The sequence below is a fragment of the Benincasa hispida genome, chromosome 9, assembly GCF_027475165.1.
Source record: "Benincasa hispida cultivar pf3 chromosome 9, pf3_genome.v1.1, whole genome shotgun sequence".
In the NCBI taxonomy this organism is placed as follows: domain Eukaryota; kingdom Viridiplantae; phylum Streptophyta; class Magnoliopsida; order Cucurbitales; family Cucurbitaceae; genus Benincasa; species Benincasa hispida.
The window spans coordinates 58,680,726-58,752,814 of record NC_143486.1 but is presented as its reverse complement, the minus strand read 5'-3'; the positions used below and the strand labels follow the sequence as shown (position 1 = coordinate 58,752,814).

The 72,089-nt window shown below is 37.1% G+C and overlaps 2 protein-coding genes and 1 long non-coding RNA gene across 5 annotated transcripts; all 3 read left to right on the top strand.

The window, feature by feature from the left end:
- The first annotated feature begins 34,620 nt into the window (after positions 1–34,620).
- On the top strand, positions 34,621–36,625 carry LOC120085251 (uncharacterized). The gene is made up of 4 exons (XR_016531946.1): positions 34,621–34,979; positions 35,086–35,231; positions 35,313–35,604; positions 35,719–36,625. It is a non-coding gene; the product is annotated as an uncharacterized LOC120085251 (long non-coding RNA).
- A 4,592-nt stretch (positions 36,626–41,217) lies between these two features.
- On the top strand, positions 41,218–46,134 carry LOC120085249 (G-type lectin S-receptor-like serine/threonine-protein kinase At4g27290). Of its 3 annotated transcripts, XM_090317528.1 has the most exons (8): positions 41,218–41,526; positions 42,529–43,707; positions 43,819–43,935; positions 44,641–44,771; positions 44,864–45,074; positions 45,166–45,403; positions 45,479–45,629; positions 45,713–46,134. In XM_090317528.1, the coding sequence occupies exons 2-8, from the start codon at positions 42,792–42,794 to the stop codon at positions 46,025–46,027; spliced, it is 2,079 nt and encodes a 692-aa protein (XP_090173654.1). In that variant the 5' UTR covers positions 41,218–41,526; positions 42,529–42,791; the 3' UTR covers positions 46,028–46,134. The 3 variants fall into 3 exon arrangements, with proteins under 3 accessions (XP_090173654.1, XP_090173653.1, XP_038897080.1); XM_090317527.1 differs by lacking the exon at positions 41,218–41,526 and having other exon boundaries at positions 41,584–43,707; positions 43,858–43,935; XM_039041152.2 differs by lacking the exon at positions 41,218–41,526 and having other exon boundaries at positions 41,584–43,707.
- Positions 46,135–54,101: 7,967 nt separating this feature from the next.
- On the top strand, positions 54,102–54,815 carry LOC150033965 (uncharacterized). Its single transcript, XM_090317143.1, has one exon. The coding sequence runs from the start codon at positions 54,102–54,104 to the stop codon at positions 54,813–54,815; it is 714 nt and encodes a 237-aa protein (XP_090173269.1).
- Positions 54,816–72,089: the final 17,274 nt, after the last annotated feature.

Here is a 72,089-nt window from a genome sequence, read left to right as displayed (position 1 = left end):
TTTTTTTCAAACGTACAATAAATACAGAGTATGAAAATATGAACCACTCATTTAAAAGGAAAAAGTACATGTTAATTACCTATAAATTATACTTATTTTGACTATTTGAAAGTTGACTTTTTTTCGTAGCTAATTGTTACAAATAATTTATCTTTCGTTGCTCCATTCCAAAACCAATGAGATTGTGGGTAAAAAATATAAATATTTTTATTTTTTACAAAGAAATGTAATCAATGTTAAATAATTAATTGAATGGATGTGCATGCAACTTTTTTAAGGAGGATATAATAGTGATAATCTAACATAATTCAGTTGGTTAAGAAATGTATTATTAGGAGAGAAAAGTAGGTACAACTGTTAAAACTTAATGACTACATTTATAATTTAACATTCAACCAAACAAAACTAATTAAAATATGCATTTCTAATCTCTAATTAAAGGCGTTCCATTAAGTTTCAAATTAAGTTCACAAAGAAAGGTACCTTGGAGAAAGCATAGGAAGATTAGACTTGCCAAATAGGTTTTAACGTTTATATAAGTCAATCTTTCCCCCAAAATAGTATTGCCAAACCAACTATCACTAAATTGATATATGGATATGGTAGTAATTACAAGTTCTGTGGTTTGGATTCTCGTATCCTAATCGTACTAAAAAATAATAAATAAATAATCCAAAAGCTAATTAATTTAACACATTACTTTAGTAGTCACTTTTCTTTTTACCCGTTTACGTTCATGTACTTTCGGGCTAAAGTGATAAATAATTTCTATTGTAAAATTGAGGAATACGACGAGAACAAAAATATCTAGAATTATAATATTAAAATAAATAAATAAATAATAAAATATAAGAAATATTAGTGAAAATTATGAAATTTCTCCTTCTCATTGAATTTCTCACCAAGATTCTCATTAGTTTTCACCAATATGCTTCACTCCAAGAATCACCAAATGCCACTGTTTATAGAAAATTTAGCAAGTAGGAGGTGAAATTACATGGACACTAAGAATGTGTAATTTTGAGCCATATGGACAACATGTAGAAAGACACATGCAGTGAGGAGAGAATAATAATTGGTCTTTTAAGACGCTAAGCATGAGCATCTACATTTCACATATATTAAAATATTTATAATACTCCCTCTTAGATGCCTATTATATATATGAAATATGTCTCGTTAAAATCTTACTAAAAAAATACCTAATGGAAAAAAAATCTCAGTGAAGTGAAAAGAGTACATATTTTATATAATCTAATAATCCTAAAAGAATACAATATATTTACTCTCCCTTATAGAAACATCACTTGAGATCACTGATCGCTGCATTCCAAATGGTGTACACCAATTTTTCAAAGGTTGTGGTAGGTAATGCCTTTGTAAATAAGTCTGTCAATTTATCCTTCGAACAAATTTGTTGTACAGTAATGTCACCATTTTCTTCAAGATCATGAGTGTAGAAAAACTTTGGTGAAATATCCTTTGTTCTGCTTTAGTGAAATATGCTTTGTTCTATCTCCTTTAATATATCCTCATTTGATTTGGGCTATACATATCGTGTTGTCTTCGTTTAATATTGTTGGAAGACTTTTACTAGAAGACAAGCCACACGTTCTATGAATGTGCTGAATCATTGATCTTAGTCATATACATTGTCGACTAGCCTCATGAATTGCAAGAATTTCAATATGATTTGAGGAAGTAGATGCCATGGTTTGTTTTACTAATCGCCATGATATAGTAGTTTCTCCACATACGAATAGATAACCTGTTTGAGATATAGCTTTATGTGGATCAGATATATATCCATAATTTGCATAACCAAGTAGATCAAAATTTGATTTATTTGAATAAAACAAACTCATATCAAGCGTTGCTCAAAGATAACGAAGTATATGCTTAATTCCATTCTAATGTCTTTTTGTTGGAGAAAAACTATATCTAGCTAATAAAATTACTATAAATGTAGTATTCAGTCTTCTATTATTAGCAAGATACATAAGTGCACCAATTGCACTAAGATATGGTACTTTAGGACCAAGAAGTTCTTCATTATCATATCAAGGTCGAAATATATCTTTCTTACATCCAATAAATGAACTTCCATTGGAATGTTTAATGGATGTGCTTTGTCCATATAGAATCTTTTAAAGATTTTTCTTGTATAAGTTGACTGATTAACAAATACCTCATCTGTGATATGCTCAATTTGCAAGCCAAGATTTTTTTTTCGAGATCTTTCATGTAAAATTCTTTCTTAAGATAATATTGCCTTTGAAAGCTCTTCAAGAGTTCCAATTATATTTAAGTCATCAATATGTACAGTTATAATAATAAATTATGACTGTGATTTCTTTATAAAAATACATGAATATATTGGATTATTTTGATATCCTTCTTTCAACAAATATTCAGTCCTTTTGTGGTCCAATGAACATGCGAGCCAGGGGAGGCTACGAGTATTTCATCACTTTTACTGATGATTATTCGAGGTATGAGTATGTTTATTTGATGAAACGTAAGTCAGAATCCTTTGAAAAGTTCAAAGAGTTCAAGGCTGAAGTTGAAAATGCATTAGATAAATGGATTAAAACACTTTAATCAGATCGAGGTGGAGAGTTTTTGGATTCTGAGTTCCAGAACTATATGATAGAACATGGAATTGTTTCCCAACTCTCAGTGCCTGGTACACCTTAGCAGAATGGTATATCAGAGAGGAGAAACAGAACCTTGTTGGACATGGTTCGATCGATGATGAGTTACGTTTCCTTATCGAACTCGTTTTGGGGGTTTGGAGTAGAGACTGCAGCTTATATCCTCAACTGTGTTCCTTCCACGAGTGTTACCAGAACACCTTTGGAGTTGTAGAACGGGTGTAAATCTAGTTTGCGTCACTTCCGCATTTGGGTTGCCCAGCACATGTGCTTGAGGCTAATCCTAAGAAATTGGAACCACGTTCGACGTTGTGCCTATTTGTAGGCTACCGCAAAGGGATACAAAGGGTTATTTTTATGATCCTAAGAAAAACAAAGTATTTGTGTCGACAAACGTTATCTTCCTTGAGGAGGATCATATAAGGGAGCACAATCACATAGTAAAATCGTGTTGCGTGAACTTTTCAACGAAACTACTGAAACTTCAACAATAGTTGTTGAAGAGCCTACTGCATCAACAAGAATTGTTGATGGAATTTCATCTAGTAGGTCAAATCCATCTCAATTTTTGCACAAATGTCTAATATAAGTCATTTGTTTTTGTATCAGCATGTCTAGCTCAATCGTTAGTTTTCTTGGCGCCAAAAAATTAACTGGAGAAAATTATACAACTTGGAAAAATACGATGAATATGATTTTGGTAGTGGATGACCTCAAATTCGTTCCCACGGAGGAATGTACTCCAGCCTCTGGACACAATGCATCACGAAGTATTCGTGATGCTTATGAGAGGTGAACCAAGGCCATGGTTGGCTTGTCTAAAGTTCTAGAAAAAGAGCATGAGATCATGATCACTGCACGTTAGATCATGGAATCATTGCATGACATGTTTAGAAAACCTTCCTCACAAGCCATACACGATGCTCTTAAGTTCATCTTTAGTGCACGGACGGCTGAAGGATCGCCTATTAAGAAACATGTCCTTAACATGATGAACCATTTCAATATCACTGAGATGAATGAAAGTCTTATAAATGAGCCCAGTTAGGTGAGCTTTATCATGAAATTGCTGCCGGACAGCTTTCTGTAATTCTGTAGCAATTGTGATTGTGTTATGAAGAAAATTGACTAAAACGTCACCACCCTTCTTAACGAGCTACAGATTTTTTAGTCTTTAATGAAATCCAAAAGAAATAATGGGGAGGCAAATGTTGCCTTCTCCAAAAAGAAAATTTTCATTAGATGTTCAACCTCTGGAACTAAATCTGTGCCTCCATCTTCATCTGGTGTGAAGAAGTGGAAAAAGAAGGGTGGAAATGGGAAAAAATCCACCACTACTGTTGCTACCTAAAAGGGCAAGAAGGTCAATGTTGCGAAAGGAACTTGTTTTCATTGCAACCAAGATGGACATTGGAAAAGGAATTGCTCAAAATATTTGACCGAGAAAAAGAAGAAAAATGAAGGTACATATGATTTATTGGTTTTGAAAACGTGTTTAGTAGAAAATGATAACCATACTTGGACACTTGATTTTAGGAGCCATTAACCAAGTTTATACTTCTTTGCAGGAAACTAATTCTTAGAAACAGCTGGCAGCGGGAGAGATGACTCTATAGGTTGGAACAGGAGAGGTTGTCTCGGCGGGTCTAGTTGGGAGTTTGAAGTTGTTTTTTGAATCAAAGTTTATGTTGTTAGACAATGTTTACTATGTTCTTAATTTTAAAAGCCACTTGATTTCAGTTTCATGTTTGTTAGAACACTCTTTTAATGTATCTTTTGTTTTGAAAATTGGTATTGATATTTGTTTTGCAACAAACGAAAGCAACTTACTAAGGTTGTTAGTATCTAAAATACTCCACAATAATGAAATGTTCACATTGCAACCACTAAAATTAAGAAGAAAAATTTTTCTCCTAAAGACAATGCTCATCTTTGACATCTAACACTAGGTCACATTATATCAATAGGATTGGAAGGTTGGTTAAGAGTGGACTTTTAAACGAGTTAGAAGAAAATTCTTTATCTGTATGTGAATCTTATCTAGAGGGAAAAATGACTAAACGACCTTTTATTGGAAAAGGTTATAGAGCCAAAGAACCCTTGGAGCTTATACATTCAGACCTTTGGGTCCGATAAGTGTAAAAGCTAGAGGGGGGGTTTGAATATTTTGTCACTTTTATGGACGATTATTCAAGATATGGGCATTTTTATCTAATGCAACATAATATTGACACACTTGAAAAGTTCAATGAGTATAAGGCTGAAGTTGAAAATTTGTTATGTAAAAAGATTAAAACAATTCGATCAAATTGAGGTGGAGAGTACGTGGATATTGAATTCCAGAAATATATGATAGAATATGAAATCACATCTCAACTCTCAGCACCTGGTACACCTCAACAAAACGGTGTATAGAAAAAGAGAAATAGAACCCTGTTAGATGTGGTTTGCTCTACGATGAGCTATGCTTCTCTACCTATCTCGTTTTGGGGTTATGTAGTGGATACTGCAACTTACCTTTTAAACCAGGTTCCATCAAAGAGTGTTACTAGAACACCTTTTGAATTATGGATAGGTCGTAAAAGTAGTTTACGACATCTCAATATTTAGGAATGTCCAGCACATGTGCTTGGGGCAAATTCAAAGAAATTGGAACCACGTTCAAGATTATGCCTATTTGTAGGTTATTCTAAAGAAATAGAGGTGGTATGTTCTTCGATCCAAAAGAAAATAAAATATTTGTATCGAAAAATGCTACTTTCTTAGAAGAAAACCACATTAGAGAATATAAGCCAAGGAGTCAAATCGTATTAAATGAAATTTCCAGAGAAGCTACTGAAACTTCAAAAGAGTTGTTAAAGAGGCGAACATTTCAACAAAAGTTGTCGATGTTCCTTCATCTAGTTAAACACATCATTCTCAAGTGTTGAGTGAGCCTCTGTAGGATTGTATCAGCAACAGTGGAAGCACAAGGATCATCTAAGCACTCTAATTCATTAATTTTGGCAAAATATAAAGCATGCCCTTGATGAAAACAAGTGAGTTTTAAGACATACTTTTTGTAGAACTTCTTCAAAGCTCCTTCTTCAGCTGCTATCTTCTCTGAATCTTGTTGCAGACCACCTCAAGATCTTCCCCACTATTCTCTTGGTGCTCTAGATTGAATTGTGGAACTTAAAACAAGCTTGAATAAAGGAATAAAGAAGAAAAGCTTACAACAACAATCTTGGTGAAGAACCCTTTCTTCAACCCGAATTTTTTCTAAAATTCTCTATAGATTGCATGCCTGAATTTCACTCCAATCTCTTCATTATATTATATATCAACATGCAAAGGAGAGAGTTGCATGAGTTGCAGCTCATGCTTGGAGAAGACAAGGCAAATTTGAATGTTTTTTGTGCGAGCAAGTAAGGAGATAGATAATGGAAAAAAAACATTTTCCATTTTAGTGTTTGTTTTTATCTTTTTCAGAAAGACAAGGCAAACTTGATTTTAAAATTAATTTTGATTTTAAAAATGAAAAATAAAATTAATTTTAAATAAAACTTAATTAATTTAATATCAAATATTAAATTAATTTTTACACATATCCATCTTTATATATTTAAATCATATATAAATATATAAATTCTCCTATTCCGTTTAATTCTCAAATTAAACATGTAATTATATCTCATATAATTACTAATTCCCTTAATTTTAATTTGAACGATTCAAATTAACTTATCACGCTATTCTAGAGCTAGTCCGTTACGAGCTTGTAGGGGGACCTCGTGAACCTACAGATCATTGGCTCCAACGATTCGAGATTAATTGGCTAAATTCTTTAGACCAGATTCATCCCCATTCGTTAACTAATGGGTCACTCCACTAAAGCCTATAGTTGCACTCCCCTCACTGTAGATACATTATGTCCACATGATTTAACCATAATCAACAAGTCGACTCTTCACAGGTTGTTCGTAATAATGACTAGGTCAAATATCTATTTTACCCCTAAGATTACGTCTTATTCCTCAAGTTTCTACAGATCCTCTAATGAACAACTGGTTTGTGATCCAATCACTAAACCAAACTCTCTCAGACCAGTGAGAGGGTGTAACCTCTTGTTCAAGACCTGGATTCAATACTTGAGAGAACAACCTTTCTCTTATCCCTAAATCGGGTAGGCGTGAACTTTTTCTTGCACCCTGTGTCCCCAGCTATTTATTCGATCTTACCCCTAAAATGGGAGTCTTATTGAACCGGCGCTGTGGAGCCAACCCTTACCTATGCAAATCTAAGGGCAATATCGAATAAATAGGAGTTCATAGTTAGCTCAAGATTAAGATCGAATTACCTAGGTCATCTAGGTGAAATAGTCAGTCTTATACAGTAAACAACGTTATAAAGTAAGAGTGACTTATTTCTTGATCTTAATCTTATGCAAATCATTGCATAGGACGCCCCCACTCCTCATGTCATAACATGTACAAATTAGAATCACATCGTATGTAGCACTTTACAACTATTTGTAACAACTACAGAGTAGACCGCATCTAATGGTGTTACCAGAATAAGGTACTCAACCTTATTCATGTACCATAGATCATTTTGACTATTTACTTGAACCTGATTCACTCTTATGTCTCCACACAAAGTTCAAGTACTCATACAATAGTCATGGGTCTTAGTTTATTGGATTTAGATTTTCATACAATTTATGAAATCAATAATAAGTATATTGATTATAGAAAATATTTATCATTATACAAACTGCGAATTTTAGGACATAAAACCCAACAGCCTCAACGTAATGGAAGGATTGTAACCCAACCCACTTGCTATATGGGTTTAATATAAACTCAAATCGTCCTATTAAATGATAAGGTTGAGGATCCATCATCTTATAAGAAGGCAATAGTTGATATTGAAAAAGATGAATGGATCAAAGTCATGGATCAAGAAATGGAGTCTATACACGCTGATTTTGTCTGGGAACTTGTAGATCAACCTATTTTCTGTCTGGAACACTGTCATATTAGTTTTAGTTTATATATATATATATATATATATATATATATATATATATATATATATGGAATCTTGAATTTAAATTAAAAAGAGTGAGTTATTTTAATAACCTACCTCCCCTATTTTCTCTCTTTAATTATACATGGGTTGGTGGTTGCTGGATATTCTTCTATCTGCCAAAATACAGGAAAGTGATATAATTTTGGCCATTAATCGATCTTGACCCCAAGAATCATCTAAAAAAAGGTTTTTCTCTCAATTTTCTCCTTCTCCCACTACTCCCAAAATTAACTTCACATAGCCCCACACACTCTTGTGATTCTCAAACCTTAAAGAGAATATAGAGGTCTTACTTTTGGTAGTGTTCCAATTTGGAATTTAGTTGTTGATCGTGTTCGTGATCCTAAGGAGAGATCAAAAGTGTTCGTGATCGGATTGAGAAGGAAATATGTGAAAAATTATTGGGCTTCAAGGGTTAGTATGACTAACCTTAATTTTTTTTCTTCATTGCATATTGAAAAAGCATGTTGTAAATTCTTTCAAGAATGCATATTTAGGTATTTGTAATTTTAATTTCTGTGAAAGTTGAAAGTTGGGACCGATCCCCACTTCCACATCAGACCTCGTAATCTTTTACCAACCATTAAACAGAAACCCTTCTCAAGCCAGTGAGAAGGTAGAGCCCTTTGTTCAAGTCCCAGAGACAGCACTTAAGGAAATACTCATCTACTTACCCTAAAGTCGGGAAGGAGTTAATTCCATTTTGTATCATTATGTTCCTAGCTCCCCACTCGGTCTTGTCCCCAAAATGGTAGGCTTATTGAGTCGGCAAACTTGCCATTCACCCATACAAATCAAAGGAAAATCCCTCGTGAGTAGGGGTTCATAATATACTCAAGATTAAGACCAAGTTGCCTAGGTCATCTTATTGAAATAGAAATCTAATTAGTCAACGGTGTTACATCTGGTGGTTACTATCTCATGTTCTAGTCTTATGGAAACTGATTGCATAGGATACATCCACTCACATGTCACCAACACGAACGTGTTGGATCATTACGTTTGTATCAAATACAAAGGGGGCCTTATTCATAGTGTCACAAGGATAAGGTACCGAACCTTATCTTCATACTATAGACCTTTTAGGTTGTATCTTGAACATTGATCTTGTTGGGTTGTATATCCTAAAACTCGTATTTTATAAACATGAAACAAAATCTATTTGCAATAAAGATGTTATTGAGGTTTATTCAATAACGTTATTATTGAATATGTAAATTACACATGTTAAAGCCTAAATCCAATAAACTAATAAACCCCTGGCTATAGCATGAATACTTGATCTTTATGTGGAGACATAAAAGTGGATCAAGTTTGAGTATATAGCCAAAACAGTCTATAAGTATAAGGATAAGTTTGGGTACCTTATCTTGGGGACACTATGGATGTGATATGCTGTGTATTTGATACAAATGATGTGATCATGAAATCATTCAGTAGAGACATGCGAGTGGGAACATCTTATGCAAAATATGTTTGCATAAGACTGGACCACGAAATATTCACTTTTCTTTATATACCATTTACTGTTAAAACTGACTGTTTCAATTCGATGATCTAAGGTAACTCGATCTTAATCCTAAGCTAACTATGACTATTTATTCGAGATTATCCTTTAATCTTCATAGGTGAGAGTGGCTTAATAGCCCGACTCCCATTTTAGACCGAGTAGATAGCTAGGGACATAGTCCTGCAAGATGAAATTCACTCATACCCGATTTCAAGGTTTATAGATAGGTTGTTCCCTTAAGCACTAGCTCCTAGTCTTGAACAAGGGGCCGCACCCTCTCTCTGATTGAGAGGGACTCAGTTTTATGGTAGGATCATAAATCAATTGTTCATTAGTGGATCAATGGGGACTCAAGGAGTAAGATGATTACATAGGTAAAACGGTAATTTTGATCTAGTTGTAATTACAAACAACCCGTGAAGTATCAACTTACTAATCATGGTTAAATCATGTGGATAGAAATATATCTATAGTGAGGAGAGTGCAGCTACTAGGCTTTATTGGAGTGTCCTAGTAGTTAATGAATGTTGATTACTTAGGTTAAAGAGTTTAGCTGGTTAATCTCAAATTGTTGGAGCTCATGATCTGTAGGTCCATTAGATCTCCCTACTAGCTCATATCGGACTAAACCTTAGAACAGTGTACAAGTGAGTTTGAAGTTTTCATATCCAAATTAGGGAATAAGCATTAAATATATGTAATATATTTAACGACGTACATTCAATTTCCAATTGAATGATAAAGAGAGAGTGTTGGAGATTTTTAAATAAGATCTAAATATCAAAAGTGTGAATAAAGATTCATCGAGATTAGTGTTGGATTTAATAATTGAATATTAAATTAAATTAATTAAATTATTTAATTAATTATTTAATATTAGTTTAATTTTCAATTAATTATTTGAATTAAATGAAATTAATCAAAGTTGGTCAAAGCCAAATGTTGACTTCACCAAGCTTTGAAGGTCAAAGTTCAAAAATTGACTTCACTAAGTAGAAAATTTCAAAATTAGTTTTGAATTAATTTTGAAGTAAAACTGTATTTAATTAAAATTTGACTAAAGTCAAATGTTGACTTCAAAATAGTCAAAAGTCAGAATGTTAATTTCACTTAGTGGAAAGATCCAAAAAAGATTTTTAGTGGAAAGATCCAAAAAATATTTTTAATGGAAAAATCCAACTTTTATGAATTAGTGAATAATTCATTTGGCGAAGTGTCGATTTCACAAAATGCCACTTATCCCACTAAATTGATTGCATTTTGAGGTGTGAAAATTGGTTAACATAATTTTGCATGAATTGCATGTAATTTCTCTATAAATAGGATGTTTTGATAGAGATTAAAGGTTCTTGGCCATTTGGTGAATTCAAACTTAGTTGAAAAACAAATTCTTCTTGGCAACTTAGAGATTCTAAAAGAGTTTTAGATATTAAGTTCTCAATTCTCTCTCAATTTCTATACTAAATTCATCCCTAATTTAGTCACTCACTGGATGCTACCATTTCGTTCTAAGGCTGGAGAATAGTCGGGAAGATTCTCGTGGTGGTTCATAGTTGGTTCATGAGGAGATTGGAGCGGAATTGATAATCAATTTGGAGTTACAAAGGTTGTATTCTCTAACATTTCTTTTACATTTATTTGCATGCTTATTCCGTATAAATTAATATAATTAGAGTACTAAAGATTTTTTTCTCCTCCACATGTTGAATTTCAACTCTACAGATCCCTATATGTCTCCATATACTATTCAGGACTCATAAGACAACCTTGGATGTTAGTTTATTGAATTTATGGTTATTAAGATAAAATAGAACGCAACACAATCAATAAAATTTATCGAAATAAATCAGTAACTTTTTATTGATGACGTGACACAATAAATAATATTTATTGAAATAACATTGGTAACTCTTTATTGATGACAGTTAATTAATTACATTTACTATCTATGAGTTTTAGGGCATAAAACCCAACAAGTTCCCACTTGAACTAAAACTCTAGTTAGTGGGATGTACATAATATCACTATCCAAAGCAACGAGAATGGTAAATATATACAATAAACTAGGGCATCCATATACCCATTACGCATCTCTCACTTGCCCTAGATTATACAATGTACATGTCTCACGGACCTAAATTCTCTAGATGACTTTCAAATACTTTAGTTGAGAGAGTCTTTGTAAATGGATCAAAAATGTTGTGCTTCAAAGCGTTCTTTATACAATCACATCTCCAAATTGCACAATCTTCCCTATCAGATGATAATTCCTTTCAATATGTTTTCCTCGTTTGTGGCTACGATGTTCTTTAGAGTTGGCTATTGTCCCACTGTTGTCACCGTATAAGGTGATGGGCAAGTCTATATTTAGAACCACTTCCAAGTCACTTAGCAACTTTCTGAACCAAACTGCTTCTTTTGTTGTTTCACAAGTAACTACATATTTTACCTCCATAGTGTAGTCTGCAATGCATCCTTGCTTGATACTACATCATACTACAACTCCCTCCTTCAGGATAAACACTGATCCTGACATGAATTTCTTAAAATCCTTTTCAGTTTGGAAATTAGAGTCGGTGTATCCCGTAAGGAACAAATCCTTATACCCATACACTAGCTTGTAGTCTCTCGTTCTCCTAAGATACTTGAGGATATTATTAGCCGCTGTCCAGTGGTCTAACCCTGGGTTGGACTGATACCTACTGACTATTCCCACTGCATAAAAAATGTCTGACCTAGTGCAGAGCATAGCACACATTAAGCTGCCCACATCTGAGGCATAGAGAATACGTCTCATATCCTTAACTTCTTGAGGTGTCTTAGGACATTGTTCCTTAGACAAGTGAATCCTGTGCCTGAAAGGTAATAAACCCTTCTTAGAGTTCTGCATTGAATATCGAGTCAACATTTTGTCGATATAAGTTACTTGAGACAAAGCCAACATTCTGTTTTTGTGATCACTAATAATTTTGGATCCAAAGTACATACTGTGCCTGTCCCAAATCTTTCGTTTAGAATTGGGCTACCAGCCAATTCTTGATATCAGTAAGGTACCATAAGAAAGCTACTTTACCATTGATACTTTTCTTGTAAACACAAGGTTCATCAACGTTTTGATCAAACTCAAAAGGTTTGATCACAGTTCAAATCTATTATTCCAAGATTTGGACGTCTATTCCAACCCATAAATGGATCGATTCAGCTTGCAAACTTTTTGCTCCTTACCTTGGGCTACGAACCCCTCGAACTGAGACATAAAGATGTTCTCTTCAAGATTGTCATTCAGAAAGGCAATCTTGACATCCATTTTCCATATCTCATAGTCATAATATATGGCTATGGACAAGAGAAATATTCCTCATAATCAACCCATTCCCTTTGGGTATAACCCTTTGCTACAAATCTAGCTTTGAAGGTTTGTACTTTCCTAGCTACATCTCTGTTTCTTTCATAGATCCCTTTCCACCCTATGGGTTTAACCTCTTTAGGTAGATCTGAAGGATCTCTTATTCAAAAGAACCCATGAGCGGAAGCAAGATCTTTCCAAGCCCATTGTGACAAAATTAAACACATTCACAAACATACAGAATAGTTATACATAATATAATAAATTACAACATGCTTTAGTAATTAAATACAAAAGGAATGAGAGTCATACCTTTGAAGAACTCTTCTTGTATGAATCTCTCGCTCTCGTCAACAAGGACAACAACCTCTTGCTTTCATCCAGATCGTCCACTCAATCGTCTGGTAATCACGAATAGCCTGCTTCACGAACAAGCACCCTTAGACACCACCACTTGGTAACCTTTGTATTCTCAGAGTGAGAATCCAAGAGGTGTGAGCTTTGTTGGATTTGGTAGAAAGATGGAGGAAGGCAACGATCGAACTATACGATCAAGTAAGTGGGAGAAGGAATTGTCTAACACATAGACTGATTATGCTTGACCATTTAGTAAGTCTCGGTTGATACACGATCATTTAGTAAAACACTCTTGATCGTTTACACGATCGTTTAGTAAATCTCGCTTGGCAAGCGATCGCTTAGTAAATCACGCTGGATCATCTACACGATCGTTTTGAAAAAGACGTGTTACACGATTGTTTAGAATCTCACTTAGAAGGCTATCGTGTAGTCTCTCGTGAGCTAAACGATTAGTAATGCATACAATGAAGCGATATGTTGACAAAATGAAAACTTTTTTCATTTTATCCTTCAGTTATGAAAACTGAACATAACCTCCCACTTTCGCCCACGGTTAAAGGAGAAACCACCCACAATTATCATATAATTGTTTTAATTATAAATAAATATAATAACTAACTTATCATATTATATTTATAACTTATAGTTTTAATATCACATCATATGTAACATATAAATCCTAGTTATTTTCTCCTTTATTTAATATAAATCACATCTATATCAAAATCCTCGAATTAATATATCTCATACATCATATCAATTATATCACATATAATTGAACCAGTTTAATTATATCATATATAATCAAACTCCTTCTTGTTAATTTGAAAAATTCAAACTAACCCAAAAACTGATTCTCATCTTGAATCCATTGAGCTACCAAGGGGACCTTATGGCCTGTAGCTTGAAGCTCCAGCGGTATGTGAATAGCCGACTAAACTTTTTAATCACGAGATCCACCATCCGTTAACTGTCGGGCACTCCACTAAAGACCGACAGTGGCACTCTTCTCACTACAGATATATTTTTGTGTCCATTAGATATAACCAGTACACAGTACGAGAATACTTCACAGAACACTCGTAAGTACAGCTGGGCCAATTTACCATTTTCCCTCTGTAGTTACATCTAACTCCTTAAGTATTACTGATTCCGCTAATGAACAATATATCATAGTCGTACAATGAGTGGACACCTCTCGGGCAATGAGAAGATGTGTGGCACCACATCGTTCAAGCCTCGGAATCAACCCTTAAGAGAGAAATCTATCTACTTACTCCTGCTTCAGGGAAGGAGTGAATTGCATCTTATGAATCTGAGTTCCCAGCTCCCAATTAGACAAATCCCTCGGCAATCTGGCCACTTGATAAACTTGTTTGCCACTTTTTGAACACATATATATTAATGTATTGTTGACTAATAGAAGTGATATGCGATGCATGCAATGCGATACTACTATGATTTATGCGATATTTACTAGGATTTGGTAGTATACCCTGTTGTGTCACAAGTTTCCTTACGATGAAACCAAGTGTAATTCCATCGCAAGTTTCTCGGTGTGAACCGAGGTCGAACACAGGGAAATACGGTACCAGTTTAATGCGGTGTTTTCATGATGTTATGCGATCGGTTTTTCAATCTTTGATTTGTGGTGTGTAATATACAAAAGTAATAAAATAACAGTAAAGTAAAGGACAACGATAAAAATACAGTAAACCTAAGCTAGATGTATTTGATACAGGTTACATGTACAAGATGCTAAGATTAAGGCTAGCTGAGAAGGCTGTGCAAGGACATGGTATGCGGCGATAAGTCTTATGAGGAGAAAAGAAAAGAAGGATAAGTGTACAAATCATCGCAAGGTCTCAATGAAAGTAAAGTTAAAAATACTATTATGCTTTTCTCATGGCGTACACCTTTCAGTGATCGGCCGCGTTTCCCGCATGTCTGTGTGAAAACTAGAGTCCAACGTAATGAACACAAGGTTGCTTCCATGTCTGGAAGTATTACTCGCTTTAGTAATGCACTCTCCTGACCTTCTCTCGATAGATCAGAATGGCATCTTCACTTCTGCTTTCACAGGTGAAGATGCCATCCAACATGCTTTAGCTAAACGTATTACATAACTTTAATTTACATTAAGCCTTTAGACATTCATAGTACTTATCGAAAGATTAGAAACACATAATGAAGAAAGTGAATAACGGGTGCACGATGATAGACAGAAGATGAATACTGGATTATATCGAAACTACTAATATTTCTATTTTGAGTTTGATACATGATGAATGAATAAAAAGATAGAAAGAACATGAAATACATAGAAGGGTAGAAAAAGGACAATCAGGTGCTAATGTCTTGGTCACCGATTGATGAATATCTGCTTGCCTGTGATGGATGGATAGATAGTGGGATGAGTTTCCCTCTCAGGCTGGCTTCTCTGGTAGTAGTGTCCTTGAACAGAGCTTCGCTCGGGGATAATGACAGGGTGAACAGAGATTACACCTTTCAGCCTTATCTCTTCTTCTTCCCGGATTTAACTTTGCAGCACTCAGCTAAGCTATTTTCTCTTTTTAATTTTGCAGCACTTCGCCCAGATCGAATAGCATAATTTTCTCTGAATTCACTGGGGGTATTTATAGGCAGAATAGCTTTGACTCTGGCCAAGTGGTCCCCACTGCTGGTTATGGAAATTCCGAAGATGGAGGAATTTTATTCCTTCTGTTATGCAATCAGACCGTCAAATGTGCATAGCCGTTAGCTGCACATGTGTCGTGATCTCCTGCACTTGTGCTGCTCATTTGCATCACTCGATCATTGGTCCGCATGCGGCGTTTGTTTTTAACCGTATGTGGTTGTCATGAGGATAGGGATCGACTATCACATTGCGCTGTTTCTTCAATGTTTGTCTGTGCGTTGACGTTCTATGGGCGCAATGGTGATAGAGATACGTTGATGAAGTTCTCTCGAGCCTTGGGCGCAAGTGGTGACTTTTATTTTCCTACAAAACAGAGTAAATATTCGCCACATTCTCTATCTTTTGGCGTTAGTGGATTTTCTTGCAAGCATTTGAAATTATTAACAAACTAAGTTAATTTCCATACAATTAGCGCATAATACCTTACTTTTGGTTGCAATATCTAGATAAGATACCATAAATAACTTGTATTTCTACAAGTTATCACACCCCCAAATTTAGATATATGCTTGTGCTCAAGAATATATTTTACTAAGGAAATCATACTCCAATCTTATCCTATATTTTTACGAAAATATCGGTTGCTCCGAATGTAACCCTTAGGCACATTTTTGAACATCGCATTTTCCTCCTATTCTTGCTAACTCTTAGCAAGCCCTACTTTATTCTTTTACTTAACCAAAATTCTGCTAAAAAATTCTTTTCTAATTTTCAAGGTAGAATGTTTATCTCTTCATGGCAAAACAACTTGATAAAGCTATATGTTGTGAGCAAAAATTTTGCGTCGTTTATTTATTTAGGGACAGTTGGTCATGGTTACACTTTTCGTTTTGGCTTGCCCCCATGGGTTTCATGCGAACATCCAACTACGGTTGTGTGCCAATTTCAACTTAACTCATGTCTTCAGAGGAGTTGTCCCTTATTTATTTCTGTTCTCTCTTTTTTTTTTTTTTCTTTTTCTATGTTGCGTTGTTCCTTGTAACCTACCTTCATTTTGGTTTGTTCCTACGGGTGTCATACGAACATCCAACTACGAGCAAGTTCCTTTCACAACTAAACTCTTATCAGGTTGGGAATAATATTTTGAAATCCCTTCTGCTGACAGTGGAGTTTGCCATATAAAATATTATTTTTATTTTTATTTTATTATTATTATTTATATACTCAACAAAGGACGCATTTTCTTTTAACACTACACATTTTTGCTTCCATCTGCTCAGACCTTTCCCACCCCCAAATTTAAAGAGGAACAAGGTCTTCATTGCATTGTTTGGATAGACTAGACAAACACTTAGAAGAAAATTTCAAAAAGAAGGTTTGAGCAGGACTTGGAAAGGGAAAAGGTAAAGTACTGTTAAACTAAGAGTTAACTAAGTGTTAGTCTGAATCTACTAAGTATAAGAAATATTTCTAAGTATCACATATTATACATCATAGCAACGCAATGAATAACATGAAAATATAAGAGTAAAATAAAACATAATTTTACAAAGGAAGATGAAGAAAGAGGCTAAGGCAAAAAGTAGAAGTGACTATGTACATGAATTGTATTGAAAATTAAAGAAGTTTGCAAATAAGTACAAATGAACGCAAACTTAAAAACTTAGGGCCTGTACAAGAGTCAAAGAATAGTTAAGCCACAAGAGAAAGAATTTTAAAGTATACAAAAGAATGCACACATAAAAAGAATACAAAATTGATACAAGAAAGAAAAGAATTAAATTGGTGGAGCTGGAGGGTCTTGCGGCGGTTGAGGCATTGATGTCGAACCATCGTCAAATAAAAATGCCTGCCTTAAGTGGGGAGGCACCATTGGACCATGTAGATAAGCAGTGTGAAAGTTGAAGTACTTGTGGTTCCATTCCGCTATCATGCGCTGGTGCTGGAATAGTCGATGGGAGCTACGTTGTACATTGATTAGTGCTTCCATTGAAACGGCAGCATTGCGCTGAATTTCCTCAATGCGCTCCATAAAAACCTCAAACCGGCGGTTGAAGAAGAGTTGTTGCTGATTAACAAGCTCTTTTTGTTGGGCAAAGAGTTGTCGCATTTCAGCAAGCTCGGCAGCCATGGAAGTGGGTGGAGGTTGCGCCTACGAAGTCTCGCCAGCATCGGTTTGAGGTTGGGCTGATGTGCCCTCGCCCAAATTGTGTGGGTCATCAACTTGTGGCGGTGGAAGGAAGGAAAGTCGAAGGGGGTTTTTTGGTGAATTTGGGGCTGCTGGTTGGGGAGGAGAGTTAAAGTGAAGAGAAAGAGGATCAACAGGCTCAGGAGGAGGAGGAGATAAGAGTTGAGCTGGTGAGCTGGGTTGGCCGGGAGAACAAATTCTTAACTGACGAGGCCTTCTGATTAAGGGCGCAGGTTCTAGAGATTCAGAAACCTTTTCTTTACCTTTGTCTTCTCGCCTTCTTTTTGGTCTTGGTTCTTGCGGTGAATTAAGGTCAATCGCAAGCCTTTTGGTTGGTAGGTCCGGGAAATGGGGGGAGTCTTTGAGGAGCATCCTCAAAATCTTCATGTTATTGAGGCCATGTACTTCTGGCATGGGCTCATTATTAGCGCCTACTCCCGTACTTAGGCATAAGCTGGAGATGATCCACAAAAAGAAGTATTGCCCTCTGATATGTCCCACCAAGGCTCTGATTTGCCCTACGATCAATCTGCTTACATCAATAGGGATGTCGCGCGCAATGCAGTATGTGGCCATCACCCGATCCCTCGATACTGTGCGATCATGCGTTGTATTGATCATCCGCTTCTTAACCAAGTAGACCCAGAGTCTTTCTTCCGGCAGCAAAGCTTTAGACTCTATTGTGCGAATGCCTTTAGGGGAAATATTCCATCTTGTCCCCGACTGTTCTAACAACTTCAGCGCATCCTCCATCATCTCTTCTGAAAGATCATCAATGATTGCGTTTCCAGGCGTATCATGATTCATCCTCATCTGAAATAGTTCGTTTATTTCCCTTACGCTGAAGAACACGACCGTTCCCTTGAAGGTCATCGCATCTTGATCTTCATGTAATTGCCCTTGGTAAAATTCCTTCACTACCTGAGGCACTATGATGGATGGGCATTGGTAGAAAGTATCCCATCCATGCTCAACTATCATGCTTGTGATCAGGTCAGGCAGTGGGTTCGGCGTAGGATAGAAACCCATCTCAATCAGCATGTCATCGTTTTCTTTTCTCTTGACTGATCTCTTCCTGGCCGTTGTGGGCTCACTAACTGCTGGAGCTTATTTTTGCGCTTCAGCAAGACGGACAACTTGTGTTTCTCTCTTCATCCGTTCCTTACGTCGTTCCTCCTCCTCATGCTCTGCGAGCCATTTTCCTTTACTTTTGCGTAGACGCCTATCATTGGCCTCGCGCTTCCTCTTTTTTTCTTCTTTCAATATCCTATCCTCTTCCTTCTTCCTCCTTTTTTTCTTCCTCTTCTTTCGCAAACTCCTCTTCAAATTGCTCAGAGGCCAGCAATAGGCACTGCTCCTCCTTGCGCTTTTTAATTGCCTTCACACGGGCAAGCTCGTTGTTCTTTTTCATTTCTTCAAACTCAATCTTGTGTCACCTAATCCCTTCTGCGATTATGAGCTTGCCCCGCTCCATTTTCTCTCATTTCTTTTCTTTTCTTCCTGTTCCAAAGCCAAAATTGATCGCTGAGGGTTGATCTCAGACCCTCGTGGCGTATTCTCCCTGCGACGCCGCATCAAAGGGGTTTCTTCCGGTTCTTCATTCTCTTCCATCGTAACTGGCTGCGCTGTGTCAGGTTCTGGTGGTTCCATTGTTTGAGCTTGCTCCCCTTGATCTTCTCTCACGGAGGTTGACTCTCTGTCCTTCGTAGGGCTAGCAGCCTGTTTCGCTGCTTTCTCTTCTTCTCTCAAGCGCCTTCTTTCCCTTTGGTGCATCATTCTCTCTTCTTTCTCTTCTTTTCTCTTCTTTTTGGCTTCCTCATCTTCATCATCATTTTATTTTCTTTGTCTTTCTTGGACTTGCGATGACGTGAAGATCCAGCCCTTCCTTCCTTATGCTCCCGGCTCCTCCTCTTCTTTTTTCTTCTTTCCCAACCTCAACAGCTGCCTCCACTTCTGCAGCCTTTAACTCTTCAGGTCCATTTTCTTCAGGCGATGCATCCACCACTTTCATCACCACAATCTCAGGCGTCATTGCCACAACAACTTCTCTGGCTTCCTCTATTGCGATCTCAGCCTCAAGTGCTTCCCTGATCACAAGCTCCACTACTTCGACAACCTCTTCCACTACTTCTTCCACCACCACCACTGTTCCATCCTTGGTGGCTTCAACCAATGCAACCACCGTCACCTCCTCTGCAGGCAGTGGTTGATTCATAACCCCAGCTTCGGGTAAGCCTCCTCTTTGTTCCAAAGTACTTAAGATGTTGCTAAACACCTTCGTATTGTCCCTCTTCTTTCTTTCACTTTCAATGGACACGCCCGGAGTTGGCAAGCTTTCAGTGCTGCCTCCACTTTGGAATACAGTAGGTCTTGAGGGTCATGAATGTCTACGGGGTCTTCCGGTGATGCATGGGGCATGGCGAGCTTAGGCGGCCAGTCGCCCAGAAATGCTGCCTCGTGTATGGCTGCTTGATCGTTGGCAGAGGGTGAAGATGAATGGGCTTGGGTTTGATCGACCATTGAAGTAGTTCGGGGTGAAGATGGTGATCAGAGTTAGGGTTTAGGAAATCTGGGAAACTGAGAGCAAAAATCTCTTAGGATTTGTGAATGTAGGTAAAAAGTTCCAAATGAAAGGAAGGGCCTATTTATAGGTTGGGCTGAGTGAGGCCCACTACGATTTGTGCGGCGCATGATCTTAGGCAGACCAACAGGCGCGCCGTTCCACCTCCCGTAATTGTGGAATTTTCAGAGGTTGTCCTTTCGTCTGCCAAGCTTTAAATGCTCGGGATACGAATCGTTTGGACTTCCTCCACTTTACCAGACAATACTTTTTAATATTTTATTTGAATGGCCGTAAAGTAGGTTACAATGCATTGTACTCATTAACACAAGTATAATTCTATCGAAGATAGACATCAACGCATATGACCCCGCAACACACTTCCTTGATCAACACAGTTTTGGAGGATACCTCAACATAGTGCATCGACAAAGGTAGGGAAAAAATCATATGCGAGCACCACCTTCAACTTGGTATAGTTGAGTTAGATGATTGCAACGCATTCCTATTATACACAGTTTGCGTCCACTAAAGAGTTCTACTCCCTCATTTATTTATTCAATTAATTCTATCTACACCTTTCTTTTCTTTTTACAATAAATTTTCTTCAGAGCCAATCCTTCATTCATCACAATATACACTAACTACCAAAAACAACTTAAATGCAAGAACAAATTAAATGCTGAAAATAACAGAAAGAATAAAATTGCTAGAATAAAATAAAGTCTGAATTGCTGCAAAACGAAAATTAACGTAAACACATAAGTTTCAAAAAGAAATAAGTTGATTAAGAAGAGTTAAGGGTTGATCAAGATATGGACCGAAAAATGCATTATTTCAAAATAATCGCGGTCCACATCATCGCAGGCGGTCAAACTTGCCTGCTTCAATGTCCTCACTGACATTGTTCTTTTCCATTTGATCCCAGGGCTTCTGAATTGCTGGGCAGCGTCTCTAGTGCACAGCTTCTAAGTTCTGACGCCAACTGGCCCACCTGGATCTCCAAATTTCTTATGGAGGAGTCTTGAGCCTGCATCACCACATCATTCTTGTCCATATATTGCTTTAGCAGTGATTCTAAGGATCCTCCCGAGGCGTTTGATGTAGATGATGAGGGTTACTGGTTCTGAGGTCTTGGCAACCCTTGATGCTGGTGAAAATTGCCCTTCTTTCTGCCCTGATGGTTCATAGGCCCCCCTTGGTTAGGATTGCCACCCCATCCGAAATTGGGATGACTCCTCCAACCTGGATTGTAGGTGTTACTGAAGGGATTGCCTTGGATGGCACAGATCTGCTGTAGGTTCAATGGGCAACTGTCAGCCCTGTGTGCCCCACCACAATTGACGCAACCAATTGTGGCCACTTGAGCCTGTGCAGCGAGTTGCGCTGATTATGGGGGAATGGCTCCTTGATTCATGGCCATTGTCTGGAGAATGGAAGTCACTGTGGCCATCTGGGCGGCCAGTGCAGTCATTGTCTCGGCAGGGACAATGGCTGTCTCATTCTTTCTCTGATTGCTTCCCCTTCCTCCATATCCATCATCAATTCAGTCATCCAAATTCTGTGAAATGCGGTCAAGAATGACCTTTGCTTCAGGATAAGTCTTATCCATAAATCCTCCTGTAGAAGAGGCATCAGCAACAGCCTGCGTTGCTCGGTTCAGGCCATTATAAAATGTTTCCATCATAACGTAATCGGGAATCCCGATATGCGGGTAATTCTTTACCAACCTCCTGAATTGCACCTAGACAGTGCTTAGGGTCTCGTTCTCTTTCTGCTCGAAGTTCAACACATCCTTCCGTCTCCTTGCGTTGACGGCTGCCGGGAAGAACTTTTTCATGAATCTCTCGACTAACTGTCCCCATGAAGTAGTCTCGTTGGGCTCCAGTGAATATGCCCACTTCTTTGCCTCGTCCCTCAAGGTGTAAGGGAACAAATAAAGTCTGATATTTTCAGGAGTGACGCCAGGGATGGAAAATTTGCCGCACATCTCTATGAAGCTGGTTAGATAGGCGTGAGGATCTTCACTTTGCAGACCCCCAAACTAGGCCGCATTCTGGATCATTTGAAGCATGACCGGCTTGATTTTAAATCTGGCATTCTCTTCAACAGTCAACCATGAGATGCCTAGCGAGAAGTAATAGAGGTTAGGCACTGTGTAGTCCCTCATTGGGATATTGTGATCAGCCGCTAGGAATACAGGATCCTGGGTTGGTCGCACAATCCCTTGATTTTCCGGCATCGCCTCATTGTTATTTTCCATGGTCGCCTTCTTGTGCCGATTCCTGTTTTGACGATTCCTTGCGTGAAAGGTTCGCTCGATCTCAGATCCACGACGAATTCTGGTTCAGTGCCAAAACTCATACACCATCAAGTTGCTCTCCACGTTGAACAGCCAGTACAATGAGATTTGTCCTGCACAACAACAAGAAACACTCAAACAATAAATTGTTGACCAGTTATTTCCCCGACAACGGCGCCATAAACTTGTTTGCCACTTTTTGAACGCATATATATTAATGTATTGTTGACTGATAGAAGTGATATGCGATGCATGCAATGCGATATTACTATGGTTTATGCGATATTTACTAGGATTCGGTAGTATACCCTGTTGTGTCACAAGTTTCCTTATGATAAAACCAAGTGTAATTCCATCGCAAGTTTCTCGGTGTGAACCGAGGTCGAACACGGGGAAATACGGTATCGGTTTAATGCGATGTTTTCATGATGTTATGCAACCGATTTTTCAATCTTTGATTTGTGGTGTGTAATATACAAAGTAATAAAATAACAATAAAGTAAAGAAAAGCGATAAAAATACAGTAAACCTAAACTAGATATATTTGATACAGGTTACATGTACAAGATGCTAAGATTAAGGCTAGCTGGGAAGGTTGTGCAAGGACATGGTATGCGACGACAAGTCTTATGAAGAGAAAAGAAAAGAAGGATAAGTGTATAAATCATCACAAGGTCTCAACAAAAGTAAAGTTACAAATTCTGTTTGGCTTTTCTTATGGCGTACACCTTTCAGTGATCGGCTGCGTTTCCCGCATGTCTGTGTAAAAACTAGAGTCCGACTTAATGAACGCAAGGTTGCTTCCATGTCTAGAAGTACTACTCGCTTTAGTTAACGCACTCTCCTGACCTTCTCTTGATAGATCAGAACGGCATCTTCACTTCTGCTCTCACAATTGAAGATGTTGTCCAGCATGCTTTAGCTAAATGTATTACATAACTTTAATTTACATTAAGCCTTTAGACATCCATGGTACTTATCGAAAGATTAGAAACACATAATGAAGAAAGTGAATAATGGGTGCACGATGATAGACAGAAGATGAATATTGGATTATATCAAAACTATTAATATTTCTATTTCGAGTTTGATACATGATGAATGAATAAAAAGATAGAAAGAACATGAAATACGTAGAAGGGTAGAAAAAGGACAATCAGGCGCCAATGTCTTGGTGACTGATTGATGAATATTTGCTTTCCAGTGATGGATGGATAGATAGTGGGATGAGCTTCCCTCTCAGACTGGCTCCTCCGATAGCAGTGTCCTTGAACAGAGCTTCGCTCGGGGATAATGACAGGGTGAACAAAGATTACACCTTTCGGCCTTATCTCTTCTTCTTCTCGGATTTAACTTTGCAACACTCGGCTAAGCTCTTTTCTCTCTTTAATCTTGCAGCACTTTTCCCAGATCGAATAGCATAATTTTTTCTGAATTCACTGGGGTATTTATAGGCAGAATAGCTTTAACTCCGGCCAAGTGGTCCCCACTACTGGTTATGGAAATTTCGAAGATGGAGGGATTTTATTCTTTCTGTCATGTAATCTGACTGTCAAATGTGCATAGCCGTTAGCTGCACACGTGTCGTGATCTCCTGCACTTGTGCTGCTCATTTGCATCACTCGATCGTTGGTCTGCATGCGGCATTTGTTTTTAACCGTATGTGGTTATCATGAGGATAGGGATCAACTATCACATTGCGCCATTTCTTCAATGTCTGTCTGTGCGTTGACGTTCTATGGGCGTAATGGTGATAGGGATGCGTTGATGAAGTTCTCTCGAGCCTTGGGCGCAAGTGGTGACTTTGATTTTCCTACAAAACAGAGTAAATATTCGCCACATTCTCTATCTTTTGGTGTTAGTGGATTTTCTTGCAAGCATTTGAAATTATTAACAAACTAAGTTAATTTCCATACAATATCTAGATAAGGTGGCATAAATAACTTGTATTTCTATAAGTTATCACACCCACGCAAATCAAAGGACCACTCTCATAGGCGGGAGTTCCCAACTCACTCAGGATTAAAGTTATGTTACCTATGATCGTCCTTGTGAAATGAAAGTCACTGTCATGAATGGCGCTATATAACGAGACTAAATATCTCGTGGTCCGATCTTATACAAATTCCTTTTTATAGGATTCCCCCGCTTATATGTCTCCACATGAATGATCATGATCAGACTATCTATAGCACTTTATAACACTTGTAACATCTACAAAGCGGGTCATATTCGTAGTGTCTTCCCTCCTATATCCATATACGACAGACCATTTAGATTATCACTTAAGGCATGATCCACTTTTATGTCTCCACATACATGGTGAAGTTACAATGACAACTAGGGATCTTAGTTTATTGGTTTGTGGTTAATGCAAATAAAATATCTCATATTTCATAGACAACAATGAAGAAAATATCTCATATTATTACATCACAAGTGTTTGTTCTTACAGGTGTTTACAAACTACAGGACCCTATGAGATCTAGGGCATCAACCCCAACAAGATCAACATGTTCCCATACTGAATTAAAGTACATAGACTTCATTTCAAGGTCGTGGCTTTGACCCATTGGTCCTTATCTACGCCATTCATTGCCTGTCTATAGGAAAATGGATCCTCAATGCCATCATTTGGTATGACAACCTGAGTTTCAATTAAACCCAAGAAACGGTCAGGTTGTGATAAAACCCTTCCACTTTCTAGGACCAATAAATCATATTTACCTTCCTTCTTTTTATTCTTGTCAACAAGGTACTTGGGGTAATTGCATTTTCAGTGACCATTCACATTGCAGTGGAAGCATTTGCACTTATCAGCCACCTTGACCTTGCCCTATCCTTTTCCAGTAGCGGGAGCCTTCTCCTTCTCTTCTTTCTTTTTCTAGATCTTCTTAGAACCAAAAGATAATGAAACAGACTTAGTTCCAGAGAATGAATCCTTGTGGAACTTCTTGGAATGGACAACATTTTCCTCTCTTTCTATTGGTCCTTTATTTTTCATAAGAGACTAATAAGTCTGTAACTCATTCAGGAAGGTAATTATGGTGTACTCTATTTTATTCATAACCGTATTACTTCAGGATTGAAGAAAACTCTTTGGAAGAGATTAAAAAAATAAAGGACACCTGACTCTACTTGTCGATGACCACACCATTCGTCTCAACAATATTGAAGTGGACTATCAGATCAGAACATGTTCCCTAACTTATTGGCCTTCCTTTATGCGTGCACTATAAACGTATTTGGGGGCCTCGTGTCGGATCTGAGAGGATGGTTTCCCAAACATCTCCTGGAGGGACTCCATGATTTGATGTGCAATGATCATGTCCTCATGTTTCTTGGTAAGAATGTTAGACAAACTTGCCAAGATATAGACTTGGGCCTTGTCATTGGCCTTCATCCAACGGTCATAAGCATTCTTGAATGCTTGCGATGTACTACGAGTGGGGATTGGAGGACAATCCTCCATTAAGATGAACCTTAGACGATCATCTATAACTAGAATCGTATAGAAGTTACATTTCCATGTCGCATAATTTTCTCTGGTTAATTTTTCGTTCTTAAGTAAGAAAATGATTGTGGAAGACATGCTGAAACGAATAAAGAACAATTGACCGTATTAATTATATTTGTCTTAACCCATTACAAAAACAAGTATTCAATCAATTTAGCAAAAACAAGTAATCAAAGAACCCTAATTAAACTATTGATTTTATTTTTATGATGTCACTTCAGAGGTTTAGAGTAACAACCACTAAAGGATGATCAACTATTCTGCCCCTGAATTCCCCTGAATTAAGAAATCTTAGCTAATTACTAATATCGAAATAACTCTTAATTCTGTAGTTTTTAGTTATCGTTGTTTGGTCAAGGATTTATTAATTAGCTTAATTCATCTCGTAAGTGTGACCCTACCATTTTCGGATCCCAGAGGTATGCTTCAATAGGCTACCGTAAGGAAAGACAACTGTTGAAGATTAACCTAAGAAACTCTATCCATTATTGGAGTTTGTGTTGTTTCGAACCTTATGATTAGGCCCTCTGAAAGGATGGTCGCTCAAAGATGACATGCAGGCAGACTGTAGGACTCTCACGATGCAACCTAATGGAGGAGACCGTAGGATACATTAACACATGTCGTTGTCCCACTTACTATGATTACTTTCCCCATTTACCTTGGTATTGACCCATGAAAACACTTTTCGAAGGGAGGTCGCGCTCAGGGCGACATGAAACCGAGCATGGATGTGAGAGCTAAAAATTAATATATCTCATATACCATTTTCTCCTACTAAAGTATTCTACTACTTTTAGAGTTTTATTATACTTACTTAAACTTCAACTAATGAATCTATCTAAGTCCTTCTTAATTTGTTCAATATAACATTTATATTGAGTATTTTGACAATACTTGATTTTATTCATTAAACTCTTTAATACAATCAATCATTTATTGCATGTTTATAAAAAATTTACTCAATTCACCTTCTAGGTCGGTTTCCATGTAGAGATGTTCCGTTTCCGTCAACTTAAAAACCCCCGCTAGAGAATATGTTCCTTAGACAAAGGTACTTTATGGGCAATTATTGTATAAATTTAATCTTTTAATGGAATTCATTTTAATTCTATTCAAATAAATTAAAAGATTAACCTATTTCTAATCTCATTAGAAATACTTACATTATAGGTCTAGGTAAATTAATTTTAAACCATTTAAAATAATTTGGACCTATGTTTGCATGCAATTCTTGATTATAGGTTTTATTCTATCCCATCAAACATATAACACTTATATTTTAATGCCACATAACCTATAATTTGCATCTAATGACATTGATCAAATATAATGCTTAAACTTATCTATGTGGTGTTATGCTCAATGCATGGTTCACTATAGGTGTTATGCTCAATGCAAGGTTCATTTTCATTTAAAACATTTATATTTGCCATCCATGAAAAATAAGCATACATATTCATCATTCCACCATATATTATAACATTTATAAACTTTGTATGATGCATGAACATACTTAATTAATCATACATTAAAATAATACAACACTTATATTATGATGTATAAGCATGCTAGTAAAATCATGCATCCATAAAATATAACATTTATATTTAATCATGATGCATATACATGTTTATCCTAAGGTGAGATTTTGAATCTATATGATATACATTATGTATTATAAATTCAAACATTAATTTAAACATACATCCAATGCATAATAAATTTAAACAGTAAATATTAGACCAAATTTTAGCACCCTAAAAAATTGATTAAATTAATATACCTAATTTATATTAATTTATATAATAAAAATAAATAAAATTACATAATAAAAGAAAAATAGTTGCAAACACGAAATATATGCTCGAACTCACGACTATCAGACTCCTCACACGCGTGTGTAAAGTTCGGAGCATTACAATGCCGAGGGGTAGCGTTGCAATGCTGGGGATGATCTTCTGTCTCCCCTGGACCCCTAACGTCGCAACGTTTTGATAGCAACATTGCGATGCTGCAGTCCGAAATGCTCCATTTTGCTTTGTTTTGCCTCAAACTTGGACTGAAAACCACCATTTTCTCACTGATCTCTTCAACAACTATTGCTTCTCGATCGACATGGACTTACAGACTCGATAGATGCCCAAAAATAATGGGCCCTTGCTTTTTTAATCGGATTAAAATGTAAAGCTAAGAGCCAAAAAATGTAAACATCCAATATTGCAATACTTCATTCAAAATGCAGATTATAAACTCACATTTCTACACTATTTTTTGTTTCCAAAATGTGAAAAAAAAAGCAAAATGCAAGATATTGTCTATAATACAATTGTAGGGATCGAATCTCGAGCAGAAGCATTAGGATCGTCTTGCATTCGATTTTTCCATTTTAAATGAAACAAAACTAACAAGCTAAAAGCATAGAATAAAAGGATAAACAACATACATTAAATCTTATAGCATACTTTAGGAAGGGAGAAACAAAGGGATAAAGAGTTCTCACCTTTGTAGACTCTCAAGCTTCTCAAAATTCTTCTTATTCTTCGCACGAACGTGTCCTCAATGATCACTGACACTACCATAAGAATAACCTTGTTATTCTCAAGGATTCAAAGAGTTGGATGAGTGGTGGCCAACCCTTGAAAGATGAAGAGGTAGAGAGATTGTAGAGAGGAATTGCAGAGAGGAAATATTTTGTGGAGGCTAGGGTATGTTTTTCACCAAAAACAAATCTTACCCTAAATGGGCTAATAAGATAATTATATATGGAGAAAGATTTACCCCTTCTCCAAGCATTTTTCTTTTTACCTTGATGTCAATTAATTAAATAACCCCTTATTCAACTAAATGACACATTAATTAAATAACCATATATTACATCTAATTTAATATATAGCTAATAATTAATATATATAATCATCACATGTTTATATTCTTCTACCTCTCTATCATTTTTTAATTAGTTAATCAATTAAGTAACTATATTAAATCATATTTAATATAGAGTTAATTAAATATAAATATCATATATTTATATGTATACATCTCTTTAGGAATACAATTAACATAAATCTAATATTTGAATCTCATTCAAATATATCTCTCTTACATAATTTGAATTATAGATCACATCTATAATTAATTATATATTATTCACCTCAATATACAATTTTTTTTAATTGATTTGAACAATTCCAATCATTCCTCATAATATTTTTTTAGTGAGTTAACAAGAGAACCTAATAGATCTACAGATCAGAAGTCCAACTATATGAGATTAATTAGCTAAGCTCATTAACCAAATTAATCAATATTCATTAACTGTTGGTACACTCCACTAAAGACCCACAGTTGAAAACCCACAGTTGCACTATTCTCATTGTAGTATATTTTTGTGTCCATAGATATAGATCAATAACAACAAGTTAGTCCTTCATGAGTATTCGTAACACCAACTGAGTCAAATTACTGTTTTACCCTTATGTTAGCTCTATATCCTTAAGTACCAGTGCTCTTCTAATGAACAACCTATTTATGATCCAACCATTAAACAAAAACCTCTCTAGAGCCAATGAGAAGGTAGGGCCCTTTGTTCAAGTCCCAGAGACGCTACTTAAGGGAACACTTATTTACTTACCCTAAAGTTGGGGAGAAGTGAATTCCATCTTGTATTATTATGTTCCCAGCACCCACTCGGTCTTATCCCCAAAATGGTAGGTTTATTGAGTCGGAAAACTGGCCACTCTCATCCATATGAAAAGACAATCCCTCGTGAACAGAAGTTCATAAATATACTCCGGATTAAGACTAAGTTGCCTAGTTCATCTTATTGAAATAGAAACCTAACTAGTCAATGGTGTTACATCTAGTGGTTACTATTTTGTGGTCCTATCTTATGCAAACTCATTGCATAGGATACCTCCACTCGCATGTCATCTACACGAACGCATTGAATCATTGCGTTTGTATCAAATACAATGTGGATCATATCTATAGTGTCATCAGGATAAGGTACCCAATCTTATGCCTATATCATAGACCCGTTAGGCTGTATCTTGAACATTGATTACTGTATCCATATACTGTTCAAGACTAATAAGACAACCGTGAATGTTAGTTTATTGGATTTAGGGTTATTAAGATAAAATAGAATATAGCACAATCAATAACATTTATCGAAATAACATCGATAACTCGTTATTGATGACCTGACACAATCAATAACATTTATTGAAATAACATCCACAACTCTTTATTGATGACGATCAATTAATTACATTTACTATCTATGAGTTTTAGAGTACAAAACCCAGCAATTCAGTCCCATCCTAGATAGTAACCTTTCCCTTAATGAATAGTTGATACATCACTTGCTTCTTAGGGAGGTCATGGATGATAGACCGAATGTCACTTCGTTTAATCTGTTTGGGTAAGTAGTATCGTTCGATAAGGAGAAGTTTGACCTCATCACTGGGTTTTGAGTAAGGACTAGGATTGTGAATACTCATACTAACCCTAGTAGGCTTAGGAACCTATACTTCAACAATAGGCCTAGATTAAAACAGACTGAAGCTGAAACCTAGTTTCTATCATTAGACTTCAGGAGTGATGGGGATGCAGCTAAGGTAGCACTTGCATATTTCATTGAGCTAGTCATGATGGGAGGGAGAAGAAGCAAGTGTTTGACCCTCCATGAAATTATGAACGATTGGGAGGTTTTTCGCAACTATGACTAAAGGTGATGTCATTTTCAACAAGACAATCAGTAGTCTTAAGATAGTTCTCACAAGTGCTATCAGTCGTGTGGAACCTTGGAAGATATCTAGATATAGCCTATACGGGTTCTCATTTGCCTTATATGTTAGTTTGGCCTAGATTTTTGACAATTTGTGTTTTCTTTTTGGTAATCGTTAATTCCTGTTCATGATGTTTTTCCTTCTTGTTGTTTGTAGGTGTGGGTGTATTAGATGATTTCGTCTCTCATTAGGTGTATTGCTACTCGTATCAGTGGGACAACGTTTCGATGTTTGTCTCGATGGGAATGGATATCAACCTCTACATATAACACATTATATAGGGATATATTTTAGTCACGATGGGTAATCCAGTTAATATGATTAAATTTATTGGTTCGAATATGTTTTGACCTCATGTACTTATGAATTTGAAATATTTCTCTTCCAGGTTTGTCCCGTAGTTAGTGTCACACCCCGCACCAGATTATCCTCCTAACTTGGGCAGAATGGTGACTGCAGCAGTTACCAACCCTTTCACTGGCACTTACTGCCCATCTCATCCTAAAACCATACTCAAACCTTGTATACATACATAATAACACAGAACTTAACACATTTACACTACAGGGTTTCACAGCATTATTCATACATGAATATTACAACTTAATGAACTCCATCTAGAATACAAGTCACTGGTCAGACACATGTGTACTAGCTGATACCCATCTTCAATTATGCTTCCTTTAACCTGTTTCTTTGAGTGGCAGAGCAGCAGCAAAAAAGTCTTCTGGGAACTGATCACTACCTGTAAAAGAAAACATTTGAAAACGTGAGCTAGAAGCCCAATGAGTGACTTTATAAAACATAAATCCCATGTTTAAGAACCATACACTTGAAAACGTAGTACCAAAACTAGATTAAACCAAGCAACATATGCATAAAAGACCTTTACAACCATCGTATCAAGAACCTGAGTCATAATTGAGAATGAGTACTCTCTGCTCTAATTCCAACGTCAAGCCATGGCCAGATAAGACCTCTACCTCGACCTGTTCACATTATAGCCATAAGAGATCCCCATATCGATCTTTGTAAACAATTCGTTGGTGTCTCAAACAACATCTTTAAAACATAAACGTAGATAACAACTTCTATACATCAATATTCATTAGATCTTAGATGAGAACGAGTATACACCACCCTAGCTTTCAACGTCTGTTATTGGCCAAGAGATACATTTCTCGGTCTCGCATTCACACCTGCCTACATACACGTAGAGTTTACTATGTACCGTCAACATCTTAGGTACATTTATTCAGATACCTTCCTTACCAGTATTTCTACTCATTTGTTTTGAAATACCAACACATGTACCTTGGCAAGTTTAGGTATTTAAACGTAGTACGTCAAGCTTCCTTCAACCTTAGCCTTAACCCTAACGCAAACTTCATATTTGGTGAAATAGTTAAATTAAAACATATTCAACTAGCTTATGGAACCACTAGCATGCATTAAACATGTACATCATACTTGGAAAACTCATACATTATTAAACATCAACCGTTGATGATCATTCACAAGCATTAACAACTCCAGTCTATCCTTCTATTCTAGAAGGAAGTATGACTATCTCTATTCCTAGTTGAGATTGAATTAATAAATCTAACCCTCAACCTCAACCTTAATCGGGGAGAACTCTTTTGCTCAATCCGTCGACGTCGTATGACCTACATGCACGACTGGGTACCGTCGTACCTTATATACCTGACTAGGATACCTTCTCATTGTCCTTCAGTATCCTCAGGTACTTCTGCTCAGATACCTTCTCAAACGTCCTTACCTATTCATATGTCCCTTGGTATCAATTTGGCCAGGTATCTTCTCAAGTGTCCTTCAGTACCAAGTTGGTTAGATACCTTCTCATATGTTCTTTGGTATCAATTAGGCCGGATACCTTCTCAAACGTCCTTTGGTATCAAATTGGCCAGGTACCTTCTCCAAAGTTCTTCAGTACTAAATTGGTTAGATACCTTCTCATATGTCCTTTGGTATCAACCATATAACTAGTCATAAACATTTAGTTGAAAGGATACCTTCTCATAAGTCCTTCAATATCCATCACACAACAAGACACCAACATTTAGTTGAAAATTACAGTTTAGTGCTCAGATCATAATACCAGTTCGTCTTCCATACTGAACCATCATAAAAATGGAGTTATTTAGCCTTACTGTAAGTACTTGAACAAGATAACTCATTTTTATCAATCCCATGGTAAACATACTCTACTCAGTATGAGAAACCGTTTCACTATTATGTTGCTTGGCACATCATTTAATAACTTAACATGAGAAATACTTCCAGTGAAATCATAATTTACTAAACCAGTAAAATAATAAGATATTACACAGTCACTCACCGTTTGTTGGTCTCTTAATGGGTAATGAGCTTCTGCTAGCTCTTCATGGCCTGAAAGAATATATTTCCCCAATTAAACTACTTAAAATTCCTAGCCAGTACCTTAAATAGCTGATTAATAACAGAATTCCCATCCTTAACAAACTGTCTTACCAGTGAGATCCCCATGAGCAGTTCCAGCGAGAGCACTATGAGCGACACCACCTTGAGCGTAACCAGCAAGATCAACCCCCCAACGACACTGGAGAGACCCTCACAAATGACACTAGCGAGAGCCTCACCAGCGACACTAGCAAGAGCCTCACTAGCGAGAGCCTCACAAGCGATGCTGGAGAGATCTTCTTCAAATGACACTAGTGATACCTTTTCATTTCTAGCGAGAATTCCCCCGAGAGCGAGATCCTTTTCACAATTTCTAGCGATACTTTGCCCAAACGACACTAGCGATACCTTCCTATTTCCAGCGAGAACTCTCCCGAGAGCGAGATTCCCTTCACAATTTTAGCGAGATCCCCTTCATTAGCAAGCTGTTTGCTTGTTCTTCCCAAGCAGCTGTTTGCTTATTCACAAGTTCCTTGTAGTTTGGCCTAGAAATCCAAATCTTCACCTTGGGCCTTGATTAACCCAAGATTCTGTCTCTCCTGCAATTTCATCACTTTCCCCTCTTCTTTTTCTGCCATTTTCCTCTAGCACAACAAATTTGAGAATTAAGTTCTCTCAACTTTTCATATGGCATTGATTTCACCAAATTTGTTATGTAGATTGCCAAACCGGGCTTTCGAGGTTCTTTCTCCTTTTTAATCCTCCTGCCACCTCTTAACTCAAGGATAATTTGCCACGTTAATGCATTTCCAATGTCTCAGCCCAAGTCAATAAGTGGATTTCTTTATTCAGTACGTTTTCTTTTCCCTTCTTCTCAGCCTTTATAATTTGCATGCATTTTCACTTACATGGTATTTAATATATCATTCCCTTGGCAACACATACTTGTTTAGAAGTTTAGATTCTGAGGTTTACACTTAGCTTATACAAGCTTATTTCTTCATGCTTCCACCCTCTATCCTTCCTGAGTCATGGCTTCATTCGATTCATTAAGAGACGTCTCATTACTTTCTCTTACAATTAGGGTTCGAGCTTTATAGTTAGAGTATGACTGGTACCAACGAATAAGAAGATGGCTTACATGTAGTGCATAGTCAATGCACGTGTGCTCTCATCCGAGCCAATTAATGTCTAATGGTGGCAGGAGAACGTGTCCCATTGGTCATCAGAGAGGCTCAGTTATGACCTAACCATGACGGTGAGGATGAGCCCTCCCATCGACACAATGAAATTGATCAGTTTTTGGGGGCATGTTGACTCTTATTAGTCTCTAAGTCACCTTGACGTTGATCAGTCTCCAGGGCATATTGACATCGAAAACCATTCTTCTACACGTAGTGACGCCGATCTTCAAGACAGTGGAGATACTGGCATCGATCTCGTATGTGATAACAACCATGAACGTAAAGGAGTGCAGTATCCTCATATGGTGGAGGAACCCCATATCGTAGAGGAACTAAGATGGATTGAAGACCACCTTGATGACTTTGAGGCTGGTGTGAGGTTTATGTTCAATCAATTCGAGGCTGGGCGGGACATTAAAGTTATGATGGGATATCCATGCAACTATTGAAGGTACGATTTGTGAGTTTGTTTGCTTTATTACATGCTTTTTATGCCACTCTAACCATTTGTTCATCGAGAATGTAAAGTGTTGCTCAAGCCGTGTTTGATGATGTAGAAGATCGGACTACAATCAATAGCCCCAACAACTCACATGAATTTGGTGGCCGATCTAGGGTTGGAAAAGATGGAGGAGACATTGGTATCGAATAGTTTCAAGAAGAAACTGTAGGAGCAGTTTGCATCAATGAACTTAGGGATCCGGTACGTAGAGCAGATGTTGTCATAATAGTAGACTCACAGGAAGCCGATGTCAACCCTAAACCAATATTATTTGAGTCACAGGACATCGGTGTCAACTCAAAGGTCATATTAGTCGAGTCCCATGATGTTATTAACATGGAAAAGGACAATCCTCAAGAAGCCAGCAAAAACAGTGGCAAGGACGAATTGGATGGGTCGTCTATAAGTGCACCTTTCACTCAATTTACTCAGTCAAACATCAAGTTTATTTTAACATGCTAGCTTTATTCATCAGGATGTACACATTGTTCAAAACAATGACAAGAGCATGAGGAAGAATGTTGACAATACATTCGTCCACTCAAGTCCTCGTGAACAACGCTGAAAAGAAGTGGCAAGTGCAAAGCTTCCGCCACTTCAGATATTTGTAATTTACAAGTTTCTTGAACATAATGTCCTACAATCCTTGTACTATTTCTTACTTTAATATGTATACTTTGTTTTTTAGGATGTACCTAATTGGACGATGACGAAAAGAGCAAGCAGAAGACTGTTGGGATGATTGCAGCCTCCCGTAGACATCAGCCAAAAATCAGTCTCAAGTGCAAAGCCCCTGCCACTTCAATTACAGGGAATGTGGACGTTAATGTTTTACAAGTTTGTTGAACATACTATTCGATGATCCTCGTATTGGTTATTAATTGATAGACCCATAACACGCAGGGTAGCTATACGATCAACTCTGCTCTAAAGAAAATTTACGAGGCAAGCAGAGTGGCAATATCGCCTTTGGAGAACAGTGGGAAGCCGATCGACTGGATATGAAACATGAGCTCATAGAATTGGACGAACCTACCATTCTAGTTCTGTCGCATGGAGGGCGTGAAGAAGTATGGCGAGAACGAAGGGTTTTGTGGGAACTTTGAGTCCTTATACGACCCCGGATCTTAAGTCAAAGAAGTCCAAGGGATGACGAAAAAAATATGACCTAATGATACCCACCCCAAAACGGTCCAAGAAGTTAATCAACAATTGGATCGATGATCCACGGATAACCTCGACCAACTCATTGCAGATGTGTGTACTATCAGTGATGGGGAAAGACTAGTGGATAAGCCAGCTTCGTTCACATGCATTTATGAATGACGAGGTAACCTACCATACTCTCACTCCAACTACTTTATGTCTTAGTACGTGTTTATGGTATTTCATAAAAGTTTTACTTTCTAACTGCAAACTGTTGATTTTTGTTTGTATTCCTACGGAAGAAGATAATAAGTGATAAGTCTCTAGCTAAAATCAAACGTAATTTCACAACATCTGATCGAGTCATTACTGTAAGTTGTAAATATTATTTAATTGTAATTATTTTTGTGTGATCATGTGGTTGGAACAAGTATCTTTTTCAACAGAAATTCTTCTGACGATCAAACATTCTATATGTTGAATGGAAACGACCAGAATGAAAAATAATGTATGACTGGGACAAAGCCCACATAGTGGTGAAGTATGTAAAGGGTGATCGGACTTACTACAATATTTTGTGGGCAACAGTTGATACTATATACATGTATAACATACTGAACATACATTGGATTCTGGTCAAGATTGACATGGTCTGTGGAAGGTTAGTTGTTTAGGATTCATACAAAAGAATGTGTACTCACTTAAAACTAGAAGGCCAATCAAAAGTTATGCAGACTGTAGTACCCACGTAACTTGATAAAGTGGGGGTGACATTGACGTGCAATAACCTGCCATTAACGCCTTAAGAAGTGGAGCAAATCCTAGGTGCCCCACCACAATCAGTTAGTGGGGACTATGGTGTATTTTGTGCTAAATGTTTTGAATATGTTGTAATTGGGTCAAATTGACCCAAGCAAATATGGAATTCTTTAGACGTCAATTTATTGTACAAATATTTATGGATAAAGCATTTTACTAATATATATAATGTGGTCTTTTTTGTTCCTACGTTAATATTTCACAATACATTAGTTTCGCTTCAAATTGAACAATTAAACACATATATGTTATATGTTAATATTTCACAATACATTAATTCAAACATCTGTAATTGACACACCGTGTGAAAGGATTTTTTTTATTCATGTTGTTGTCAATGGCTGTCAAAAAGTTACGTGATTGTGACCATGCAAATGACACCTAGTATACTTGTGGTATTGAACAACCTCTTTTGCAAACGGTATTCTAATCTCTTAACAACGACCAACCTGAGCAACACGCATCAATGGCAAGATTTGGATGTCCTCATAGTCATCTGACAGTTACCACTCTAACCTTGGGCCCACAAGGAAAATGGGTTCTGCTTTTAATCCATAAACAACCTTTATGTTGTATGCAGAAGAGCAAAGAGTGTACGGATCAATGTTTCGATAACGGGATGCTGCGATCGCATGAAAGTATGGAGTTTTATAGTTATCAAAATCCTTGCAACTACATGTCTGCAAATTCAAGTCCACTATTCCACCAAGGTGAGTATCATTAAGCTCAAAAGTATGAAGGTCGATCGAGCTAACAAAATGTTTTCAAGACCTGTACTCTACCACTACCATTATACCATTTACATAATCGGACAACATAGTTTGACAACTCGATGCATACGGTCTTCGTCGATGATATCAATCTTGCAACAAACTCCTTATGCGATCAAGAAATTTATGGTAAGGTTCTAGCATTCTTGAGGACAATATTCAGACTCTCTACCGCATTGGTCGTCATTTGATCGAATTGTTGCCCATGCTGATATGCCCTCGCCCATTGATCAAAGCCAATTTCCTCTAAGTATTTTGCTATTCCTGTAAACTGCATAAGCTTAGCCTAGTGAACTCGTAAAGTAATCTCACGTGATGCCTAGGAAGCTAGAAAAAACTCAAGGATGGAAGCTTGTTTCCCAAAATGTTTCATCCAATTTATACTTATATGATGAATGAAGAAATAATGGAAGGCATAAGGAAATACTTTACGGATTGTGTTGCCAATGCTTGGTTTATGATTCGATACAATGACAAGTCCTGTTATTGCTCCAACGACCTGCTCAACCCGATAAGAAAAACCATGTCCACGCGTCATCCGTTTCACCGTCCACAATGACAAACGTAACTAGATATATTTGATTGTTGTCATCTACATAATTTGCATTTAACATGACACCCTTAAACTTACCTCATAAGTGTATCCCATTAACAACCAAAACAGACCTTACATAGTTACAAAAATCCCTCAATTGATGGACCCAAAGCCATGAAGATGTACTTGAAGCACTTCTCGTCTTCGAGCTTCAGTTCGTAAACAATCCTGGGATTGTAATCTTCAAGGCTTCCTCATAGGCATGCAACTTCCCAAAGGATTCCTCCGACCTAACCCAGACTATTATTAACGTCTCTTCTCTAGACCGCCATGCTTTTGCGTAACTAATATTGACACCATGTCTCCTCGCATATCCTGCATGATGTCTTTTGGCTTATAGGTTCTACTAACATTCATGAACTTGGACTTAATCAAATGATCCGTTAATTTGCTTCTAGCTTGACGATATTCGTGGTCCATTAGTTTTTGAGAGTATGTATGGAAATTTGGATACCTTGTTATTTTAAACAATGTGGAATCCTTAAGCTTTCGAGCCCAAATCCGCCAATGACAACCATCAAGTCTACACTTAACAACCATTAGTGATTTGGTGGATTTTTTTAACCCAATGTTCAAAATTCTGGTGTATAGAAAAGAGAGACAATGTAAAAACAACCATTAGTGATTTGGTGGATTTGTTAACTCAATGTTCAAACTTCCGGTATATAGCAAAGAGAGACAATGTAATAGTAAGTTCTTCCTTTGAAAGATATATTTGTCCTAGCTCAATATCGATGTTGTCACTCTCGAACATCTGACCTGACACCATCATGGACATGTCAGTACATGAAATTCGAGGTGCTACAAAATTATTTCCCAATTTTGATTCGGTAGCTTCACATTGACGGTTATCACGCTCACCATCTTCACCATAATCTCTTGTCATCCTCTTTGGTCAATTCATTAGAGTCATCAACCAATTCCTCTGATAATTTCCATTCCTAATTTAAATCATCATCACTGTTGTTTTCCTCTTCGTTCACATTCTTCTCTCCTACATTTTTCTCTTCATTCACATTCTTCTTACCTACATTATGCCCAAACCCCCTTTCTACACCAACATTATCGTCCACACCATACCTTGACGAGGATGAAGCTTATTTCTCAAGATTGTATGGGTAAACAAAGAAACTATCATAAGATAGGTTATATGGTGCAACATTATTATCTAAAGGGGTTAGTGATGTAACACAATCTGATGAATAACTTTGTTCGAAGGAAGGTTGAACAGGGTAATAAGGGGGTGGAGATTCTTGGGCTAAATTATATGGAAAGCTTGGTTGGTATGAGCAACTGGGGTTCTTTAAGTCACTGTTGCGACACAGAGGTTTGGGTTTCGTTGATAAATAGATAGGGGGCCTACATGCATCCTCACCACTTAAAAAGAAGCTAAGTTCATGATCATTCCATATCAAATAAATAGAAACCCTAGATCCAAAATTCTATAAACATCTTAGGATGAGACCAAGATGGTTTGGGTCAATCCCACTTAGCTTTTACAACTCCAACAAGTAATCCTCGACCTAATGTCACATCTTGCACCCAAGCCCCTTAGATTGTCGTCTGTGTGTCTTGTTCATCCTCATTCTAAATAACCACCATAGCAAACAAACACACGAGGCATTCTGCAAATGAAGATAAAACTCTTATAAGAAAACTTATTGGCAAAAAAAAAAAAAAAGTACTGTGAGTTTTCTCGTAAGGTTGACCAAGTCAACTTGGAAAATGTTGACTTCGTCAATCGAGAAACCTTGGACATATTGTTTAGTAATTGTAGAGTCTTGTAAAGTTCTAGAATCACTATATGATTACTCCCTTAAAGTTGAAAATTCAAGTTTAGAGAAATCATTCCTGAAAATTTTAGATGTTTAAAGTGGATTGGGAAAAAAAAAGAATCATGTAATTTTTTCCGTAATGTTGACCAAATAGACTTTACAAGAAATCATTCCGAGAAGGACTTAGGTGTTGAAAGTGGATTAGAAAAAAATGTTGGCGTTATGTGATATTTTCCATAATATTGACTAAGTCAACTTTACGAGACATCGTGGTAAGTCAATTTTGTCACGTAAAGTTGACTTTATGGGACAGACTACGGAACACTAACATTTTTTTCCCAAGTTCAATCATATTCTAGTAAACTTCATTTCAGAATTTTCTCTCCGATTTTTCTCCTAAAACTTTGACAAGGGAGTAAGAATTCAAATTTTTCCTGAAAAGCAATTGACAAAGGCGTAAGGATTTTGTCGGTTGGTGCAAACTACCTGGAAAAAGAAAATTTTTGGTTTTGTAGACTTTATAAAAAAACAAAATTAGTTTTTAAATATGTTTACCATACAATGACAAAAGCTAAAAAAGAATACACCTCTATCTTTTGAAACTATAACAAAGGGAAAAAATAAATTATTCCTCTAAAGTTGTAACCCTAAAAATGAAATTATTCCTATGAAGTTGGATGTGCAAGTATAGCTCTTTCAATGAAAACAAAGTGTAAAACTCAGGTTTGAGGTTTCTAACTTAAGATATGTGTCTGAACGGTCGAGCTAGGTAAACTAGGTTACTTCATACGGAAGGCTGACCATTTATATAGGGGTACAATTGTACATTTACTTTGTGGAGTCTCACTTAAAGTTTGAAAGGTTGGAAAAAAGATTTAAAAAAGTACATTTTAAAAAGAAGTTACTTTTGAAGTGCAAAAACTTTTTTAGGTTAAAAATAACAATTTTCCAATTTCTTCCTTCTAGTTAGACCGTGCTTGTCACATATGTGCATGGAAATCCGAGCATCCCAAATTGTGACACCTCATGTGTAGAGAAAGAAAGTAATAAAAAAATAGAAGAGAAAAAACGATGAGCATGATATATAATTAAATTTATTTTCACCTATTAACTTAAACTTTTGAGTTAATCGATAATTTTAAGTAGTATGCTGGGAAATTTCTCGAGGTTTCATCGGCAGTGGCTCCCGCCGGCGACAGCAATACCGGTACCGGGAAGAAAGATTATGCTGTATAATTGCTCCGTGCAAGGCCTGGATTCTAGCTGATTTCCGTTTGAATATTGGCGGCTAAAGCAGTTAAGCGAGCGATCGTCTGCGGGCAATAATTGTTGTTGACTCATTACCTCCCCTCACCTGGTTCTCATTGCTAAATTATCGACATTGACGAAGAGTTAGTACCACAGCTTTTATTTAATTCACTTGATTTTACATTGCTACAGATGTCTGTCTTTTCTTCAATCTCTGTAGCCTAACGAATTTACATAGTTTGATTTCTACTAAATTGAGTTGTCGCTGTTTTGTTTGCTTATTTACTTCACTTTCTCCTGCATGTAGTCAAATACTTCTAGGGTTTTTATAGCTTTTCATGACACATTTCTGCAAATTCATTCGATGAACCTTTTTCCATTGAGAAATGGAACAATGGACACATCATGTTGTTCTAAGTGTTAATTGGTCTTATTGAAATGATAGTTTTGGTTCGTAGCCATCACTCAGTAAAGTAGAGACCTAGTCTTGGGTTCTTCTGTTAAATATTTTATGAAACAACAATTTTGGATTCAATGTTTTGAGATTGTGCAGCGTAATCATTTTCTAGGAAATATTTATCTTATGGTATTTAAGAATTGGTTCATTTTCAATCTCCTATTTTCTATACTCCTTTGGGTTGATTTTGTGATAGGTATTGAGTTAGATTGCATATTCTCTTATTACTTTATTTACGGTTTATGTGGAATCCTTTTTTGCACTAAAAAATATTTTCTAAAGTACTTAGAAAGTAATTCCAAACAGATATTTCAGGTATACTGCCGAATATGTATTTAATAGCACGAAGTATGTATCCATAATGGAGTTTCGGTTGTAGGTTGTACATGTTGTACTATAAAGACTTGTATCAGTTGCAATTGTCAATGAGGGTCCTCTAACATTAATAGTGAAATTGAATATTACAACTACATCAAACATTAAAAATTAATAGTAACACCTAACCAGTTTTCCTCGTAGATGGACCAAGGAAGAGAATGCTTGGTCCATCATACCAGTCGAGTTGTAAGTAAAACCAAACCAAACCAAACTCAATGCAGAATGGCAAATTTTCATCTGATATCTTTTGTTATGACTACGTTTTTATATTTTTCTTTCAATATCTCTGTGGCTGTTGATTTCTTAACAGCTTCTCAAAACCTCAGCGATGGCAATACCTTGGTCTCTGAAAAAGGAATTTTTGAGCTCGGTTTCTTTCGTCCAGGAATCTCTAAGAACCGTTACTTGGGAATTTGGTACAAGATCATCCCAATTCCCACTGTTGTTTGGGTTGCCAACAGAGAAACCCCACTCAAAGATTTTTCCAGTATATTGAGAATAAACACCACAGCAAATCATGTTGTTCTCATCCAGAATGAAACAGTTATTTGGTCGGCAAAGTCGTTAAAACCAATGGAAAATCCCAGGCTACAGCTTTTGGACACTGGAAATTTAGCCTTGAAAGATGGAAACTCAGAGGAGATTTTGTGGCAAAGCTTTGATTATCCAACTGATACATTGTTGCCCGGAATGAAGCTGGGATGGGATTATGAAAATGGCATAAACAGACGATTATCAGCTTGGAAAAACTGGGACGATCCATCTCCTGGAACCTTGATATTGGAAATGGAAAATCATAGCTTCCCAGAACTCGCCATGTGGAATGGTACACAAGAGATCGTGAGAACTGGACCTTGGAATGGATTGCGGTTCAGCTCCAAATCCATTTCTGGTCTGCCAATTTTGGTCTACCATTATGTGAACAATAACAATGAGCTTTATTTCAACTACCAGCTTATAAACAATTCTTCGATTGGTAGAATGGTGTTGAACCAATCCAGGTTCAGGAGAGAGGCCTTACTCTGGTCAGAAGCTGAGAAAAAATGGAAGATATACGCCACGATACCGAGAGATTACTGCGACACGTACAGCATTTGTGGTGCTTATGGGAACTGTGACATCGAAAATATGCCTGCTTGTCAATGTCTGAAAGGGTTTCAGCCAAGGGTGCCAGAGAATTGGTATCGGATGGATTATGTAGAAGGGTGTGTTAGAAATAAATCTTTGAATTGCTCGGATGAAGTTGGCTTTGCAAAGTTACCAGGGCTGAAATTGCCTGACACTACATATTCTTGGGTTAATGAAAGCATGAGTTTAAGTGAATGCAGGGAGAAATGTTTGAGAAATTGTTCTTGTATGGCATTTGCAAATACAAATATTAGTGCATCAGGTAGTGGCTGTGCCATTTGGTTCAATGATCTTATTGATATCAAAGTGGTTATAAAAGGTGGACAAGACTTGTATGTTCGAATACTCGCTTCTGAGTTAGGTATGTTTCTTATTCTCTGCTATAATTTTCTTGCCATATTCCGTTTCTATATCTTTTTCCTTCCTAACTCTGTTTCAAGTGTTTCCCCGTTTTCTGAATGTTAAAATGAAGACAAAAAGAATGTGAGTTCAGTTGTCGTTGGCTTTATAGTTTCTGCTACTCTCCTCATAATTGCTGCCTTGGTTTTGGTTGGATTTTACATTATCAAAAGCAGCAAAATCCTCCAAGGTAAAATTTTGCAACTGAATTGTTTCATTTTTAATGATTATGAAGATTTCTGTTGGGCGTTTTTGCAATTACTACTACAGATACCTTATAGGGTTGTTTGAAGTGTTAATCAAACGAATTGTGATGAGATGGTGGAAAGAGCTTGTGGGTTTTGAGAAGAAATCTACACCGAGTTATGAGGAGTTGACTGGAAAGATTAATGTATGCATAATTATATCATGACATTGCTGAACAAGAATAAGAGCAGTTCATTGAAAAATTGTACTTTGTAAGCATCTTAGATTCAAGGATTAAATTATTGATGTAGATATCGATCTCAAAATTTCAGTTTTATAGCTATATTAATGGATATATCAATAAAATATCGTTATTGACAGATATTTTATTCCCAGACTAAGTTACAAATCTTGTTATTAGTATTTTGTATTCATATTGAGATTAATAGGTGAGATACTTTTATGTTTTATGTGTACTTAGGAAGGATATCGTAGATATCTTAATCCTTTATATTGATGTCAAAATTCAGATTTATGGATATGTTGACATATCGACATATATTTCAGTCATCCCCTAGATTGCAACTTCTTTATGGATACGTAAATCTGATGAAATCATATTTTGTTGATATGTTTATCCAACTTATTTACTTCGATTTACCAACTTTCTGGGCTAAGAAATCACGATAAATTTGGCCTTTCGCAACAGTTGAGAAACTTGAAGTGCAAGAGGAAGACTTGGAGCTCCCATTATTTGACCTATCAACAATATTAAATGCTACAGACAATTTTTCAAACTCTAACAAGCTTGGAGAAGGTGGCTTTGGTTCAGTATTCCGGGTAATATTGAAATGTACTGAAAGAAAATATTTCCAAACTGATGATCATAATTCTACGCGGTTGACTATGAAAACTTTGTCAATGATTTTCAGGGTATACTCAAAGATGGACAAGAAATTGCTGTGAAAAGGCTTTCCAACTATTCAAGACAAGGAACTAATGAATTCAAGAATGAATTAAAACTCATAGCCAAACTTCAGCATAGGAATCTTGTAAAGCTTCTGGGTTGCTGCATCCAAGAGGAAGAAAAGATGTTGATTTATGAATACATGCCTAATAAGAGCTTGGACTCCTTAATATTTGGTTTGAATATATGGATAACTCTGAACCTCCAGTGTTCCATAATTTTCTTTCTTTTCTATACTAACTTGGCCTCTTTTATGATTTTGGTCAGATCCTAATGGAAGGAAACTCTTAGATTGGCCGAAGCGATTCAATATCATATGCGGAATAGTTAGAGGGATTCTTTATCTTCATGAAGATTCTAGGTTGAGGATTATTCATAGAGATCTCAAACCAAGCAATGTCTTGCTTGATATTGATATGAACCCAAAAATCTCAGATTTTGGAATGGCTAGAACTTTTGGTGGAGATCAAACGGAAGGAAATACTAGGAGAGTTGTTGGAACATAGTAAGTATATGTAGTTTTTATTCAATTCCACAAAATGACAAATTTTGATAATCCATGAGTTTTTCTTTTGTACAGTGGCTATATGGCACCAGAATATGCAATTGATGGACAATTTTCAATAAAGTCAGATGTCTTTAGTTTTGGCATTCTACTATTAGAAATTATAAGCGGACAAAAGAACAGGGGATTTTATCGTCCAAACCAAACTCTCAATCTTATTGGACATGTAAGTTAAATATTTCGACCCATTCCTCATCGATTATAATCCTCAACTAAGTGAGTGTACTTTTTTTTCTCTCCTTTGTTTAGGCATGGAAGTTATGGAATGAAGGACGACCATTAGAATTGATTGACCCCTCAATTGGAGACTCATATACTTTAAGTGAAGTATTGAGATGCATTCATGCAAGTCTTTTATGCTTACAACAACAGCCAGAGGATAGACCAATAATGTCAGATGTGATTTTAATGCTAAATAGTGAGAGTGCCTTTAAGTTGATGCAACCAAAACAACCAATATATTATATAGAAATGGATTCACTAAATAAAGAGGATTCTCTTTCAAGCAAGAATGAACCTTCTACCACCAATGAATTAACTGTTACTCTTGTAGAGGCAAGGTAATAAGATAAGTAGGTGCTTTTAGATATTGGTACTAATTCTGTAGATGTTTTGAATTCTTCTATATGATTCTCCCCCTTTGCATTTCCATGAAAAGTGGGTTTTTATCATTTAAGTATTGTTTAATTAGCATTAACCATAGAATTATCAATTGCTTTCTCATGAAGGTTCTATTAGTATAAATTAGTTCATGCCTTTTTTATAGCTTGAACAAAAAAATAGACCGAAATATTTTTAGATGAACAATTTTATTATAGAAAGTTACTTCATTTCATTTATTATTACAAATAATCCACATGGTTATGGGAAAATTAAAATGTAATTTTAAGGCCGTGCAAAATGATCACTCAATAGTTCATGTCAACATAACAATTTTGTTATCTTTAAAAAAAAAAAAAAAGTATTGTTATGTTAAAGTCAATTAATTTATGAAATCAAAACTAAATGACGAATGTCATTGTAAATTATTTTGTAAGTTTTAAATTTGTAAGTAGTCCATAAATTTTTAGATTTGTGTTTATTATAGTTTCGAAAATTTAAAAAAATATAGATGACTAAAAATCACGATTGAATGAGAAATTTTGGCAAATCACAAGTTGTCACATCATCACAATAAAAGTCCAAGCTAATTGTGGAAACTATAAATTAGATTAGAATTAAAGTCGCTGGAGTCCAACCCAATTGAAGCCTATGGTGAAAAATTGGGTCAAATTAAAGACAAAGCTCATGGGAAACCTTCTTTATTTGGGGGAGATTGGAAGCTTTGAAGATAGGAGGCTCTGGGGGTTGTCATATCTCTATGACGCATGAATGATATTGCGTTGAGCATAAGATTATTTCTATCTCTAGAAATACTTCTTATTTTTCTTAGTGAGATCCACAATTATTTACCCTTTTGAGCAGTTGGCTACAGCTACTTAACTCGATGAGTGATAATAGGAAATTATTTAAATATTCCCACACTAGGATTAACACTTTGAGGCTCAACTTAGCTCATAGCATTAAGCTTCCCCCCTTACCCCATTGAGATTAGTTACTCATGATGAATAAGAATGCAGCAGTAAAGAGAGAGGAAATAACGAAGATAGACATGATGATATATAGATAGAAATATTGTTGTTTACAAAAGTGAATAATCTCTTAGTCTCAAATGCAATACAACAGTAAAAGACAAGAAGAGAGTAAAGGGAAGGGCAACTGTCAGCAATTTCTTGCTTCCAGTAGGTGTAACGTTGAGGCTGTAGGTGATAGAATGATGGTGTGGAGTGGAGAAGAACCTCTCAAGCTCTTGCTATGATGAAGTTCCGATGACAAGTCGAGATGGAGTTTGGAAGTGGAAGTTCTCAGAAATATTTTCTAGTTCACTCTTTGCTTGTGGTGCAAGAATTGTGTCTAAGAATGTTCTCAGGTAAAATCTCGACTCTCCAATTTCTGGAATCCCCTCTTCATGGGCTTCAAAACTTTATTTATAGAGCCATGCACTAACAATCATTGGGCTTCCCGCTCTGATCAAATATCATCTCTGACGTGGTAGGTGAGGATATCAACATTGCTATCATGGTCAACATTCTGAATGTATGGTAGAAGATCTGCTAGCATTGGTTTAGAGATCCGAAGGCATGCGATCGAATATTTGTTCATCAGGTAGAAACTCGGTGCATGTAGACAGGTCCTACAATCAACTGCAAAATATACACTTTGGCACAATTTAACTCATGATATGCGGTCATTAGGAATTTTTAGTATACTTCAGTGCAAGTATATTATTTAGCATGAATTCTTAATATAATCAACGCACATTTTGCTTATATACCCTCATTATTCTAAGTAAAATATTTTCTTAATTTGAATCCGGCAAACCTTCGCTCAAATTTTTTTTTCTCATTTTGAATACTTCCATATCCCCTTTTTCGTTTGCATGTGCTTGTTTTGAAAAGACAAGCAATTTTAACACTTTGCAATTACTTACTCAGATTATCGCAAGACATGAACTTGGTTACACCTTTCGTTTTGGCTTACTCCCGCGGGTGTCATACATACATCCAACTACGATTGCGTGTCAAGTTCAACTCAACTCTTATCTTGACTAAATACTACTTACATTGTGTTGATCCTTGTTATCTACTTTCGTTTTGGCTTACCTGCACAGGTGTCATGCGAAGTATCCAACTACGAGCAAGTTCATTTCACAACTTAAACTCTTATTAGATTGGGTTTTTCCTGCACACTGATAGTGGAGTTTATTATTTTTATTTTTTTTCTTCTTCTTCTTGTTTTTTTAATAAAGATGATGTATATAATCACAATGTATATGTTAAACGCATCTGCTCTGACCTTTCCCATCTCCAAATTTTTAGAGCAGCAAGGCTCTCATTGCTTAAAAAGATAAAAATAAAATTACTTGAAATTTTTTTAAAAGAGGATTGAGCAAAGGCTTGCGCACATAAAAATTAAGACTGGCAAACAATGAAGAAGCTACTAAGATAGAGAGAAGTATGATATTCATAGTGAGTGAACGAGTGAAGTACATAAGTATCATCGCGACTGTTAATTTTGATGGAACATAAAGAACGCAAGCGCAACGGAAACAATGAAATGAACAACATTCTAATTGCAATAAAATCAAGAAGAAGCATGCAAAAGGGATAGAAAATACAACCTTTGAAGACTCCACTGTTCCCATGCACGAACGACATCACCAATGGTAAATCCTCGCTATTCTCTGGTTGAAGAACACGGTTGGGGGACCGTTTTGTTAGTGAAAATAAGGGAATTTCACTATAGAAAGAAGGAGAGTAAATGAGAGTTGAGGTGGAAGAGTTTAGGTCAAAAGTTGTACAAGCATTAGTCTTGCAAATTTAAAAAAAACAAAGCATTTTGTAGAGAAAACACCTATTTTGCATGTCTTCCACCTCAAACTCCACTAGCATGTAATCTCTAGTGTCAAGATTGGGAAATGCTAGCTCAAAGTTCACTTAGTTAGTGAGAAAATCCAACAATCGAATTTTTCCACTAACTAATTTTTTAATAAAAAAATGAAAAAAAAATTTTCAAATTTTAGAAAAAAAATTAATTAAAACAATTTCAATTAAATAAAATAAATAAATTTAATATCACATATTAAATTGTTTATGAAACCTAGCTTTGATTAATCACATTAATCAAGTTTAAAAAATACTTTCATGATAATGATCAATTATACTTTAATAAATAAATAAATAATTGTAAATTATATCTCATGTAAAATACAATTTTTCCTAAAACCCAAATTTGAACATTCAAATTCTTACTTCACATAGTTCTTCAATTTTGTCTAAATTGAGCTAGCAAGAAGACCCGATGGACTTACAGATCATGGGCTCCAACAATCTGAGACTAACCGATCAAATTCTTTAACCTAGTTAATCAACATTCATTAATGTTCATTATAGCTTGTAGTTGCATTTTCCTCACTGTAGATATATAATTTGTCCATTTGACATAACCATCATCAATAAGTTGATCATTCACAAGTTGTTCGTAAGCTCAGCTAAGTCAAATACCGAAATACCCCCGAGTTACATTTTTGCTCTTAAGTACCACTGTCCATATGATGAACAATTGATTTAGGATAATCACTAAATCCATTCCCTCTTAGGCCAACGAGAGGATGGGACCCCTTGTTCAAGACTCCGGATCAACCCTTAAGGGAACAACCTTTCTACTATCTGTAAAATGGGTAGGAGTGAATTTCATCTTGCAAAATCTATGTCCCCAGCTATCTACCTGGTCTTATCCTTGAAATGGGAGGCATATTGAGCAGCGAAGTTGAGTTTACCCTCATCTATGCAGATCAAGGGACAATCACGAATAAATAGGAGTTCATAGATAACTCAGGATTCAAATTAAGTTATCTAGGTCGTCAAGAAGTGAAATTAATCAGTGTTAACAGTAAACGGTGTTAATACGTAACAGTTATTGTTTCGTGGTCTATCTTACATGATCTCATTGTGTAGAAAACCCACACTCTCATGTCTCTACATGAACGAACTGATCACATCATTTATGACACTTTACAACATTTGTAACAATCATAAAATGGGTCGTATTCAATAGTATCTTCAAAAATAGGTACCAAACCTAATCCAAGTACTATAGACGGTTTAGGCTATTTTACTCGAACTTGATCAAGTTTATGGTTGGGATTAGTGTCCTATTCTTTCGGAGTCTCGTAGTTTGTAAATTGTACACATTGTTATGAATAAAATAAGAGGTATTTTATTTGGCATTTACTCATATCCAATAAACAAAGCTCCATGGTTATTGTATGAAAACTTAAGCATGTATATGAGATATACAAGTGGATTGTGCTTTAAGTGATAACCTAAAAAGGTCCATAGTATAAAGATTAAGGAGGGATGCTCGATCCTTGTGGCACTACAGATACGACCCACTTTGTAGAGGTTTGCAAGTGTTATGAACTACTATAAATGGTAGATCTTGACCATTCATGTGGAGACATGTGAGCAGGGGTGTCCTATACAAAGAGTTTGTATAAGACCGGACCACGAAATGACTAGTCTCTTTATATAATGTCCTTGATACTTGGGACTTACATTTTAGCTAAATGACCATAGGTGACGTGACCTCAATCTTGAGTATTTTGGGAACTTCTACCTTTGAGGGTAGTCCTTTGATAGTATAGGTGAGAGTGGCCAGATTGCCAACTCAACAAGCTTACCTTTTTGGGGATTTGTCTGATTTGGGAGTTGGGAACTCAGCTACACAAATGGAATTCACTCCTTCCCTAAAGTAGGGGTAAGTAGATAGAGTGCTCCCTTTAGGACTGATTCTGGTGCTTGAACATAGTGACCACAGCGTCTCTTTGGAAGAGAGGACTTAGTCATAGTAGGACTATAACTTATGTTCATTAGAGGGATCAGTGGTACTTGAGGAGTTAAATGTAACTACAAGAGCATAACGGTATATTGGTCAAGCTGTACTTATGAGCGATCTGTGAAGGGTTATTGCATTGTTGATTGGTTGATATGAAAACAAAATATATATGTAGTAAGGAGAGTGCATCTGTTGGTCTTTAGTGAAGTGCCCAATAGTTAACAGATGGTGGATCCCATGACTAAGGAATTTAGTCAGTTATTCACGTACTGTTGGAGCTTCAAGCTACGGGTCCATAAGATTCCCTTGGTAGCTAAATGGATTCAAGTTGAGAATAAGTTCTTGGGGTTGATTTGAAATGTTCAAATTAACAAGAGGAAATTTGATTATATATGATATGGTCAAAGTGATGTATGAGATACATCAAGTGGAAAATTAATGTAAATGAGATTTACATTAAGTACTATAAAATAGAAAAAAAAAAAACTATGGTTTATATGTTTCATGAGATGAAATATTAAAACTATAGGTTATAAATATTATATGGTGAGTTGGTTATCATATATATTTATAATAATATTAATTATTAGATAATTATATCTTTTTCTCTAATAACCAATTGAGTGAGAGGTTATTGGTGGTTTTATGGTAACCGTGAGATAAAAGGAAAAACGGTTTTCCTAAATTTAGAAGAGTTGTTATTCTCGAAAAGATCTCACGCAGATGCTATCAAGTGAAATTGTTTCACTAAACGGTAGCTGAAAGAGAAACTAAACGATCGTGGAGTGTTACTATACAATAGTTCACCCAGCTAGTCATAGCTAAATGATCGCAGGGCATTTTCTATACGATAGGTTGCCTTCGTCTACACGATTGAGCATTCGTCTATACGATAGACTTTCTCATCTCCCACTTGCTCAATCGTTTATATAGATTTCAAGTTGTTGAATAACCCTCCCACTACGTTGAGGCATACTCAACTCTTCAGATGGACGTGACGGGACAACAACAGTTGTTGATGAACCAGCTTGATCAAAAACTCTTGTTGATGTTTCTGTAGCATCTTTGGTCATTTCTTGCAATATTAGTTTATTGCGAGGTAGAAGATTTTTTATATAATCTTCTTTCAAGAATGTAGTGTTTGTCGATACAAATACTTTATCTTCTTGGGGATCATAGAACAATCCTCTTTTTGTTTCTTTAGGTTATCCTACAAAAAGACATAACTTCAAACGTGTTTCTAGTTTCTTAGGATTTTGTACCAATACATGTGTTGGACAACCGCAGATACGAAAATGACATAAACTAGTTTTGCGTCCTTTCCATAATTCATACAGTTTTTCTGAAACACTTTTTGAAGGAACAACATTTAAAAGATATACTGCAGTCTGTACTGCAAACCCTAAAAAAGATAGAGGTAACTGAGCATAACTCATCATTGATCGAACCATGTCTAACAAGGTTCAATTTCTCCTTTCTGAAACACCGTTTTGTTATGGTGTTCCAGGCGCTGTGAGCTGGGATTGAATTCCTGATCTACTAGATAGTTCTAGAATTGTAAATCCATATACTCACCACCTCGATCCGAACGAAGTGTTTTAATTCTTTTACTTAACAAATTTTCTGTCTCGGTCTTTGAACTTTTCAAGAGTTTCAGACTTATGACTGATTAAGTAAATGTAGCCATATCTCGAGTAATCATCATCAAAACTGACGAAATATAGATAGCCTCCTAGTGCTTTTACATTCATCGGACCACATAGGTCTGAATGTATTAGTTCGAGAGGCTCTTTAGACCTTTGTCAGAAAAAGATCTTTTTGTCATCTTTCCCTCAAGACATGATTCGCATGGAGGTAAAGAACTATCTTCTAACTGACTTAGATGACCATTTTTTACTAATCTCTTAATTCTGTTGAGATTAATGTGACCAAGTCTAAGGTGCCAAAGATAGGCGTTAGGAGAAATTTTCTGTTTTTTATTTTGAGTCTCAGCCATTTTAAACATCTCTAAAAGCTATAATAATATGCTTAGTTTTAATATAAGTGTTATATTAAAATATGTTTGTTTGAAGGAAGCATGTTATAGATGAATGCTCTAGGGTTATAATTGTTATAATTTATTTTATAATTGTTATAAAATAACCTAGACTTCTAAAAGCTATAATAAAGATAAAATGCATGCTCACTTAGGGTTAACAATCGAGCAATCCCAATTTTCATAGAAAATAGGTCCATATCTTGTAAAACCGAAGTTACAAGAAAACTCACTCAACAAGATCTTGGCAAAAGGTCAGATAAAATGACTAAGGTTGAAGGTTTTTAAGTTAATGGTTCACGGAACACCTACTACCTGGAGATCGAGTCGGCGTCTGAGTTAGGTGAAACTGATTTTATGAGCATGCGTGAGCAGTGTGAGGTAAGTTATACTCGGATGAATCGCCTAGTCTTAGGATATGTTAAGTTATCTGAAATGTATCACAAAGTATTTTATACCCTAACCGTCTAGAACACTTCAGCTGGAGAGAAGTAATGTACTTTTAGCTCTAGCGTCCCAAAGAGTTCACACCGTGATATTCATGCTTGGCTTTGGGCCGCCCTGGGAGCGGACTCCATTCGGAGAGTGTTTGTATGAGTCAATACCAAGGTGAATAGGGGAAGTTGCTCATAGTGAGTGGGAGAAGGAAGTGTGTCAACACATCCTACAGTCTCTTCCATTAAGTCGCACCATGAGATTCCTATAATGTACCTGCATGTCTGCCCTTGAGCGACCTTACCAATCGAAGGGTTGTATTATACGATTCGGAACTCCACGAACTCTAGAAATTGATAGGGTCTCTCAGGTCCATTTTCATTCTTGTCTTTCCAACTCCGGGAGCATAATGATTCCGATCTTTGAGGTTTGAAAATGGAGGGTCACACTTACGAGAATTACCAAGTGTTAGTAAATTCTTGACCAAAGTAGCGATAACTAAGTTACTATAGGAATAAGAGTTATTCTGGTGATAGTACTAGTCAAGATAGTCTTGGTTCAACAGAGGAATAGTCGATCACCCCTCGGTGAAGGTTATTCTAAACCGTTGAAATATCGTTGCAAATATAATAATGTTGGGTATATTATTTATTTATTTATTTTTTGCTAAACTTTACTGGGTTTTAAAGATTAATGTTTTTTTACTAAAAAGGATATGTTTTTCTCTTCAGCATGACTAGTTCTTTAGTTCAAATATTAGCTTTTGAAAAACTTAACGGCGACAACTACTCAACATGGAAAACAAATCTGAATACAATACTAGTAATAGATAACCTGAGCTTTGTCTTAATTGAGGAATGTCCTCAGGCCCCTGCCTCAAATGCTAGCCGAACTAGTCGGGATGCTTATGATCGATGGGTTAAGGCTAATGATAAAGCCCATGTCTATATTCTTGCCAGCATGACTGATGTATTGGTGGAAAAATACGAATCCTTGGGCATAGCTAAGGCTATCATGGATTCATTAAAAGAGATGTTCGGACAACGATCATTAATCCCAAGACACGAGGCAATTAAGTACATTTACAATAAGCGTATGAAAGAAGGGACCTTTGTTAGAGAACATGTTCTGGACATGATGGTCCACTTCAATATTGCTGATGTAAATGGTGGTACCATCGACGAGGCAAATCAGGTTAGCTTTATTATGGAGTATCTTCCGAAGAGCTTCATACCTTTTCAAACGAATGCTTCTCTGAATAAGATAGAGTTTAATCTGACAACCCTTCTTAACAAGCTCCAACGGTTTCAAACTCTTACAAAGTCTAAGGGGAAAGAAGTGGAGGCAAATGTTGTCACCACAAAGAAAGTTTTAAAAGGATCGTCCTCTAAAACTAAAGTTGGACCTTCAAAGAAAAAAAAATGTTCAAATGAAAAAGAAGGGTAAGGGGAAGACTCCCATGAAAGGGAAAGAAAGTTGCAGAAAAAGGAAAAATTTTCCACTGCAACCAAAATGGGCATTGGAAGAGGAACTGCCCGAAATACAGCTGAGAAAAAAGCAGAAAAAGAAGCACAAGGTAAATATGATTTACTAGTTGTTGAAACATGTTTAGTGGAGCATGATACCTCAACCTGGATATTGGATTCAGGAGCCACTAATCATATTTGCTTCTCTTTTTAGGAATCTAGTTCCTAGAAAACGTTTGAAAAAGGTGAGATCACCCTCAAGGTTGGAACAGGAGAGGTTGTCTCGGCCGAAGCAGTGGGAGACTTGAAGTTGTTTTTCAACTATAGATATATCATACTTAAAAATGTTGTGTATGCTCCTAAAATGAGATGGAATTTAATATCTATCATATGTATATTAGAACAAATGTATAAAATATCTTTTGAAATTAATGAAGCGTTCATTTTCAGAAAGGGTATTCAAATTTGTTCTGCTATACTTGAAAACAACTTATATAAGTTAAGACCAACTAAAGCAAAATTTGTCTTAAATACTGAGATGTTTAGAACAGTTGAAACTCAGAATAAAAGACAAAAAGTTTCTTCTAATGCCTATCTATGGCACTTAAGACTTGGCCACATAAATCTCAAAAGGATTGAGAGATTGGTTAAGAATGGACTCCTAAATCAGTTAGAAGACAATTCTTTACCTCCATGTGAGTCTTGTCTTGAGGGAAAAATGACTAAGAGATCTTTTACTAGAAAAGGTCTCAGAGCCACAATACCCTTAAAGCTCGTACATTCGGATCTCTATGGACCGATGAATGTCAAAGCTCGAGGTGGGTATGAATATTTTATCAGTTTTATTGATGATTATTCAATGTATGGTCATATTTACCTAATGCATCACAAGTCTGATTCTTTTGAAAAGTTCAAAGAATATAAGGTTGAGGTTGAGAACTAGTTAGGCAAAACAATTAAGACACTATGATCAAATCGAGGTGGGGAATACATGGACTTAAGATTCCAAGACTATATAATAGAACACGGAATCAAGTCACAACTCTCTGCACCTAATATGCCTCAGCAGAACGGTGTATCTGAAAGAAGAAACAGAACCTTGTTGGACATGGTTCTCTCAATGATGAGCTTTTCTAAGTTACCTGATTCCTTTTGGGGACATGCATTAGAAACTGTTGTCTATATTTTGAATAACATTCACTCTAAAAGTGTTTCAAAAACACCTTATGAGCTATGGAAAGGGCGTAAAGGAAGTTCATATCACTTTAGGATTTGGGGATGCCCGGCACACGTGTTGGTGCAAAATCCAAAAAAATTGGAACGTTGTTCAAAACTATGCCTATTTATAGGTTATCCAAAAGAAACAAAAGGTTGTCTATTTTACAATCCTCAAGAGAATAATGTATTTGTATCGAAAAATGTCACATTCTTAGAGGAAGACAACATAAGAAGTCATCAACCTCGTAGTAGACTAGTATTGAATGAAATTTCCAAAGACGCTACAGATAGAGCTAGTTCATCTACTAAAGTAGTAGATAAAACTAGTATATCTGGCCAATCACATCCTTCTCAAGAGTTGAGAATGCCTCGACGTAGTGGGAGGGTTGTTCATCAGCCTGATCGTTACTTGGATTTAACAGAAACACAAGTCATCATACCTGATGACCGCATAGGGGATCCATTGACCTATAAACAGGTGATGAAAGATGTGGATCATGATCAGTGGGTCAAAGCCATGGACCTCGAAATGGAGTCTACCTACTTCAATTCTGTCTGGGAACTTGTAGATCAACCAAATGATGTAAAACCAATTGGTTGTAAGTGGATCTATAAGAGAAAATGAGACCAAGCCGGTAAAGTATAGATTTTTAAGGCTCGACTTATGGCAAAGGGTTATACCCAGAGAGAGGGAGTGGACTATGAAGAAACTTTCTCTCCCATTGCCATGCTTAAGTCAATTAGAATACTCTTATCCATTGCCACCTTTTATGACTATAAAATTTGGCAAATGGATGTCAAGACAGCCTTCTAAATGGTGATCTTGAGGAGAGTATCTATATGGCTCAACCAGAGGGGTTTATTGCACAGGGTCAAGAACAAAAGATTTGTAAGCTTCAAAAATCCATTTATGGGTTGGAACAAGCTTCTAGATCTTGGAATATAAGATTTGATACTACGATCAAATCTTATGGCTTTGAACAGAATGTTAATGAGCCTTGTGTTTACAAGGAGATCATCAATTCTACTATAGCGTTCTTAGTTTTATATGTTGACGATATTCTACTCATTGGGAATGAAGTAGGTTACCTAACTGACATCAAGAAATGGCTAGCAATGCAGTTCCAAATGAAATATTTAGGAAATGCGCAGTATGATCTCGGATTCAGATTATTTGGAATCGCAAGAACAAAACACTAGCCATGTCTCAAGCAAATAGACAAAATGTTGTCTAGGTATAAGATGCAAAATTCCAAAAGAGGTCAGTCACCTTACAGATATAGAATTCATTTGTCAAATGATCAATGTCCTAAGACACCTCAAGAGGTTGAGGATATGAGACACATTCCCTATGCTTCTCCAGTAGGGAGCCTGATGTATGTAATGTTATGTACTAAACCTGACATATGCTACGTAGTAGGGATAGTCAGTAGGTATCAATCCAATCCTGGATATGATCATTGGTCTGTTGTTAAAAATATCCTCAAGTATCTTAGAAGAATGAGAATTTGAGCTCCTAAAACGACATTCCCTATGCTTCTCCTAAAATGCTCATGTATGGTACTCAAGATTTGATCCTTACTAGATACACTGACTCTGACTTTCAAACTGATAAAGATGCAAGAAAATCTACATCGAGATCAGTGTTCATTCTGAATGGAGGAGCAATAATGTGGAGAAGTGTGAAGTAAAACTATATTGCAGACTTCGCAATGGAAGCTGAATATGTAGTTGTATGTGAAGCAGCAAAGGAAGCAGTATGGTTGAGAAAATTCTTGACAGATTTGAAAGTCGCTCAAAATATGCATCTTCCTATTACCCTATATTGTGATAATAGTGGTGCAGTTGCAAATTCAAGAGAACCAAGAAGCCATAAGTGCGGCAAGCATATTGAGCGCAAATACCATCTTATCTGGGAGATTGTACATCGTGGATACGTTGTAGTGATCCAGATATCTTCTGAGCAAATTATGATTTCAATGATGAAACACATGCTTCTATTTTTTCCATATACACTAGAGTCAACTTAATCTTAGGACAATCACCTCATGAAATATTTCTAGAAGTTAGTGGTCTGCTAGCTTTCTTTCAAACGGACCCTTTACGGAACTTCCTAGGAACATCGTATGACTTCTTTCAATCTTTTGGCAATGAGGACATTGCTGCATTTTAAATTTAGGGGTGCGGTATTCATTTTCGACCTTGCTATTTTAGCCTTGCTTATTCAATAATAATAATAATAATAATAATAATAATAATAATAACGTTGCGATCAGATCCTACTCGTAGTTGGATGTCCGCATGACACACATGAGGGCAAGCCAAAACGAAGGTAAGAATCGTAATCAACGCATAAATAAATTACCGCAACTCCGCTACCAAATGGGCATGAGTTTAGTCTGAGAAAGAGTGCCTTGCTCGTAGTTGGATGTCCGCATGACACACGTGGGGGCAAGCCAAAACGAAGGCGAGGCACTTGGATTAGCGCAAGGTCAAAGGAAAAAAAATAATGTCTATAATATGCGAGGATATAAAAAAAATCAGTTAACTCCCAGTGAAAAAAAAAAGTTTTGTTGAAATAAATCATACGATGCCCTAGAATATAGTAAAGTCTTTTTGAAGGTTAAGCTTGTGATCCCTAAATTCTAGAAATATTTTAAGAAAGGACTTGGATAGGAATTAAGGAAATTATGGTGTATAGGATTTGAATAAGGCATCCTTGAGAAACCTAGGAAAAAAAATTGTGGTTGACTTTCTAAAGGAAATCTTTAGCTTCTGCTTGAGGACAAGCAATGTTTAAAATTGGGGGTGTGATAACGGGCAGAAATGCACGTTATTACAGTGCTAAGTTATAAAATAATGCAGGTTTGCGTTGATAAAAATATACAAGATTGCGTCCAAAAGCATTAAGTTCACAATATTGCGGTCACATGCATCAATCACATTAAAACAGTTAGCTTATGTATTTTTATGCAGAATATGCATTGACGCAAGGCGAAAAATGTGATCCAAAGAAATCACTGGCCGATCGCATCAAAAGATTGTGTTAAGTAAGGCTATGTGGTCATTTTCTCTCGCAAATATCTGTTCAATAAGGTTTCCGCATAAAGCTGACGCAACTTGGTGAGAGCATTCGGGTGAAAAGCGTAATAAATCACGATGGGACAAAAAGCTGATGACAGTCGATTCCGAATTAAGTTACAAGCCGTTAACGAACTACTGTAGCAAGTACACTCAACTTTTCGATGAAAAATATTTGGTGCATCAAATAGAGAATTAATGTCATCCCATCAGTGCAATCAAAAGAGAGAAGAAGCCTTTCACCCCGAAGCTCTATAAATACCAGAGGCCACCTTCATTGAAGGAGTTCAGATAGTTAGATAATTTTCTCCAAAGTTAAAAGTAGCCTTGTTCTTAGTTTTTCTTTTATTTAGAAGGCGGAAGAAAGGGAAGTGATATTGTACTGAGAGATCATTTCGGTGAACTTGGAAGAGTGTCGGAAGCATCGAGATCAGAGAGAGGGCCAACTTCTGTGGAAGCAGAAACATCTTTTGAGCAGAATAAAGTGTAAAAGCCTTGGGAGCACGAAATTGCTACCAGACTCTCTATCCTTATCTTCCATTGTCATTTTGTACTCTAAACTTATCTGTAGAAATGGAATTTACATCTTTATATCTGTTCACTCTCTATACATTACGCATGAGTAGCTAAATCTGTCGAATAGGTTGAGAAGCACTTAGCTAGCATAACTGGGGATCCTCATTCTATGCGATTATCTTGCATTATGTATGCGTCATTCATTAGAGATACTCAAGAGAGTAGTCTAAGGATAGAATCTAGGCTTAGAAAAGCCAGGTTAGAATCTAGGCTCGAGAGAGTCAGATTAGAAATGCATAATCAAGAGATAGAAGCTTAGCAATAAGTACTGTTTGCTATTTACACATCACATGCATCCTAGAGATAGGTTATGATTGCATGCGGTCATCTTGTCTTTGTGTGCATCTTGCATCATCGCATAGGCAAGAAGTAGAGACGTAGGAATAAGCTCTATGGACATTATCACATTCATCACATGCATCCTAGAATTAGAAGTTACCGCATTTTCATTGGAAAATGATTTGTTGTCGCATGAGTGTAGCATGATCGCGTAGTTTGATTGCATTCTCAGGAAACGCTAACTAAAGACCTTCTCAACCCGTTCCTTCACATACTCAGTGTATCTATCGCATAATCAATCTTTTCTTAAATCCGTCGCATACTTTTTATACCGTAAACAACAACCCAACAACTCTTTGATCCATTGGTTTCCGCAAAGTCATCTTGAAAATTATTGTCGCATATTGTTTTCCTTAGTCCCTAAGTTCGACCCTGGACTTAGTAGGAAACCCAGTAGGATTTATATTTGGATTCTGCTGAGAAAACTTATTGCACAATGCATTTTCCATCACCACAATTCCTTTTATTAATTCACCACATAAAATAACGCATCAAGTTTTTGGCACCATTGCCAGGAAACTTGGTAATTCAGTGTTCTAACGGTAATTTTTCTGATTTATTTGCAGCTTTCAATATCTGGCGAATTTTGGCCCAGAGTGAAAGGACGTTCCAACGAAGACTGAGAGATAAACGCCAACAACAACCACAAGAGAAAGATATTATGGTGGAACAACCTGGAAATGGAGCACCAAATCAAAATAATGTCATGGCGAATCCCATTCTATTGGCGAACAATCGCAATAGTCCCATTCGGGACTATGCATCGCCTAACCTCTACGATTTTTCCCCAGGAATCATGAGGCCTGCTCTTGATGGATCGAGATTCGAAATGAAACCAGTGATGTTGCAGATGATCCAAACTGCTGAACAGTTTAGAGGAAGGCATGGTGAAGACCCGCACGCCCACCTCCGGAGCTTCATAGAAATCTGCAACACTTTTGTGTTCCCGAATATCTCTACCGAGGAAGTTTGACTAACTTTATTCCCGTTTTCGTTGTGTGACCAGGCATGAAAATGGGCGTATTCTCTCAAACTGGGGGAGATTACTTCTTGGGAACAAGTAGTAGAGAAGTTTATGAAGAAATATTTCCCACCAACTGAAAATGCCAGGAGATGGAAATTAATAACCAATTTTGAACAGGACATGGACGAATCGCTCAACGATGCTTGGGCAAGGTTTAAGAGGCTGGTAAGAGACTGCTCGCACAACGGATTATCAGACTGCTTACAAATGGAGATTTTTTTTTATCATGGATTAAACCTTGCCTTACAGACCACTACCAATGCAACAGCCGCTAGAGGTCTGCTAGATAAAACATATGATGAGGCCAAAAACATCCTTGATCGCATCTCTAAAAATCACGAGGACTAGAGAGAGCGATCAAAGATTGAGAATAAAGGATAGTGATGTAAACAATGGTGCTATCGCATCCCTTCAAAGTCAGATGACTGCGATGATGAACTTGATACAGGGAATTGCAATCAACAGCCCAACAACGCATAGTGGGCAAGTAAACGCAATCAACCAGACTGCCGCAAGGTGTGCTACTTGTAGTGAAGAACACGCAATGGAGGAATGCTCGCAAAACCCATAGTCAATTTATTTTGTGAAGAATAACCCGTTTTCTAACACGTAAAACCCTGGGTAGAGAAACCACCTCAACTTTGCATGGAAAAATTAGCAGCAAATTTTCAATCAGTGGTGCAAAAAGTAGGGCCATCTGTATTTTTTCCGCGAAACAACGGTCATACGAGTAATCAAGCCAGTAGTTCGCAAGCGCCGCAATCTTCCTCTTTGGAAAGTTTTTTGAAGCAATATATTGAGAAGAACGAAACTGTGCTTCAAAACCAAGCAATGTCTATCCGTAACCTGGAAATACAGATAGGCCAGATTGTAGGAAAACTCAAGAACAGACCGCAAGGGACCCTATCGAGTTCAACGAAACTTCCACGCAACCCAGGGAGTATGGGTAAAGAGCAATGTCAAGTGTGACATTGCGGAATGGAAAGACAGTGGCAGGGGAGAAAAAGAAGCCTAGCCGGACTACTTCAATTGCGCTGAAACTAGAGATTGCGGTGACTGAAGAAGAAGCAGAAGAAAAAGAGGCAATAGAGCCAGAGATTGCGTCAAACTCAAGGACAAAGAAGAAAAATGATGAGGTACAATGTGAACCCCGAATCCCAATTTTACACTTAAGTGTGTTTTCTTATTTAAATTGTCTTAATTTTCCACTTAATTGTGTGTCCCTATTTAAATTTGTATAAATAAGTTGAGTAGGTTAATGAGAAAGTTAGTGTGAAATGGTGAAGAAGGAATGGGTATTTGAAAAGAAAAATACGGACATTGAGTTTGGGAAATTTGGGAAAAATTGGCTAAGTATGGAAAATTTATGTGAAATGCGTGTTGTGCACAAAGCACAAGAAGGCAGGTGACTAGTGGCATAATCGTGTAGAAATTGCACGGAGACGAACAATGTTCGCAGTAGCTAAGAGCGAGATCGTTGAGAGTGAGATCAGCGAGATCATTGAGAGCAAGATCATTGAGACCGATACCAGCGAGAAAGCTGGAGAGAGCGAGAGTGGAGAGAGCGAGACCAGCGAGAAAGCTGGAGAGAGCGAGAGTGGAGAGAAAAGTTGGAGAGAAAGTTAGAGAGAGCGAGACCAGCGAGATTGCTGGACAGAACGAGAGTGAAGAGAGTAAGATTTTGAGGGAGAAAGGGGGAGAAAGCGAGAGTGGAGAGAGCGAGACCAGCGAGAAAGTGGGAGAGAGCGACACTGCCGAGAGTGTAGAGAGTGACTCTACCGAGAGTGGAGAGAGCGACACTACCAAGAGCGGAAAGAGTGAGAGCACCTATGCGTTAGCCTTGCTTTGTCTGATTCGAACGTCACGCCCACGCCTCGCCTATGCATTGAACGGTCGAGTAAGCATCTGGGTGATGTATTTGGATGCGTTGGGGTGGATTATGCATTTAAAAACCCTAATTTGAATACAAACAAAGCTGAAGACGTAAGGGAAAACGTCAATTAAAATCTAGGTATCCGATTAAGAGAAATTCTTAAACCCTAAGAAATTGTGTTGGATGCGTTTGGGAAGAACACATTGAACCAAGGTGAAGTCAGCTTATGTTGATAAAGGGAGGATTAAACATTTGGCCACGCAACCAAGTAGGTGCTGTCAATCCCACGAGCAATTTGAATGCCTATAAATAGGGAGTTGGGATTTCATTTTCAAATCACACAAAAATCATAAATTTCGTAGAGAAAATAGAAGGCAGTGAGGGTTCAGAGGAATGTGTCAACTTTGGACGAGAAGATCTTCCAATCTACTCCTGAGTTTGGAGTGACTCTAAAGCCGTATGAAAGCTCTAGAAGTCTAGTTTTTAGATTAGGGCTGCCGGAGGAAAAGGCTCAAAGGAACTGGGCTGGAGGTTGAGAAGAAGGCAGAAGGGTCAGACTATCGGATTAGTCTGCGCCAGTCTTGAAGCTTTTGAGATTCCGGCCAAACCACGAGGAATTCTGAGCTGAAACTCTAGGTAACATTCCTGAGACATTTTAGAATAAGTTTGTAGAAGAAAGTATTTCCAAATAAGGTTTGGACCTATGAGTAATCTAAGTTGTAAGTTGAATCTGGATTCTAGGGGTGAAAAAGGGACCCGAGGAGCTACTAGAGTGAAAGTTCCTAAGAGTTCGAGGTGAGTGGCATTTTTAAACTGTTTTGATTACAAACGTTTTACAGAAAGCATGTTTGCAAAAATAATTCTCATGCCTACTAGTTTTATAAAGTGGTTTCCAAGCAAGATCTAAATTGTGTTGTGAACGCATGCATATTGTTGAAAAACTATTTACATATGTATATGTAGTGATTTTATCCAGCAGGCATTACCTCTTTAAAGGCATATTGTATATGTGTTATACTGTACATGCTTTAAAGAGAAAAGTTATTTAGAAATAGTTTTGATAAAATGCGATGCCGAAGTACAAGGAGAAGGCATCCACCCAACTAGATACTGAAGTACAAGGAGAAGGTATCTATTGGTACTGAAGTACGTTTGAGAAGGTACCAAGCCAACAGGATACTGAAGTACGTTGGAGAAGGTATCCTAGTAGCTCGATATTGAAGTACAAGGAGAAGGTATCTGAGCATTAGTACCTAATGTGGCCACAGGTGAATAAAGTCAGAGATTGAGCAAAAGGGTTCTCTCTGGACTAATAGTTGGTGTTGGGATTATTTTACCAGTTATATAGTACTTGATTTGAGAAATGATTTTACTGTGTTATGTTTAAAACAGCTTTATATAATTTACGCTTGGAAAATATTTATGCTGCAAAAGTTTATATTTCAAATAAAACTATTTTCTGAGATTATTCATGAGAATTTACTATGTTTTCTCGGTCACTCACTGAGCGTAAGCTCACCTCGTTTTCATATGTTTCCCCCCCCCCCCCCCCACAGGTAGAGGTCAAATCCTTTGAAGACAGCTCAGTATCTGCTCTTCCACTAAAGGACGAAAAGACTTGTAACCGTTTGCTAGTTGGTTATTGTTAATATTGTACACATGTTGCTATTGTTCATAGAGAGACTAGGGTTTGTGGGTTTTGGGACTTGTAAATCTAATGTTGTAAATACTCTAAATATATTAAGTTTCTAAGTTATAATTGTGGGCCTACAGCCGCCCCGTTGCATATAATTTGTACTTGGTATCAGAGTTATTCCGCAAGAGGTTTTAGGCAGTAAGTGTCAGCCTAAGGGTTGATAACTGCTGCAGTCACGGCCTTCTCTAGGCTAAGAGGGTGGTCTGGGGTGGGGTGTGACATACAGTACCAACGCTTCTTGAATATGTTAAAACAATTGCATATTAATATATCGTTCACTGAAGCAATTGAGAAGATGCTTGCATATGCGAAGTTTCTAAAGGATTTGGTGACAAAGAAGAGAGGCACTGGTAAGTTCGCCACAGTGGCTTTGACGCATAGCTCAAAATCTATAATTCCACCAAAGATGCGTGATCCTAGGAGTTTTAATATACCTTGCTCCATTGGAGGATTGTACATCGGGCAAGCGCTATGCGATCTTGGAGTCAGCATTAACTTGATGCCTCTGTCAATTTTCAAGTAGCTGAATGTGAGGAAACTTGCGCCCACGACAGTGACTCTCTAATTAGCTGATAGATCTCTGGTGCATCCAGAAGGGAAGGTGAAGGACGTGCTGGTTACAATCGACAAATTTATATTGCCAGCAAACTTCATCATCTTGGACTACGAAGTAGACAAAGATGTGCCCATCATTTTGGGGCGGCCTTTTTTATCAACCGGTCGTGCCCAAATTGATGTGCACAAAGGAGAGATCATCTTGAGTGTAAATGGACAGAAGCTCAGGTTTGACATTATCCATGCCATGAAATATCCTAAAGAAAAAGACCTTAATGAATCCAACGATGAACATAGTTTGAATGAAAAAGAGAAGCCTGAAGATGAAAAAGTTGTAGCATGCAATGCGATCACATAAAAAATAAACAAGGAAGATAAGGTGATCGCATCTCAAGAAGTTAATCTGACAGTGAATGAAGAGAGAAAAACAACAAAACTGTCCTTAGAACAACCACCAACAATGGAGCTGAAAACCCTTCCTAACCACCTGAAGTATGCATTTCTGAGGCCGAATGAGAAGCTACCGGTAATCATTTCCTCTACACTTAATGAAGACCAAGAGATGACACTACTGAGAATTCTGAGAAAATATGTAAAAGCCATTGGTTGGACGCTCGCAGACATTCGAGGAATTAGCCCCACATACTCTATGCATAGAATTCGTCTCAAAGAGAATCACAAATGATCGATCAAACATCAGCGCAGACTCAACCTTACGATGAAGGGGGTCGTAAAGAAGAAGATAATCAAGTGGTTAGATGCGGGCATCATCTATCCAATAGCAGATAGCATGTGGGTCAGCCCCATGTAGTGCGTGCCGAAGAAAGAAGGGATGAAAATAGTCCCTAACACAAATAACGAGCTGATACCGCAAAGAACCGCCACCGGATGGTGTATTTACTTGGACTACCGCAAGCTGAATGCAGCAACGAAGAAAAATCATTTCCCTTTACCTTTCATTGACCAAATGCTAGACCGTCTAGCTGGAAATGACTTCTACTGCTTTTTGGATGGGTATGTCGGTTATAATCAGATCATGATTGCTCCCGAAGATCAAGAAAAGACCACATTCACCTGCCCATATGGAACATTTGCTTTTCGTTGCTTGCTGTTCGGCCTCTGCAATGCGTCGAGCACTTTCCAAAGTGCATGATGGCCATCTTTTCAGAATATCTCGAAGACTCTATAGAAATATTCATGGACGACTTCTTTGTATATGGGCACACATACGAAGTCTATCTTGCCAACTTGGAGAAGATATTGAAAATATGTGAGGAGACGAACCTCGTACTTAATTGGGAGAAATGCCATTTTATGGTGAAGTAGGGCAATGTGCTGGGGCATAAGGTATCTAGGGATGGATTGGAGGTGGACAAGGCAAAAATTGAAGCAATTGAAAAGCTCCCACCTCCAACAAGTGTAAAGGCTGTTAGAAGCTTCTTGAGACATGCCGGATTTTATAGACGTTTTGTCAAGGACTTTTCAAAGATAGCACGACCGTTGAGTGCGTTGATGGATGCCGGTAGAAAATTTGACTTTGATGAAAATTTTCGCAATGCATTCATGATTTTGAAGAACGCATAAACGACCGCGCCCATGTTAATCGCACCACATTGGACACTTCCCTTTGAATTAATGTGCGACGCGAGCGGGTATGTGATGGGAGTAGTGTTGGCGCAGAAGAGAAAAACAATACTAATCCCATCGCATATGCGAGTAAGACTTTGAATCCTGCTTAAACTAACTACACCACCACAGAAAAAGAGTTTCTTGCGATAATATTTGCGTTGGAGAAATTCAGAGCTTATTTGCTAGGAACAAAAGTACTCATCCACATTGACCACTCGGCGATAAAATATTTGATGACAAAGAAGGATGCAAAGCCGAGGTTGATTTGATGGGTTCTCCGCCTCCAAGAATTCGATATGGAAATAATTGATCGCAAAGAATCAAGTTTCGGATCATTTATCCAAACTGAAAAATCCTGAGGTTAACCGCAATCAGTCGGAGGTGAGTGCAGTATTCCTAGACGAGCAACTATTTCAGATTGAAGAATTTCCATGGTACGCAGACGTGGTAAATTATCTGGTTTGTAAGCAATTTCCAGAAGATTATATCAACCACCAAAAGAGGAGGCTCAAACATGAATGTAGATCATATTATTGGGATGAGCCAAATCTGTATAAAAGGGGGTCAAACCAGATTCTGCGACTATGTGTACCGGATGCTGCTCACCAATGCATATTATCACAATGTCATGATTCACCATATGGAGGGCACTTTGGAGGCCAGCGCACAGCAACGAAAGTATTACAAAGTGGGTACTATTGGCCAACACTATTTAAGGATGCAAGAGACTACGCGATGAAGTGTGACCGTTGCCAACGCACGGGTAATATTTCATGGAAACATGCGATGCCCATGAACATCATTTTAGAACTGGAGTTGTTCGATGTCTGGGGCATTGATTTCATGGGACCATTCCCACCTTCGAATGGACACAAGTATATTCTGTTAGTCATTGACTACGTGTCCAAGTAGGTAGAAGCAGTAGCATACGCCGCAAGCAATGCGGCAGTAGTCTTTAAATTCCTGAAGAAATATATTTTCAAGCGTTTTGGCACTCCACGTGCCATAATAAGTGACAAAGGCTCCCACTTTGTCAACTACCTTGTCAAAAATATATTGCTCAAATATAATATCCTCCACAAAGTAGTCACCGCATACCATCCACAAACAAATGATCAAGCTGAAGTGTCCAACCGGGAAATTAAGCTGATATTGGAGAAGGTGGTAAAGCCTTCACGAAAAGACTGGGCAAAAAAGCTGGATGATGCACTGTGGGCATATAGGACTGCCTACAAAACACGATAGGCATGTCTTCGTATGCGTTGGCGTTTGGTAAAAGCATGTCATTTACCACTGGAGCTGGGGCACAAAGCGCTGTGGGCGGTGAAGAAGTTCAACTTCGACTTAAAAGCAGTAGGGGAAGCAAGAAAACTACAATTGGTCGAGCTTGATGAGTGGAGAATGCAAGCTTATGAAAATGCCAAAATTTATAAAGAACGATCAAAACGTTGGAATGGCAACCGGCTATGCGGCAAAAATCTCCACGTTAGACAAAAGGTCTTACTTTTCAATTCCCGGTTACGGCTCTTTCTCGACAAATTAAAGTCGCGTTGGTTCAGACCCTTTATAATTAAAGAAATATTCCCGCATGGTGCGGTTGAGCTGATTAATGAGGAAGGGACCTGTACATTCAAGGTTAACGGGCAAAGAGTCAAGGCATATTACGAGGGTGATTTTCATCGAGAAAAGACCTCTGTAGACCTGAGAAATTCGGAATGAAGGAAAATCGAGTGGCCCCTGCGCTGGCATGCGATAGAAAATCATATGGGGTACAACTCTTGTGGAGTATCATTTTTCTTACTTATGATTCATGAGCTCTCACTACTATGATGTTATTTCAAATATTATTTATCTGTCTTCATTTTACTTCTTTAAAAAAAATGGTTAACTTCATTTTTTTTTTAATTATTTGACCCTCTCAATGTTTTTCTTTGCAAAAGATCGAGGTAAACGATTGCAAAGGCGTTACACGAAGATGCAACTAGTTAATTTCGTCACCGAAATCCAAAGAAAATAGATCACCGCAAAGCATGATGCGTCAACAAATAATGTGGGCGACAGTGCAAATTTGGTGGTTGTATCTTTCCTTGACTTTATTCCAAATTTTGCACTATAGTATCGCATTTTAATTTTGAAAATTTTACCACAATCCTCTTTAGTTACTGCAATCATTTAACATTGATCAATTTAATAAGTCTCCGCATGATTTCTCTTTGCCAATTATGATTTCAATGATGAAACGTATGCTTCTATTTTTTTGTATACACTAGAGTCAACTTAATTTTAGGACAGTCACCTCATGAAATATTTCTAGAAGTTAGTGGTCTGCTAGCTTTCTTTCAAACTGACCCTTTACGAAACTTCCTAGGAACATCACATCACTTCTTTCAATCTTTTGGCAATGAGGACATTGCCGCATTTTAAATTTTGGGGTGCGGTATTCATTTTCGACCTTGCTATTTTTAGCCTTGCTTATTCAAAAATAATAATAATAATAATAATAATAATAATAATAATAATAACGTTGTGATCAGATCCTATTTGTAGTTGGATGTCCGCATGACACACTTGGGGGCAAGCCAAAACGAAGGTAGGAATCGTAATCAACGCATAAATAAATGACCGCAACTCCGCTGCCAAATGGGCATGAGTTTAGTCTGATAAAGAATGCCTTGCTCGTAGTTGGATGTTCGCATGACATACGTGGGGGCAAGCCAAAACGAAGGCAAGGCACTTGGATTAGCGCAAGGTCAGAGGAAAAAAAATAATCTCTAAAATATGTAAGGATATAAAAATAATCAGTTAACTCCCCAGTGTAAAAAAAAAAAAAAAAGTTTTGTTGAAATAAATCATGCGATGCTCTGGAATATAATAAAGTCTTTTTGAAGGTTAACCTTGCAGTCCCTAAATTCTAGAAATAATTTAAAAAAGGACTTGGATAGGAATTAAGGAAATTTTGGTGTATAGGATTTGAATAAGGCATCCTTGAGAAATCTAGGAAAAAAGATTACGGTCGACGTTCAAAAGGAAATCTTTAGCTTATGCTTGAGGACAAGCATTATTTAAACTTGGGGGTGTGATAACGAGCAGAAATGCATGTTATTACAATGCTAAGTTATAAAACAATGCAAGTTTGCATTGATAAAAATATACAAGATTGCGTCCAAAAGCATTAAGTTCACAATATTGCAGTCGCATGCGTCAATCGCATTAAAACAGTTAACTTACGTATTTTTGTGCAGAATATGCGTTGACGCAAGGCAAAAATGCGATCCAAAGAAATCAACGGCCGAGCGCATCAAAATATCGCGTTAACACAAGGCTATGTGGTCATTTGCACTCGCAAGTATCTGCTCAACAAGATTGCCGCATAGAGTCGACACAATTTGGTGGGTGCATTCGGGTGAAAAGCATAATAAATCACGATGGGACAGAAAGCTGATGACGGTCGATTCCGAATTAAGTTGACAAGCCGTTAACGAACTACTATAGTAAGTTCACTCAACTTTTCGATGACAAATATTTGGCGCATCAGACAGAGAATTAATATCATCCCATCAGTGCAATCATAAGAGAGGAGAAGCCTTTCATCCTGAAGCTCTATAAATACCAGAGGCCACATTCAGTGAAGGAGTTCAGACAGTTAGATAATTTTCTCCATAGTTAGAAGTAGCCTTGTTCTTTGTTTTTCTTTTATTTAGAAGGTGGAAGTGAAGAAAGTGAGATTGTATCGAGAGATCGTTCTAGTGAACTTAAAAGAGTGCCGGAAGCGTCAAGATCAGAGAGAGGGCCAACTTCTACAGATGCAGGAACTTCTTTTAAGAGAATAACAGTGTAAAAGCCTTAGGAAGCAAGGAATTGCTACCAGGCTCTTTATCCTTATCTTCCATTGTCATTTTGTACTCTAATTTTATCTGTAGAAATGGAATTTACATCTTTATATCTGTTCACTCTCTGTACATTATGCATGAGTAGCTAAATCTGTTGAATGGGTTGAGAAGCACTTAGCTAGCATAATTGGGGATCCTCATTCTATATGATTATCTTGTATTATGTATGCATCATTCGTCGATTAGAGATACTCGAGAGGGTAGTCTAAGGATAGAATCTAGACTTAGAAAAGCCAGGTTAGAATCTAGGCTCGGAAGAGTCAGATTATAAATACATAATCAAGAGATAGGAGCTTAAGAATAAGCATTGTTTGCTATTAACACATCGCATGCATCCTAGAGATAGGTTATGATTGTATGCGGTCACCTTGTCTTTGTGTGTATCTTACATCATCGCATAGGCAAGAAGTAGAGACTTAGGAATAAGCTCTATGGACATTATTGCATTCATCGCATGCGTCCTAGAATTAGGAGTTACCGTATTTGCATTGGAAAATGATTTGCTATCACATGAGTGTTGCATGATCGCGTAGTTTGAATGCATTCTCGGAAAACGCTAGTTAAAGACCTTCTCAACCCGTTCCTCCGTATACTTAGTGTATCTGTCGCATAATCAATCTTTTCTCAAATACGCAGCATACTTTTTATACTGTAAACAACAACCCAACAACTCTTTGATTTATTGGTTACCGCAAAGTCATCTTTAAAATTATTGCCGCATATGATTTTCCTTAGTCCTTGAGTTTGACCCTGGACCTACCAGGAAACTTAGTAGGATTTATACTTGGATTCTGCTGATAAAACTTGTTGCACAATGCATTTTCCATCACCACAATTCCTTTTATTAATTCATCACATAAAATAACGCATCAATAACCTTGGATCTTAATCTATTGGTTTTTGTGGATAAAAGCAACTAAATGTTAAATAAAATTCCTCTTTATTTTACTAGATAAATAATGTTTGTACAATACAATTACAACTATTAGACCGATGAGATTTAAGGCATTAACCCCAATAAGGACGTCTGGCACTGCATGGGTTGGATTATACAACACCTTTCTTTTCATCTGAGGTGGACAAATACCTGGATTAGTATAATTCCTAATCAACCTCGGTCGTACCGGATCACTGGAAGGGGTATATGATTGGACCTTCTTCCTCTTTCGACTCATTCACCTAAGTTCATCAGTGGTCTCCACTTGTACCTTTTACTTGAGTGATGCTTTAGTGGTGGGTTCCTAAGCCTTTTTTCTCCTCTTTATTGACTGTTCAATCTTCATTGCGGGATCACCCTTTATCTACCTTCATAACAGGATCGCCCTTTACCTTACGTCCACCTTAAATCTTCAACCTTTTGGATGATGCTGCAA

Bases quoted from the DNA above. Each gene is read 5' to 3' on its own strand.
- LOC120085249 (XM_039041152.2), top strand. From the start codon at position 42,360: ATGGACCAAGGAAGAGAATGCTTGGTCCATCATACCAGTCGAGTTGTA. The intron at 45,075-45,165 runs GTTTGAATATAT...GATTTTGGTCAG, and splicing joins CTTGGACTCCTTAATATTTG to ATCCTAATGGAAGGAAACTC. The intron at 45,630-45,712 runs GTAAGTTAAATA...TCCTTTGTTTAG, and splicing joins CTCTCAATCTTATTGGACAT to GCATGGAAGTTATGGAATGA.
- LOC150033965 (XM_090317143.1), top strand. From the start codon at position 54,102: ATGACTAGTTCTTTAGTTCAAATATTAGCTTTTGAAAAACTTAACGGC.